Here is a 57,618-nt window from a genome sequence, read left to right as displayed (position 1 = left end):
TAACTTATAAGAGCATTCCCGTTTGACAATTCCATCCTATTCAATTTTCCCATCTCAAAAAACTACTTTATCAATTATACAATGTCATTTTACAATACACTTTATGATGCAAAAAATCAATAGTTGAGCTCCTCGTCATAGTGGATGGACAAAGCTATGATTGGGGTCGTCTTTGTTGTAGTAGGACCTACAAGAATGAATTGGGTGGAAGATTAATACGCAGGTGTGACGTCAACCAAACCTCCTCCGATGCTTCAGTTAGTAAAGGAGAAAGATTCTAGAGAGAAAATAAGTAGAGAGTGATTTCATTTAATATTTGTTTGTACCTTTAACTTCTGTTACCCTCTCTTTTATAGTTGTGTGCCTCAATAATGGGCAATGATTTGCTGCATTTATGCTCAACGGCTAGTGCATTACAGAATCTTTGTTTGGAGTTCACAGCTCATTCTGTGACCGTTGCTCCGTCCGTTACGTTTCATCATTAATGAGTGTAATAAATGTGTAGTGTCTTCAATGAATCATTGACGATCTCCACTTAATGACGACCATAAATTACTGACTCATCAACACTCAACATCTCAACTTTTATATTACCATACTACACATTAAAATAATATATCTACACATTAAAATAATATATCTACACAATAAAATAATATATTCTGAAGAGAGAGAGAAAATGAGACAGTGGAGAGAGGAGGCAGATTTTTGTAGGTAGAATAAAATAATAATTTTTGAATTTAGAATGTTGCTACAATACCATCGCAAATTTGCGATGGCACTGTAGCAGTATTGCAAATTCTTTTAGCTTTAGTAGACTAGTTGTTGACATTTTTTTGTGCTAAAATGGTAAATCTTGGCAAGATATGGCATATACCATGCCAACTGCAAATGCTCTAACATGTTTAATAATACAAATGTTATGATTTTGGAAATAAAGGACTGGGAACCACCTAAATCTGTTTGTTTGGGCATTTGTTTTCTGAAATTTGTTTATACTTTTTTTTTAAGTATGGCATTTTTGTAATATTTTGAGATCAAATTGTGAGTTCCAATTAAATCAACCGATAAAATCTCTTCTCGTCAAATAAGATATCTGAGTTTTAATCTCTGCCTACATCAAAAATCAATCAATGTCTTAGTCTAATGATAAAAAACAATCATTAAAAACAAATGTTACAAGTTAAAACTATCTCTGACACACACACACACACACACACATTTTTTTTTTTCTCCCGTTACCAATATCAAACCCTCTCTCATTCTTTCTCAATGTCTCTAACTCTCTTTCATGACTGAATCTCAACAATTTATTTATCGCAGTGGTGAACAACTAACAATAAGTGGGTTCTTGGCTCATCATGCCGAGCATGTTAATTCTTATGTAACTTGGATAAAGGAAAATTCTAGTATCATTGAAACTGCTTTGGCTTAAGATGTAACATTTTTATCTTCTTAATAAAGTTACAATTTTCTTATCAAAAAAAAGAAAAACAAAAATGAGTGGGTTGCGTGATGAATGGTTAGTAGTAAGTGGCTCATGGTGGTGAATGTCAAAATTTCTCTCTCTCTCCAAACACTTTAATATCAGGCTCCATGTAGTGAATTGTTGTTGTTGTTTCATACCCAATTTGTATGTTTTGTATTGTTTCTTGCAATTTCGATCTACATTATTTAGGAAAGTCTAGATTTGCATGTTTGTTTTTTATTTATTATTATTATTTGTAAAAATAAATTTTAATGGTTTTGGGAGTTGAGTGTGTGGCGGAAAACAAAAACCCAACAAATATTGCTAAATAAGTTTTGGAATAGAAAAACACTACAAAAATGTTTTTTAGAAGATCAAGTCCATTTGGTTAGAGACTTCTAATATCATTATTTAAGTGTTGTGAAAATACGTGTGGTTTAAAAAATATTGTAGAAATACGTGTTTTAGTATTTAAACACTAAAAACTATTATTAAAAATCTAGTACCAAACAACCCCATTTTGGGATATAAAAACACTAGAAAACAAGTTTCGAAAAATACAAAAATTAAAACACGAATTATTTGCCATCAAGGATTAAGGCCAATATATGATTGGTCATAAGTGGCAGAGAATAAGACAAATATTTACTCTTCCAAGATTCATAATATTCTCTCTTTGATGATCTCTCACTAAATATATGCCTCATTAAAATCTACTTGTGAGGGGTGGGGGAGGGGGTTGAAATATTATGAAGGAAAACATTGCAAAAATTACAAATGTCACATATCCTTCAAATTTTTTACTTTTTCTTGTGAGTACACAAAACTTCAGTTGTATATGAAAACATTTGTAAGCCAACACACATCTTCTAAAATGTTGCACTTGGCAGTGATTTAGTGAATAGATTGATCAAATCATCAATTAATCATATATGCTTGACATCAATATCACCACTCTTCTGTGGCTCTTTTTATGATACGTGCTTAGTTCTATCACCTTTGAATTATCCTCCTTTAATTTAAATGATAAACAATATCGTCTTTATATAATATCGGTAGGTTGTATATGATTGAGGGTTATCCTTATCCACATTTTCCTAAAAAATGCATTTACAACATGCTTCATGAATTAATAACCTCTAAGTGGTTTGAATAAGTGACGGGTATTGTTTGCTTGATCTCTATGGAACAGCTCTGTTACTGCATGTGAAAATATCATATTTGTGATCCAGTCTTTGTAGGGATTGTGAAAATAACTTGAGCATATGTATCCAACCAATTGGGGATTTAATCAATTTTGATAAAAATAATCTCATGGCAGTAGTCTCATTAAACATAGTACATGCTTGACCCTATTATAACGCTTTGAGTTGGTGCAAAACTATATTGTGGTAGTTAGTGATTGAAAAAGTTATGTTTGGTTGCGTGCAAAACTATAATGTATAGTACTTTAGGTTCTTACTCTCTAAGAAAGTTACCCATTATCAGATTGGATCATGGTCCCATCATTTTGGATTTTGAATATCAAACACCCTTTAAGAAGATGCCTTCTTTTAGATTTGAGCATATGTGGACTACTCACCCTTCTTGTAAAGATATGATACAACAAACCTAGGTTTTTAATTCATATGGGTCGAGAGCTGATCAATTAAGGAAACAAATCTGAAGTGTCAGAAGGGAAGTTGTGGATTGGAACAAGAAAGTGTTTGGGAAGCTGGAGAGAGATATTAAAGTGAAGCAAACTTAGCTACAACAAATCCAAAACTCCATCAATTCTATTGAGGATGTGGTGAAAGAAAGAGCTCTTAGAAATGAATTAGAGGACCTATTGAACAGGGAAGAATTGATGTGGGCTCAAAAAGCTATAACTAAATGGATTCTCCAAGGGGACAGGAACACAAAACACTTTGAGACAATTTTAAGACAGAGAAGAGCCAGAAGTAGAATCCTCCAAATTAAGGATATCCAAGAAATATTACAGAAAATCCAAGTGAGATTGAGATCATTCTAGCAGACCATTTCAAGACCTGTTTTGAGAGTACTAATCACTCGAGTTTTGACAACATAATTCAAGAACTTCAATCCCTTCCTATTCCTACTATATCTGATCACCATCTTAGCACTCAATAAACCAATAATGGCCTCAGAGATTGAAGAAACTATTTTTCTCTCACAAAACTCCAAGCCCTGATGGCATGCCTGCCTTTTTCTTTCAAGAATTTTGAGCACTGTTAAATCTAATGTCATTAACATTATCCTGACTTTTTTCCATTCTGGGTAATTTTTCAAACCTCTCAATCATACATTTATAACCCTCGTTCAAAAAACCCCATTCCCTGATGAGGTATCACACTTCAGACCTATTAGTCTTTGTAATGTAATTTATGAAGTCATATCTAAGATTCTAGTCAATAGGCTGAAACCCATGATGGGCAACATCATTACTCCTTATCAAAACACTTTCATCAAAGGAAGAAACATTACTAATAACATCCTTATTTTCCATGAGATCCTTGATGTTCTTAGGAAGAAAAAGGGTAGGAAAACTAGTTTTGGAGTGCTTAAGATTGACATGAGCAAGACTTATGACAGGGTGGATTGGACCTTCCTTAAGATTGTGTTAACAGTAATGAAGTTTGAGGCCAAGTGGATTGAGTGGATTATGGAATGTCACTTCTGTTAGCTACACTCTTCTTGTGAATGGGAATATGACATCCTCTTTCAAACCATCCCAAGACTTAAGACAGGGGGACCCTTTATCACCTTATCTCTTCCTATTATGTGCTAGCATCCTATCCATTTCCTTATCACAGGCTAAAAACCTTAAACAGATCCAAGGTGTAAGGGTAGGAAGAAATGGTCTCTCTTTCACCCATCTTTTTCTTTTTTGCTGATGATTCTCTCCTCTTCTTCAAAAAGGATGACAAATCCATTCGAAACATCCATCTCATCCTAGAATGGTATTGCTCAATCTCAGGACAAAAAAATAAATCTTGCCAAATTTGATCTCTTTTGTTCACCTAATATGCCTGCTACTGATTAGGAAGCCCTAGCCCAAACTCTTCATGTCAACTTGGTTCGGAGCCCTTCCAAGTACCTTGGAATATATTTCAAGCTTAAAGGTAACAAATGTGCTGATTTTCAGTTATTGGTTGATAAACTCTAGTCTAAACTCCAAGGATGGAAAGTCAGATTGCTATCCCAAGCTGGAAGAACTAACCTTATATCCTCTGTTCTTCAATCTCTTCCCCTATATACCTTTTCTTGTTTCAAGGTTCCTGATACCATATGCAATAAAATGGACTCTATTGTTAGGTCCTTCTGGTGGGGGCATGAACATGGGGGAAAGGAAATTGCACCTACTAGGTTGTAACAAAGTTTGTCAACCAAAAAGATTAGGAGGGCTTGGTTTGAAAAAGTTCAAAACCATGAATCAAACAATGTTAGCCAAACAATTAACGTATTAAGCCAAATACTTTCCTAGATGCTCTATTCAGGATAGTTGTCCCAAGCCTCACCACTCTTGGTACTGGAAGAATATCATCAACCAAGACATTCCAATCTTGAGGGAAGGAAGATGGTGGATTGGTGATGCCTTTGATATTCCCCTTCATCACAAATTCTAGTTCCAATGCCCAACCTTGAATTTGGAAGATCCTAGGCTACCAACAAGCACATTTGGAGACCTCATTGACCATAACACTTCCTCATGGAAACCTGATTTGGTCAGAGCCCTCTATCCACCCCCACAAGCTAGAGATATCCTACAAGTCCCTATCCCTAAAACAAACTCAGTCCAAGACAAATTAGCATGGAAACATTCCAATAATGGGGATTAACAGGTTAGAAATGCCTATGAGCTTTTCAACAATGGGACTGTGAACACATCTAGGCAACCTCAACTAAACTGGAAAATCTGGACTAAGGTTTGGAAAGTGAAGGTTCCTCTCAAAATAAACAATTTTGTTTGGAAGTTGTGGCATGATGTTTTGCCTACCTTTTTAATCTTAAAACACAGAGGTATTTCAGTTGCTTCTATCTGTCCCCTTTGTGATGAAGAGGAAGAATCTACTACCCACCTCTTTCTTCTTTGCCCTTTTGCTAGAGCCTGTTGGCATGGCTCCACCCTTGCCATACATGCATCAAATTACAACAATGTCCCTATTCAGCGGTGGTTGAGCCTCCTTCTCAACGAGCTTAACCTTAAGGATCTAGCCTCAATGGATTATCTGCAAGCTCTATTTACTGTACTATGGACCATGTGGAATCATAGAAACAAAGTGGTACATGAAGGGATAACTCCTAACCCAATGCAGGTTATTCTAATAGCTCAATCTTTATCTTGCAGGTACAAGGAAGCATTCTTTGAACAATCATGTCTAAACTAGGCCTTAAGAAGATCTGCTGCTGAACCCCAATCTGCAGCAAGACCATGGCAATTAATCATAAAGGTTGCTGGATTCAGGAACAAAAAAAAAGAAAAGGTGTGCTTATGTGTATGAAGCTGTTAATCCACAGGGAGTTGGTGTGTTTTTTGGTGTAAATAGTAGCTTAACTAGGACAACAATTGGGTGTCTGCTTGAAGCTGTGGTGGAAGCTAGTCTTACTGCAACAAACCATGACTTTCAGCGAATTTTGTTCCTAAGTGATAGTAGAGGACTTGTCGAGGCCTTTAATACCAGGAAAGCTCCAAATTGGCAAGATACTACTAGGCTTGCTGACCTTACTTTTCTTGTTCAAAATGGTCTTCTCTGCAAAATGATCTTAGCCCCCCTCCTGCTTGTTAACCCCTTAAGTGATGTAGCTAAACAGGAAAATCTGGAGCCTATAAACCAATGCTAGTTCAATATGTTTTGTGAACTCTTGATGTTGTTACTCCCTCATTTTGGTATAAAAAAAAAAAATCATTTTTTTGGGCAAAAAATATCAATTCATACATCAAGTGACCAAACTACCATTATGGTGCTCAAAGGATGAACTTTATCTATGTGAATGCGCTTCATGACCCTTTTATTTGTTGTGTATGGTGATTGATAAAAATTCCACTTGAAGATTTGCAATCTCCAAACCAAGAAAAAACTTTATTTCACCAAGATATTTCATATCAAACTTGTTATTATAATAATATAATTGAAAATTTTTGTTAGCTCCTATGGAATCCCCACAATGTTTAAATCGTCAATATATACTGCAACAATGGTAAATCATAATTAAATGTTTTTAATAAAATCGCAATAGACAGATTGAGTTAATTTCAAATCATTATTTCAATATATTTTAGCTAAGATAATTGTACAATTTTTTATTTTTATTTTTATTTTTTACATTCATATAAGGATTTTTGTATATGCTTCATGCATTGTTTATCATTTGAGAGTATTCATGTATTTATCATTATCTAAATACTAGTATGTAATTGAATTGGTGCTATTAATGTTAGTTTGGGTTATTAAACACATAAGACACTAGTTCGACTAAGACAATTAGAGATACTAAAATGGTTTTTCTTTGCAATTTTCATGATATAAGTTACGCCAAGTTTCTCATTACATTATTTTCAAAAAAAGTTTCTCATTACATTGCTATTATGCATATAATTTTGAAAATCACTATTGGATACTACATATACAATATCAATTTACAATCATTGTATGTGAAATTATACTAAATACAACACAAAATAAAAAGAATAGATTAGTCCAATAATATTTCCCAAATTGAGTGGGGATAGGTGCACGAGATTGTTTAGCTCAATAACAATTTTTCAGGTTCAAGATTTTTGCATACAAAATATCTTAATAGAAACAGTTTTTAAAAAATATACTCATTAGTTTAAAGAAAAAAAATAACAGGAAAAATCTAAACAATTTAATTTTCATGGAAAGCTAACAAAAGCAAAATCCAATTTTGATTCTAATTGATATATATATATATATATATATATATATATATATATATATATATATATATATATATATATATATATATTGCCTAGTTAGTAATGAACCATACATAATCATAGTATATTATATAAATAACTCACAAATTTAAATTATTTTTAGGTACACAAAAAAAATGGCTCATAAATATAAAATCATTCAAACTCTATTTCCCTATAATTTTATATATAAAGTTAGATATATGATTAAGTCTTTTTATGGTTTATTTATATTGGACTCCTTGTTTTTTACACTGAATTAACTCACTTGACACAAAAATTTAAAAACTTAAATTAGATGGGACACATGACACAAAATTAAACTCTAATTGAAATCCAATTTTTTCATTAAATTAACTCTCTTGACATAAAAATTTAAAAATTTAGATTAAATGGGACACGTGGTGCAAAATTATACTTTAATTAAATTATAATTTAAAATCTAATTGAATTTTCTATATGTTTTGCTTATTAATGGATGTGTGTGTGTGTGTGTGTATATATATATATATATATTCCTATAGAAATGATGCAATCATATCCGTTAAATGCATAGGTTAGTTCGTAACTACTAAACCTAATAATCTAAATGTAGCTGTATTCATTACATGACAATATCAATATGTCTCTTCATAATTAATATTAAGTCTTTGCAAGGAACCTTGCGTGACAAAACACGCTAAAGTACATTATTACGAGACAAAAGAAATACAAGAGCATGACAACAACCTTCTTGGAATGTTAAAGGTCTTTTTAGATACTGTTTATTGCTGAAAATTGAAAACTGAAAACATTATAGTAAAATGATTTTTTAATGTGTGAATAGTGTCGTAAGACTCAGTTTTAAAATTAATTTTGTTGAAAAAAGTACTTACGGGTCTCGTAAACAGGACTTACATAAATGAAACGCAGACGCGCAATGTTAGACCTAAAACGCAATCCAAACTAACGCTAAAGGCTAAAAAGTGTAGATGATTTCACCTTTGAACATTCACGGTAAAAAAGTTATAAAATATTGCTTTTAGTAATTTAAAAAGCAAATCTATATGTTCATAAAATAAAATAAAATAAACAATTTTATCTTTTTTAACAACTCACCCCAGCATTAAAGAATCTATATTAACATTCATTTCATTAACATAATATAAAAAACTTATTAAAATAAAATAAAATTTCCCCACAAAAATTCACAGCAACCAGCCACTACAGCCCTTTCACCACCACCATTGTAACAACCACAATCCACTGCAAACAAAAAACGCAAAAAAAAAAAAAAAAAAACCACTGCCACCACCACAACGACAACGACAACCATCGTTATCAACAACCCACCACAAAAAACCTAACAAAACCCAGCAACCCACTTCTGCCAAGAAACCTAGCAATCCACAATTGCTAAGAAACACCACCGAGACAAAATCCAAAATTAAAATCGGCACCACTGATACAAACACAACCAAAATCCACTAGCACTAAGACCTACCAAATCAGACCCACGATCAAGCAACAATTGAGCCATCGGAGCATGGCCAACTCAAACCCACGAATCCGAGCACAACGACACCTCACAAATCGGAAACCTAAACCCACGAATTCAATTTCCACGTAGAAGTAATAACAAAAAAAAAGTGTAGTTCTTATAGTTTATTTTTTAGGTTTGTCTTGGTTGTAGACAAACGACTTAACCAAATAGTCCCAAACACTGTCACAAAAGTTAGAGACATTGATCAAGTGAAATCAAATAAGTTAGAAAAATGAAGGAAATCATTGAGAAATTAAAAGAATCAAAATAATTGAAATTGTTATCATACTCATAGACTGATATTAAGAAAATTACTTTTGGTTTGGAATCGTCGACGAGACCTAGAAAGCTGCAGAAATAGATGAACGACTAAGAAGATGCCCACGAATCCGATCTCACCTTAACGCCGATGTCCATAATCTAATTTCACATATGCTGGGTTTGGAGCCGAGAGGAGAGAGTAGAGGAGAAGTGAGGGAGGAGAAATAAAATAAAAGAGAGAAAACAAACCATGTGCATGTGAAGTGATTTGTGAGTGTGTGGGGGATAAAAAAAAAAGTTTTGTTATACCATCCAGTTACTATGAGTTTTTAGAGATAGTAGCTCACTGTAGCAATTACTCAGATTTTTTTAGCTTTACCTTATTTATTGTAGTGTGTTTTTGATATTTAACCAACCTTCCCTATGATTGATAGTTTTTTTCATCTTGCTTGATCTAGCTTTGGTCTCGCTCATGCTAGCCTTTCCAGTCAGCAACACTTCAAGAATACACAAAATAATATATATTTTTAATTTTTCCTTTTTATAATTTCTTAAATAAATTTGTAGTGTATATTATTTTAAATTCTTGAATTTACTATGAGAAAAAAAATTCCCAAAATAAAATCCGAAATATCCAATTATCCATACTTTTTTTTTAATTAAAAAAAATTTCGAAAAATGGGCTTAATATTAGAAACCACGGGGCCCAATAAGGTGGTCCCAAGCAACCCGGAACCCGAAATGTTGACATTATTGATATTTCGTGCACTGCGAAGCAATCAAAAGTAAAAAAACGAATCCCATTCCGAACCAACACTGCTATTTCTATTTAAGCAATCAACACCTGTTCAGTTCTTTTGCGAAAGTAACGGAGGTTTCCTAAAACAAAAAGAAAAAAGAAAGAAAACAGAAAACCAAACCCCAAAAAGTCCCAATTTGGTTATGTCGCAGAGAACTAGACGACGCTGCGAGGGCACAGCCATGGGTGCCATCGTTCTCGATCTTCGACCCGGTCTCGGTATCGGACCTTTCTCTCTCGGTATTTCTCTCTAACCTTTTCGACTTTTGGATGATTTGATTAAACCAAAGTTCGTTTTATCGTAATATAACTGGTCCGATCGTCTTCCCAATTAGTTTCAGATTTGGATTTTATCCTAATTAGCTTGATTTTTTAGTTATTCGTCTGTTTGCTTCCCGAGAAAATGCGAGAAATTGAATAATTGTTTGCTAGTTTTAATGAAATAACGTTTTGTTGAAGCTGTAATGGATAAAGTACAATTCACTCAACTACCAAGTTGAGTGTTAGGTTAGGTTACCGGTAACGTTGTGCTTCAAAAGCTTAGCTAATTAGAAGCATTTTAGAGCATCCACAAAATCTTGCATAATAGAAAAAGACACTAATTTTAAACATTGTCTCAAAAATGCTCCTCCACATCAGAGCTTCTAAAAGTGTGCATACTTCCTCATTTGCTATAGTAACTGTGGATATATGCATAGTGAGAGCATCCACATCAGTATGTGCAAAATTTTTTCCATTTTGCACATCTAAAACCTACTTTTTCTATTTTACACTTATTTTTACAAAACACCCGCGTCAGTTTGTCTATTATACACATTTATTCAAATAAAGTATTCATTTATTTAACATCGTAAACAGTAACCGTGAGAGTGAGGTGAGAAAGGAAATGAGAAAAAGAGAGTGAGGAGAGAAAAAAAGAATAGAAAAATTATTTACATGGTGAACAGTAGCCGTGCATATATGCACGGTTACTGTTTATTTACAAGACCATTGTGTATATTTAGACATTTTTACAAAAACTGACGTGGGGAGTTTTTGGGTTAAAATGTGCAAAATTAAGCACTTTTTGTATTTTAGAAGACTATCCACGATCTGATGTGGTTGCTCTGTAGCTCTTGCAATTTATATTTTACTAATTTTTTCTCTCTCCTTCGCCTTTCTCTCTGGACCCTCTCACTCTCACCTCACTCTTGACACCGCCGATCACCATAGCTCTTGACAGAAGAAGAAGAAGATGCAACCACTAACCCAGCAACACCCAACCACCACCACCCCATGGAAAACCAAAATCATACCAAACCCAACTCAAATCAACTCAAACCCACAGAAAAACCCATCCCAAACCCGATATTGCTACTGCCAAGACCAACAAACAACTGTAATATACACCAAGGTGAAGTTAAGAACTCTACACTAGTAAAGGTCAGCATCGATCAGCATTGATCAACACCAAGGTGAAGTTAAGAACCTGATCTGGCGTCGATCAGCATTGATCAGAGCTGGGTATTTGGTTGAATGGGAGTCGTCGATTTTGTTGCACACTGGCTGGGTTGAATGGGTATTTGGGTGGGTTGATGTTGATGATGGGTGGGTTGAGAAAGAAGAAGAAAAGAAAGAGGAAACGACAGAGAGAAAAGGACAAAGAAAGAAGAAGAAAGAAGAGGAAGAATAGGTTAATGTTTATTGGGAGATAAGATAATATTAAAAAAATATTATTTATATAAATTATAGTGTATAATTGATGGACTGATGTGGGTGTTTTGTAAAAATAGATGTGTAAAATAGAAAAAGTAGTTTTTTTTTGTGCAAAATGGATGATAAGTTTGCATCCACTGATGTAGATGCTCTTATTGGTTAATAACTGTTTCAAATATTTGGTGCTGAAAATGGTTGTTGTTGTTGTTGTTGTTGTTATAGGGATGCCAATATGTGAAGCATTTGCTCAGATAGAGCAGCAGCCTAACATCTACGATGTTGTTCATGTGAAGTACTTTGATGAGGTTTGGTTTAGAGAATTGCATGCGTACTTTGTGATTTTTCAGAAATTCAATTGATGCTATATTTGATATTTTGTTACTCATTTATGCCGTGAATCCAGTTGGAGGTGTCTTATATTTTTGTACATATGAGTCTTATGCGGTCTTGATCTTGTAAGTACCTCTTATGTTGGTTGTTTTATGCAGGAGCCGCTGAAACTGGATCTTGTTATTAGCTTTCCAGATCACGGTTTTCATCTTCGTTTTGATCCTTGGTCTCAGGTAATACTTTTGTTTGCTTTAGTTTTTTTGTTAGGGTTCCTTGTTGCAATCCAGCGGATACTTTCCTTACTGATCATCAATGGGATGATGAAACTATTGAATATAGTTTTTGCACCTAATTTTGTGATTGTTTCAGCCATTTTGGTAACTAGTACGTTGTTTTGAAAGGATACTATTCAAAATTGTTAGTTGTAATTATTTTTCATGGCTAAATCACGGAATGAAGCTTTGCCTTTGGACTTATTGGGCAAACTAAGTTCATCTTTCTACTTTGGATACCTTGTGCCTTTTAACTATGGATTTTATGTGGCAGTGAAGATCAATGGGCCTCTGAAGAGATTTCTCCGAGACATAATCGTTACATTATGATAATTATTATTTTTTGTTCTTTTCATATCTAGAATTGTTGTTAGAACTGGTGTTTTATCATTTATCTTGCACGCCAGGTTAAACCACATGATAAACTCATATGAAGAACTATGTGGGATATAGAAAACAATAAATTCTGAGGTTTCAACTTTCAGCATGGGCATGATATTAACGTGTGTATCTATTGAAGAAATTATAAGCACAAAAGGATTAGCACAACCACTTCAAGCTGTTAAAACTGTCAACTTGTGAGCTGAATGGAGGTTTTCTTTTTCATTTGATACAAGTAAATCAAATTTTATCTGTGGCAAAGCATTTTTTTGATTGGCAATTCAATAGACCATCTCAATTCTTTGGCATAGGTTCTTCAATTTACATAATGGATAGATTACTCAGTGGAAAAGAGTAATTCTGTCTTTCTAGTTATTGCTTGGGACTATAAATTTTGTTTCATCATTGGATTTACTAGTGCAGTTGCCTTATGTTATGAGTCCCATTCACCTTTGAGTTTTGATATGATTTTGGTGCTCCGTTCTCCAAAATTTTTTGTTATTGATCACATGGATTGTTGTTATAAATTGATTTTCTATGCAAATTTAATGTACATGACTACATTGTGATACAATTTGATTAATTTGACTTTGAATTTTGTGTCAGAGGCTAAGGCTTATTGAAATATTTGATGTAAAACGACTTCAAATGCGCTATGCTACTTCTCTGATTGGGTAAGTTACTACAAATAAGTTTTATGATTTTTATGCTATTAGTTTTATTACTGACCTGCTTTTCCTTTTGTAGGGGACCATCCACTCTAGCTACTTTTGTAGCTGTATATGCACTTTTTGGGCCAACCTTTCCTGGAATTTATGACAAAGTTAGAGGTGTTTACAATCTATTTTACCCAGTATGTATATGGAATACATAACTATGTCATAGTTTTATCTTTTTCCTAATATATCCTTGTCTAATTGTCTTACATCTTGGGGACTGTCTTATGTGCATATTTTGCAGGGCCTATCCTTTGCTTTTCCAATTCCTAGCCAGTATACAGATTGCTGCCATGATGGGGAAGGTATTGTTTCAGCATTTCCCAACTCAGGTTTTTACTTGTTTGAGTGAATTTTCAAATTTTGATTACTTAAATTGACTCCTTTATTTCTTTTATGAAAGCGGAATTGCCATTAGAGTTCCCAGATGGCACCACACCTGTGACTTGCCGTGTCTCCATATATGATAGTTCTACAGACAAGAAAGTTGGTGTGGGAGCCTTAATGGACAAGGCTTATGCTCCTCCATTACCTGCTGGCAGTCTTTACATGGAAGAGGTGCATGTTAAGGTTTGGTTTCATCCTACATCTTCCTGCAGTATTTTGATTGAATTGTCATTGTGCTTGAGTCTGGTATCATTTCAATTGAAATGTTTGCAGAAGCGGGTCATCTTGTGGATGGTCACCTGCTTCTCCTATTAGCATCAACCATCTAGCTTTAAGTATGGAAATTTGGTGGACCATCAAATAAAGCTTTGATTTTGAATGTTTTAGTGCTTGCCAATTGTGTTCCTTATTTAGTTATTTGGATTCTGAAGTGTAGTTTTTTGACCCATTTGAGTTTGAATATTGGATAAAATTTAATTCAATGTTGGTATTGTCCAGCTTGGAGAAGAATTATATTTTACTGTTGGTGGCCAACGTATTCCTTTTGGTGCATCCCCACAGGCAAGTTTTAGGTTTTATGCAATTAAGCTTTGGTATCTTTTTTCTTGGTAAATGCTTTCCTGCTCACATATTACATTATGATTTTGTTTTATTTTGCGTCATACAATGTTCCATGGAATCTTTAGATGTCATTTAGGCTCTTAATGGAGGTGCAATGCAATCAGAATTGTCTTTCTTTCTATCTTTCACACTCACTCACATGCACATGCACAGATGCGCAAGCTAAAGATATAAATAATTTTATTTCTGCAGAAAACAAAATAAATTGCTATCAACTTGACTTGCAAAGCCTTATCTTAAAGAATTCTGGAACTATGTTGGAAAACAAAACTATCATACATTTAAGGAGTTCTATTTGGGCATAATTTGGTATTTCTTAATGATAATTAAAAAACTTTGTCACTAGGATTTTTAAATTACATAAATTAGTTTAATTGCTGGATTTTTCTTTCTCATCTCTTTTATTTTCTGGGTTCTGTTAATGACCTATTGTTTTTAGAAGTTTCAAGTGATATTTTAAAATTCTCATATACTTCTTTGTCATTTTCTGGTTAGTTTGTGTTCTTATGAGGGGCCAGATTGATGCAATGTTGTCGTGCCTAATTTTTTAGTTTTCTTTTTTCTGCAGGATGTGTGGACTGAATTAGGTCGTCCTTGTGGAATTCATCAAAAGCAGGTATTACTGAGACAGGAATATTTCTCTCTCATTATTGTTTCTTTATTGTGATATATTCTATTAAGGGTGTGTTTGGATACCGCTTATTGTTAAAAACTGAAAACAATGTAGTAAAATAATTTTTAAATGTGTGAATAATGCCGTGGGACTTAGTTTAAAGTTGATTTTGCTAAAATCTGTACTTGCGGGTCCCGTGAACAGTGCACGGGACCCACACAAAAACGCTGGACGCAGCTTACCCTCCCATTTCAGCTCTATCCAAACATACACTAAGTCTACTTGCGGGTCCCGTGAACAGTGCACGGGACCCACACAAAAACGCTGGACGCAGCTTACCCTCCCATTTCAGCTCTATCCAAACATACACTAAGTCATACACCATGCTGTTTTTTCTGTCTCCTTGACATGAAATGCAATGATGAAAGCATCTTTTCAGCACAGAGGCAATTGAGTGTTGCATGCTTTAGAAGAAAATTTATATTTTATTCTAAAGACACGACAATTAACTAAGTTGCATGGTTTGCTTTTGACATCCATGTTGTGTCCTGTAATGCTCTTTAAGTCAGTTTTCCATTGCCAAGTTGGTTGAATTTTTGTTAATAATTTCTTTCCCTCATTGGAAGGTGTCTGAATTCCAGTATATATATGACACTGGAATAATCTTGCTATGCTTGTATCTGCAGCTGGATGGGTGCTTGGCTGTTTTTATTATCTGGTGTCTATGCACTATAACTATCATTACTATATTAGAATTGTTTGTCATAATTAGTGAATATTGATTTGATTTAGTTGTTCAGGTAGATCAAATGGTTATTCACTCTGCATCAGACCCTCGTCCACGGACAACACTTTGTGGTGATTATTTCTACAATTATTTTACCCGTGGTTTGGACATTTTATTTGATGGGCAGGTAACAACTTTTAGTTTTTGGGTTCTCCTGATATGAGCAATCATGATACCATGCATGATGACCTTTGCACTTTGGAATTATAATATCAGTGCTTTGTATTTGCAGACCCATAAAATCAAGAAGTTTGTTTTGCACACAAACTATCCTGGTCATGCAGACTTCAATTCTTATATAAAGTGCAATTTTGTTATATTTGGTTCGGACTGTAAGTTCTTTATCTGTTTCAGAAGCATCCAATTAAACCTTTTTATAGAGAAACCAATGAACCATTTTTCATTTTGTTTCTTTTAGTTGAGGGTTCTTTTGAGGAAGTAAATAGCAGTGGACACAGGATTGCACCAAGCACCAAGTGGGAGCAAGTGAAGGTATATTGTTTTTACCTACTTCTTCTTCTTCTCCATATTCTTAGTTTTTGTCTTTTATCTTTCATTTTCAACCTTTTCCGTGGTTGATATGCAGAGTTTCAATTAGAGATTTTAGGTGTTTGAGTAAGTATCTAATTGGATGTGTCTAGTGAGTAGAATCATATATTTCAGTATAGCGCCTGTTTCTTGGTACCTGGTTATTGGGTTAGGGGGAGCCTGGGAGGTGGGGTTTCATTCAATATTCAAGTTGCTTTATCATTTTTGGGAAAAAACTTGTTTTCTTTTCTTCTCTTCTAGATTATTCATTCCTCATCTACTGGCAGTAAGTTTGTGGGTGTGACATATAATATGTTTTGCCAGGTTAAACTGAACAGAGACATAACTGTACCCCATTTATCCATGTCACTGCTGTCTTAACCTTTAGTGTCTACTTTCTTTATAGTTATTAGGAATTGACAAAGATTTTTACTTTTTAGGAAATCCTTGGTGACTGTGGGCGAGCTGCCATCCAAACACAAGGTTCTACAAGCAATCCTTTTGGATCTACATTTGTGTATGGTTATCAAAATGTTGCATTTGAGGTGAGTTAGTGATGATCTATACATCTTACTTGCTTAAAATTTTGAACACCTTTCTGGTCTCTAAAAATGAAAAACAAAGTAAATTTAAATCTGAGTTCTGTTGAGTTAAACAATTATACTGTTATACTTTTAAGCTTATTGTATGGTGGTAAGAGGGACTACTAATAAGATTTTCATTGATATTAGCAGGTGATGAAGAATGGCTATATTGCAACTGTAACTCTCTTTCAATCATGAGTATAGTGTCTGGTAGGTTGCCCTATCTTGCTCTTCCTCAGGAATGTTCTTTTGTCTTTGCATACATTCAGTTCTACAATTAGTTTCCTATATTGTTCTTTAGTTATCATTTGATAAGGTTTGTTTAGCTGAAAATCTTGGATCTACTAATCTTGGAGAGTTTGGAAGTTTGGTTCTCATTAGTCACTGTTAGAATCTTGTCTGTCAACATTTTTAGAGAACCACCATTGTCTTGATGTTTCCCAACTTTTAAAGGTGTTATGGTGTAGATACGACTGCATTGTGACATTTATCTTAGTTCAACTGTGCCTTTTCAAAAATGCTTTTGATTATTGCAGTTTCTGATCTCTGTTACTTGTGATTATTGTTATTTTTAAGGTTTGTTCAACTTGGATGCTGACACATCACGAGGAGTAGGTGGGATTTGTACAGTCAATTGGTGCTGAAGCAGCAAATACTCTCTGTAACTTCACCATGGCACGGGACACTTTGTACAGTTATTTATTAATTTGTACAGAAACGTTTATATTGTGCTAATGTTTATTTGACTTGTTAATTGTTCAAAGAAAGATGCAAAGACGAACTGCCACTTTTCATTTTATAGAATGTACATTTCATATCTCAGTTTGGGCATATTCATTTGTTAATTGAAAGTCTTTTTTTATGAACTCTTTCTACTTAGATGGTTCTAATCATTCAACTAGTACAATACCTTATAGCCTAATGAAAATTCTGAGGAGACTGGGGTTCAACTATTCTGGGTGAACGTTTTGCTGGGGAAAAAAGGAATGAAAAAGGAAGAAAAACTCATCATTTTTGGAAATAGCATAACAGTTTGCTACTTAACTTCCGATATTGAGGGTTACATAATCTAGGGAAATGAGATTAGTCATTCCAATAGCATAGTTTAGTTTAGTAGAAAACTATTACGCTATTTCCAAAAACTACGCATATTTTTTTTTTGAGGAGAACGCTAAATTCCAATAGCATATTTTAATAGTAGCAAACTATTATGCTATTTCCGTTAGGAGGATGAGAAATAGCATAATACTTTCTAGAGGCGTTTCTATCCCTACACCACTACATGTGTGATACAAGAATCTCCGCAGATGCTGGTTTTACTTGCATGCTTTTTAATTTAACTGTTGGGAATGAGAATATGTGTTGTGTAACTCACTAAAATATATTTTTGAGTTGCACCGTGGCGTTGATGGCGTACCAAGTGCAGTTGATAACTTGAAATTATCCCAAGTTTGGGAGCCAGTCCTGGCCATTGATAAAACCAAGTGAAATAAATGGTTCAGCCTCCTCAGCAGTGAGCTCCCTCGACCATGAAACTCTGCCCCCGAAATCAGCCCCTGGTCCCCAACACTTGTATTGTCCATAAAATACGGTCCTGCAAAGCACATGTTAACGTTGTTTCAATTGGGTAAATACAATGATGCTGGCACATAATCAATGGCATGTGGTAAAGGGAAAAAAAGAGAACAAACATACATTTCCCTGTTTTTGTCTCCCCAGTCATACCATCCTTTAGGAGTGATGATCTTGTCCATGTATGTGTAAGCAAAGACTACCCTAGAGAATGTGCCCCAAGCTCTTCCCAGGTAAAGGGCACCTGATCCAGTGACCTTGCAATTGACAAATGAGAAGCCAGTTTCCTCAAGGAAGCTCTGTCTCTTTTGAGCAGTCAAGGCTCCATAGCTACTGGTGATGGCATTCAAATGGCAATCCTTATAGCACGAGAGACCATTCCCGAAAATGAAATCAACGGAGCCTTCAATGTAGCAATCCTTAAAGTAGTGTCTGCCTATGTGATCATAAAGAGTGTCTTGTGCTCCTATAACTTTGCAACTGAAGAAGGCTGCTGTGTCAGCTGAAATCCGCAGTGCCACTGCTTGCTTGCCTAGAGCTCCTGATGGTGGTGATGGTGCTATATTCTGTTATTTCAAAAAATCCACACCTTACTTTAGCCATTAAAAGCCTCATTATTCTTCTTCAATCTGTGTGTGAGGGTATAAAGTATAAACATATATCATTACTCATGGGAGCCCCATATGGAATGATCTTTTCTATAAGAAAAATTATCTTATGAGATTGTCTCATAAGATACTGTTTCGCTTTAGAGTAAATTTCATACAAAGTGTGGGACTCACATGTCGTGAAAGGCTTGCTCTAAACCAAAAGGTTGTAATTATTTATTTATTTATTTATTATTATTTAAAGGGAGGGTTGTAGATTTAAATGGTCACTAATGTTACTAATTCATCACTTAAATCTGTACCTGCTGTTAACTTTGGTTGTGTGTTAGTACTTATTAACAATTTTTAAAAAAAGGTAAATCATGCACTTATCCTTATAGTTTAGGAATGATTTTAACTTGAATTCTAATTTTTTAAAAGTTTCAATTAAAATCATAAACTTTATAATTCGTTTGAATATTTATAAATAAAGAAGAGTGAAATTATGAAAACTCATATAAGCTAGACTTAGAGCCTAATCAAGGCACTAAAATCAGTCCATGTGAATCTTTGGATATAAAAAATATTATGAAATTATTTAAGAATCCTAACAGATAAATACACTTTGATAAAGATGTAATCGTTGTGTGATTTTTTTTGGGGTACTAAAATACCTCTTGATGTTAATTTGTGCCAAGATAAGTCTTAGGTGTAGTTTATTTGTCTCATGATATAATTCACGGTTTTAATTGAACTTTTTCAAAATTATCCATAAATTACAAGAGAATTGTGTTATTAGAAAACAACATATATGGAAATGGAAATTGAAGTATAATTTTCCGACTGAGCTTAGACCTACAACACCCTACCTTAAGACTTATTCTGTAAAACTTTGAGACTATAGTAGATAAATTAATAATGGTAAATATCGAAGCCAAAATCATGAAATTGACTGACCTTGAAGGTGATGTTCTTTGCAATGAAGTAAGGAGCATCAACTGCAAATGTGGCAGAACCAAAGGTACCCAATGGATGCCCAGTTTGTCCAATTCGGTCGGCTGTGTCGTCCCACTCAATAATGGTGTTATCTGCACCAGCACCTTCCAGGGTAATGTATGCCATAGTCGCAGGAATTTGGACCTTTTCCCTACATTTTTGCTCATAGTTAATTTAAACCAAAATATCACACTTTGACTGTTAGTGTTAGATACAATAAACAAAATTTTAATCGTTTAGATCATTCGTTTGTTATTAGCTTATTTGTTTTTTTGTTAAAAATGATAATGCTTATATTTGAAAAAATGAGATTTTAAGAAACTTTACATAAATGATAAAATTTAGGTACTGTTCCTTAGATTCCTCTCTTAAGATTTAGCCATGTGGCTACTTAACTTAAAAATACACTTTATCCCACGTGCAAAAATCTATATGGCAGAATCTTAAAAAGAAAACTTAAGGAACAACACCTAAATACTATACTTAAGTCTTGCCCTTACATAAAATAAAATAAATTAAAAGTTAAATCGAAAAAGCTCGTGTCAAATGGATACTTAATGTTATAAATGATATACTATTTGAGAAGATGTTTTGAAGGAGAAAATGTTTTGGCATGACTATTTTGCAAACACAAATTATTAGGATTACAGGTAATAATTTTTTTTATATTTAAATTGCATGTTATGTTGACTCTTGGCAAAAATCTAGTATATTGGTTTTGTGTTAATGTTACTTTATAAACACAGAACAAGACCAAGCAACCAACCATAACTAAATATGATCCGTGAGTAACAAAACAAAGACAGCTCCATTTATTACCTGTAAATCCCTGCACTGATGGAAATAACCACACGACAGTTATTGACTACTGGTATTGAACTGATAGCCTTTTGAACTGTAACAAAATTACCAGTTAACTTCGAGTTTTTGTTTACTCTTATCGTTGAGCAAGGTGTTAACTTGTTGGTTGCTTTCTGGAAGAGAGAGTGCTTGAAGGAACCTATTTGTTTGACCCAATTCAGGTACTCCTTTTCGCTCACCACGTTCACATTCGACACATTTGTATGTGGTAAAGAACTCGTGCTTTCCAACAATAAAATCAACAAGAACAGCTTTACTACTATCTTATTGAAGTTGTGCTTGTGAAGGCTCATTGCCATTGATGCTGCTAAGTGCTAAGTGAAAAAATACGTAAAAAAAAGTCTCTAGGTGTAGTTGAAACGTGAAAGCCTTAAACTAAATTTGGTAAGCTTGGAATTTGAGTTGTTTGAATGGAAGGTTTAAAAACATGAGAGCAGGGAAGGTCAAGGGAATCTAGCAAATTGTGGCTCTATCTGGATTGTCTCTTCCAATCACACCCATTAGGCACAACTGTGACTTTCTGTCAAGTGGTGTTTCTTCTTGTCTGTTCTGGTGAAATTGTTTGTGTAATACATTAAAAAAGAAAATTAAATCAATCTAGTTTGCTGGACAAAACAGTGGATCATCACATGAGGATGAGGCTGATAAAGCTTTACCCAATTGAACGTTGGGCTTGATAAAGGTGGATCTCTTGTGGCTCATTTTTAGACCTCAATTAGATAGAAAGTCTTGTAGTGGGGGGAGGCAGCAAAAATGGTGTGAATCTTTTTCATGTTTCATTTTTATTTGTAGGGTGAAGTAGCTTGCTAATGTGCTAAGAGAAAGAACAAACGAAGGGGTATGTTTTGGGTACAAGTGTGGTAGAAGATGACAAGAGGTGGTCATAAAACATGTTCATGATGGAGATGCTACATAAGCATATAGTTTATTTTATTTTTTTTTATTTTTATGGGAACATGAGCATATAGTTGATTTGATTGTGTAATGATAATTTCATTAATGTACAAAGTTTTTTTGGCCAAGGATTGGTTGTCCTCACATAAAATTAGGTACATCTTATATAGTTTTCATTTTTCTGTAGAAAGTAAGTGAATATTTTCAAAAATTATATGATCTAATGACATTTAGTCCTATTTTGTGGGATTAAGATCCAGAGGTCAAATCTCTCTACTTGCACTTAAAAAAAAAAAAAAATCAAACAATTATGAACAACGAGTATGTGGTTGCCTTTTAAGAAAAAATGCTAATGTCTTTAATTCCAAATTTTAACCCTCATACCCCATGACAATTTCTTTTGGGTGTAATGTTTGTTTGGCCAATAATTTATTGTTCTCGCTTAAGGTTAGATACACTTGATAATGATTTCAACTTTTATGTAAAAAGTAAGTAAACAATTTTGTCAATGATCATATGATTTAATAGCATATTGTCATTTTATGGGGATTAACATCCAAATGTCAAATCTCCTTTCTCACTTAATAAAAAAGTAAGTGAGCAATTCAGAATGATTGATTGATAATGTATTTTGTCAATGATTATATGATTTAATAGCATTTTGTTATTTTATGGGGATTAAAATCTAAATGTCAAATCTCCTTTCTCACCTAATGAAAAAGTAAGTGAACAATTCAAAATGATTGATTGATAATGTGTTTTAAAATTTTGTTCAAAATGATTGATTCATAATGTGTTTTAAAATTTTGATCCATACATTCCTAAGGCTTATACGCCGGTGTTACCCAAAAAAAATTCAAAAAGTTAAATTAAATTCCGTTGCCGGGACTTGAACCCGGGTCTCTCGGGTGAGAGCCGAGTATCCTAACCAACTAGACTACAACGGAGTTGTTGATTGAGTTGTTCAAAATATTATTTAAATTCCAAAATATTTGAGTAATAAATTAAATTCTAACACTCCTCAAACCAGGGTTTTAGTGCTGTGTCTGTCTAAACTCTAAGCCCTCGCTCGCTGGGCATTTCTCCTATCCGTTCTTACACACACATAAAAACACAAACCAACCGTTAGAAACACACAACCGATTTGTTTTGTCTTCATATAGTACAAAGAAGATTGATTGTTTTATCTTTCTTCTACGCCGCGCAGGTATTTTTTTATTTTTTATTTTTTAACTTCAATTTCCGCATTTGGAGTTTTTTTTTTTTTTTTTTAATTCTCAAGGATTTCAATTACTCACTCTTAGGTTAAATCCATTCTTTTATTTTCCATTCCACTGCAAAACCACACAAACATATAATCGAATTTATTACCTGTTGGTTGGATTCTAGAGGGTACTTGTTTTGGATTGTAATTATTTGGAGGTTGAAAGTTAGATTTTATTTTGTAGATTACTGTGCTTGCTTCACTTTTATATTTTTGATTACTGATAATTAAAAAAAAAAACTATTTTTTTTATTATAATTACTGCTCTACTAGTTTGGATATTTCTTGTTGCTATTGGGCTTATAATGCAGTGTAATTAGGCCAAAATACACTACTGATCCCTAAACTTTAGCTCATAATCGATTTTAATCTGTAAAGTTTGATGTGATCGCTTTAGAACATAAACTTACATTGATCACTTTGAACTTCCTAAAGTTTAGGAGCCTTATTTTATATATTTATTTTAATTGATTCAGGTTGTTGTCAACTGAATCTGATACGGCCAATTCTGTTTATATGTTGCAGCCATTGGTTTGCGGTATTTTGTAGCAAAGTTAGTGTGTCATAGATTGGCAATAGCAACTTAGGCAAAAAAGATGACAGTGTTTGGATTGACTGCTAGTCCATCAAGATGTTGTCTCCGGATACCTGCATGTGGCCCGGGCTCTCTGAATAGGCGAGCTTTTGCTTTTTCTAGTCCTGGGAAGCCTAAACAACAGACTGATTCTCTCTGTTTAGTAAGGTACTGCTTAATTGTTACCAACTATTGAACTAGGAGTGAGGGCTGTACACTACTATAACATTGTTATGCTTTTTTCCTTGTTGTGACCACACAGAACTGACTGGATTGGTTCTACACAAAGATGCAGAACCCGACCGTCTCACTTGATCAAGTGTGCAATGGATGCTTCCTATGGTGATATGCCAAATGAACCCACTGGTAATCTTTCACTTTCTTGATTAGTTGATGATTGTGTTATTGTTATCCATGGGGATTTATACTTAGTGGATAAAGGTTTGTTGCAAGCCATGGTTTTGTAAACCTAAATAATAAATAAATTTGCATGTTTGTGGTGAACCTTTTTGAGGGAGAACTCACGAGAACCTTCATGACCTTCATAAAATTTTGTCCTGACCAGATGGCGTGCATAGTGAAGCATTGGCATTCGCCTCTGTGTTTGCTTGTAAGGCTGGGAGCTTTACTGAGCCATAAATTATTAGTGATTGCTGGAGTTATTGGGCTACTGTCGAGTTGTAACTTTAATATCTAACACTACATATTTTGTAGAAAGGGCGGAGAGGTAAGGGAAAAAGGGGAAGCGAGTGGATTCCACCTTTCTCTGACATTGTTTGGTTAGGAAGGAATGGAAATAAAAGGAAGAGAAGAATGAAGCTATTTTCTTACTGAGACAATTTAAATGGTTTAAGTGAAGATAAAATTGGCAATTCACATATTTTTCTTATGATACACGTTCTCTCTCCTTCTATTTCTGCATCCATCAAACAAGGAATTTCTCTCTCACTGCCTTTTCCCTGAGACACTGTAAAAAAGATAATATAAATGTTGGAATACACATTCGTATGAACGAGAAAATAAAACATGTACATAGGACACAATATTTAGTGTGGTTTGGCCAATTTCATGCCTATATCTATGGGCAATGTCAACCAAAATCCATGATCAACAATATAAATTATAAAAACTCAAGCAAACCTCACAAAAAAAAAAAAAAACTAGCACACTCGCACAAACCTCACAAACACACCAAAACCTCTCATAAAAATAAACTAACCCAAGTCTCAATACACCCAAAACAAACTCACTACGTACTCATAAACTTGACACTTCACAAGCCCAAAACCTCAATGCACTCACTGGTGTTCTCTCACTCAAAACAATTGGCAAACTATTAATTGACACATCTATCTTTCAAGCCCAAGGAACTATCAAACTTCTCTTTGAAAAAACTCAGTCATGTTCTTCTAAGAGTCTTTTCTCCTCCCCAATGGGAGGACCTCTAGGACTAAAACTACTCTTTGAAAAAACTCAGCCATGTTTAAGAATGTTTTCTTCTACCCAATTAGAATTCCCTTTATATTTTTATTTATATATAAGGCTTCAATACTATTTCTTTGGTGGGCAAGAAACAGAAACTTACTTCTTAGACTTTTCATTCATCCCAAGAAAATCCAAACCAAGTGAAAATAAGAATTTGAGGCAATTTTCAGCAGTAAATGTTCCTATTAGTGAGCTGCTTTGAGAATTCATGCCTAAGCTGTTTTTGCATCTGACATTTTATAATTGGATAAATTGTGGCTGCTCTTGTATTGAGAAATTTGGTGTTGGGTGACTGGATTGCCTTTATTGAACTTATTGATGTGGCTCACCAGTATGACTTTCTTTCATGTCACCATCCTTTCTTGCACTATTCTGCATGGAATTTATTAGAATTTAGAAAGCATGTTTTACTCTTTCTCTCTGGGATTTAGCTTAGGTGGTTTAGGGTGGGTGGAGTTGGGATAGGTTTTAGGTTCTACTCTTATCAATTATGAAAAAAAAATGGAGACGTGAATGACTCTCTCTCTCTCTGTCTCTCTTCCCTTTGCTGAAATATATGCAAGGCAACTAGGGACTTGCTCTAGTTCCTTAAGCATTGAGTTGATGCAAACCTTCACATTGTAAGCGTCTTTTCTGATTTATTGCTGCTGGCCATATTCTATTAGTTTGGTTCACTACATATTGTAACAATTTAGCACCATTGACTCTAAAATTCTCTCCTTTTCTGCAAGCTCAGCTATCTTTCCTAGAATTAATGTTAGGGACCCATACAAACGACTTGGAATAAGCAGGGAGGCTTCTGAAGATGAAATTCAAGCTGCCAGAAACTTTCTTATTCGTCAATATGCGGGCCACAAACCAAGTGTGGATGCTATTGAGTCAGCCCATGACAAAATAATTTTGCAGAAGTTTTATGATAGGAAGAACCCAAAAGTTGACATAAAAAAAAAGGTCAGAGAAGTCAGGCAGTCCCGTGTTGTTCAGGCTCTTACAAATAGGTTTCGAACTCCATCAACAAAGTTCATTATAAAAACATCTATTGCATTTATAGTGCTTGGGGCTCTCACTGCTTTCTTTCCAACTGAAGAAGGCCCAACCCTTCAGGTTGCAATCTCCCTGCTGGCTACCATGTATTTTATATACGATCGGTTGAAGAGCAAAATCCGAGCTTTTCTTTACGGGTATGTGGAACTGTATCTGTTTAATTAAATATGGAATATTGGAGTGTTCCTGCTGTTAATCACTTAGGTCATTGTTGTGAGATTTTCTTCATAGAAAATTTGTATTGTACCAACCATTGCATTTAGTCCTGAGCCCAATGTCATGGTGTATGCTTCTATAATGAGCTAATGTTTTTCATGATTATCTTATATGTCATGAGCTTTCCTTGATTATGTAAGCGTTCCAGAATTTCAGCTAATGGTCTTCCCTTTTGAAATAAAATGCATTCTTGAATCTCCCTGCTACTTAAACCTGAAATATTACATAGATCCTTATCATAAAAGTTGTTGTTATGTTGCAGGGCTGGATCTTTTGCTTTCTCATGGCTGTTGGGAACATTCTTGATGGTGGCTGTGATTCCTCCTGTACCTGTACTTAAAGGACCAAGGAGTTTTGAAGTGATGAGTTCGTTAATAACCTATGTTCTACTTTGGATTTCATCTACATATCTTAAGTAGAGCCAATTATATATTAGTAGATGCCTCAATTCTTTTTGGAGTGGAGATCACCAGATTTTCTTTGTAGCTGGTTTGTTGATTCCCTGATTTTGCTTAATAGAACTGTGTGTATCTCTAATTACAGTTTTGATACTTTCCGGCTGTCGTGTTAATATTTTGTTGAATGAGCCTGCAGTTTAGGAAGAACTGGAAATGAATGTTTTGTTGTATGGAGAAAGGGTGTAAACTAGAAAAAGATACTGGTCAGGTTTGAGTGAGAGTCTAGTGGTACTAATTATTAAATAGATTATTTAACCTGGGTATTTTTGGAAAGTGGTTAAGTAAAATAGGATTTTATGCTAAACAAAAATTTTAGTACTACAAGTTAAGCCACAATTATTCCTATACGATAGATTATGATTGATTGTCACTTTTACAAGGACCCGTAATTTTTGTGAATAATTGTGATAAAAATTGTGATTTAATTTATAGTAGTAAATTTTTTATATGCTAAATAAATAAATAGGATTTTTTTTTTGTTGAGAAAAATATATATAGGAATCTAAATATAGATCTGAAACTTTGAAAGCCTGAAATGGTCGACAGTCCACACGGACCACACCCGAGATAAAAGAGAAATAACACAGTTCCATTTTCTCCCCCAAAGCTCTTCTCCAAAATCAAAGCACCCACATATAATGTCAACAAAATCATTTCTAGTTCCTCATGCAACCTAAGATTTATGTCTTCTAAAAAAAAAACTATGATTTATGTATATTTCATCAATTTCACATAAATTATAAATGTTCTTTGTTTTTAAACGATGTTTAAAAGTCCCTTAGGACCTCACCCTATATATGTATAAAAAAATAATAATAAATTAAAAAAAAAAATCACAAACACACCATCTACATTCTATTGTATTCCAACTTGAACCAATTAAAATAGCTTTTATTTTTTTGACAAATACATGGATAGCCAAAAACTTTCCCTAACTAAAGATTAAATTTTTTAAAAGATTGGGTTACATAACTTTACCTAACTAAAGATTTAAAATATATATATATATATATATATATATATATATATATATATATATTCCAATTTGAATTTACTAATGTTCCAAGATCCAAGAATGAATCACAATTTGAAAAAGAAAACATAAATTGTAATTATTTTACAAATATATGGATAGCCAAAATTTACAAATTAAAGACCTAAGATTAGATTAAATCTAATAAACATATTATGGTATGCGAACAAATACATGATGGATAGCAAAAACAAAAACTAGACATGTATGTCATCAATTTCATCAAATTGTTGTTTTACATCCAAACACGCCCAAATTGCACTTTACCCGTGTTGCTATTGCTAAAAAATTTTAGCAACTGTAAACAATAAGTTGGTATATTTAAGAACTACTGTATTAGAGTCTGTAAAATAATATATATTTGGTATATTGTAAACTTGTTTGAAATGTTGAACACCAATGCCCATTTTGCCCACTTGATAGGGGACTTCTACCATACGAAGAAGCTATCAAATTAGAAACCCAAAATTAAATTACATTTAGCATTTACTCATTCCTATCTCTTACTTAGAGCAATCGTACTGTGGTGCACCTAGTCACCTACTCATTGTCCACCATGCTTGTGCAAACACACCCACGAATATCACTAGGGTAATCCTATAGAGAAATTTTACATGTTCTACAAAATAATTTTTAAGGGATTATACTGTAACCACGTGATTTGGGTAAAGTTCGAGTTCCCAACTTAGGATTTAAAAAGATGTACTTTACCCGCTTGATCACAACTTTTACTACTTTTAATCCCATATCATTATAATTCACACGTGGATGTGCTAAACCAAAGAGAACCCTAGAGATAAAATAACAATCTCATTCTAATTAAAGTAAAAGCCCGATGATATTAATTAGCACTCTCTTTGATGTCTCATGTTTAAGATTGGGACCTCACCTCCCCCCTCTTTGCATTATTTACCTATCAAAAAAAAAAAAAAAATATATATATATATATATATATATATATATATATATATATATATATATATATCAAATTACATTAAACCCATGAGCCGGTGAATAAAATTAAATGGTTTGAGTAAAAAAAAATATTTTAAACCACAGGTTAACAATTTGAACTTGATGTTAACCATGGTTGGATTAAAGTATAATTTCCCAACTTCCAAATCTCTCTATAATGACATTCTTTGGCTATAATATTATGACATCAGCCTTTCACTCAAAAGTTATTCAAGACACATGGGTGAAGGATTCGTCAATTTGACATGCATCTAATTACATAGGCTGTTTCCACATTCACCAATAATTACCTTTATCTGGATATGATAGGTATACAACAAATTTACGGAAGTAATACCAACCGTGCCTCTAAATTACTACTGTTTATAAATATATACAGGTTTGATGTCCACATGATTGCAACTCATTTGGCAATATCTGAGATATATTTGCATATAAACATCTGCTCAAAAGTTATAAAGCACAACATCAAGGTTAGTTAAATAATCATTTTACACATTTATGTGCTCCAAACATCAGATAGCACTCCTAGCTGCGTCTTGGCACTGTGACAGCCACAAATCTATGTGTTCCACGATCTGTTGCCTTACTTTATTGACTGCATCAGGAGAGCTGCAGTTCTGGGCATTGCCTGAGAGGAAAAACCAAAGCTTCAGAAGAGACAGCATCAACTATTTGCAGGATAAGTTGACGAGTATGACCGTTAATGCATATTATATCGGAATGTCATTCAAAGTGGCAACATTAGATACATTTAATGGTTGAATTTCAAGTCAATTAACGTCAAAACCTTCAATATAGGAAAGCTTCTAACTAAGAAGTGTGGACACGGACATGGCAACAATTCTAAATAGGAAGGATTTTAACTAAGAAGTGCGGTCAAGGACATGGCGACAATTCTTGAAAAATTAGAATGTGAGATGGCAGTTGATAGATATATATGTTGTAGATATTAGAAATAATTAACAGCCATTAAAAGTATTCAAAAACATATCTAGAAAATTCAACTAAAAGCGACAACAACAATCAAACCTTAGGGTCAATCAGATGTATTTTTAGATGATGCTCTGACGTGTATTTGTAGTGGATCCATTCATAATAAAAGAAATAATTAAAAATTTGCAATTATGTGCTCTACTAAAAACAATTGAAAAAGTACAACTGACTCTTCTACTGCACTATGTAATAGCATTAACACAGTGTAATGATAAATAAATAAATGGAACTATATTTTAAGTTTTAGTTTTTAATAAAGACGTTCAAAATAAAAGCAAACTATATGAGAGAGAGGGCCCAGAAGTATAGAAGACTAGGCAAAATGAAGAAGAAAAAACCCTTAAAACACAGTTGCCTTCATGGCTGAGAGGGAGGGCCAAAAGGCAGATGTACTTGACTGAGAGAGAGGAGTGAGTAATTGCACTTCCAGTGGCACTGATAACCACTGGTTTGAGTCACCATAATTCGATCAAGTGAGACAACAAGAGAGAGAGAGAGAGAGAGAGAGATAGAGAGAGAGAAGGCCAAGATAGTTTAATCTGATCTGGAACATGAGAGAGAGACAGCCTATCACTCTTGATTACGGCTCAGATTGTCTCAGGTTATCAAAAATACTTTTTTCCGATATCATGTTTGGATGGTGTCATGACCGTCCCCCAATCATGTCCAAAATTTAGATTCAATTTTTTTTGCCAGACATGCATGCAGCTATGATGTGTATCTTGATCAAGAACGAAATTTACTACACAACTTATTTGCTCATCATTGTTAAACTAATAAGTAATAATTGCGAAAAGATAACCATGTGCTTATTCTTCCAGCCATTGAAACCCATTATGGAAGCAATTGATTCCAGATGCATCAAATTTTACATTTTGAACATGTAAATTATCAGCCCATTTCAAAACCCATGAATTGGCCAAAATTATAATGAGACATTTTGAGAGTATAAAATCTGAGACAAGCTACGCATACCTTCAATGTTTAAAGGAGCTTGGGGACATCCTCGTAAATCGGTGCCATGGCCACAATTATGACAAGAAATGGTGTAGGAAGGCACTAGAAAGTTCAAGAGGCAGATTTTAGTAAAAGAATAAAAACATCATAAAGGAAAGACATCAAAATGCCCATATCCCATTAAAACGAATCCACATAGTTGTTACATGTAGGAAAGTCACTAAATCATTCACACACAAAGAGTAATCATATACAAATTCTAAAGCAGGAACCACAAAAAGAAGACTGAAATACATTAAACCTTTTTATTTTTTTTATTTTATAACTAACTAAAATATATTAAACCTTACAAATTTGGTTCAGAATTTCTTGTGAAAGCTTATATGTAATATCTTTCATTGTTCTAACAAGAATTGGCCCAATTTGGTGGGATTGAAGCAATTTTGACATATAAGGAAAAAAAAAAAAAAAAAAAATATATATATATATATATATATATATAAGAGTTCAAGTTACACCTAGTGTAATTCTAAGCAATGTTATACCACCCAGTAAGTTGTTATTGAATTCATATTTAAAAAATCTCACATTTAGATTACATGTTTTATATGTTTTTAACATGTATACAAATTTTCATGTCAATCGGATGTTATTTACCGTTCAATCCATAAATTCATCTTTTAAGCATTATTTTAGATTACAAAAACTTGAATTTAAATAATTAATTAATGATATGACTATTGATCTTTGATTACCTTGAAATTTTGCAAGCATGGAAAATATATGAAAATAATGTAGTCCAATGGTGGATTTGTCAAAATTGAAAATTCGCATCCAATTAAATTGAATATATATATATATATATTTATGTAATAAGTATTCTTCCTATATTATTACAATAATTTTGTAATTTCATATCAAGAAATTAGAAACTCACTATCTGTCGATGAAGTCTGTTTAGATGCGTGACGCCAGGGATCTTGTGAACCATTGGTGAAAACTATTTTTGAACCTGCGTTTTAAATTTTCAAGAGAAGACATGAACTATTAGTGAATACATTGATAGTACTTCATCACAGCAACTCAGCACCTATATGCACAAAATAAATACTTTCAGTCATCAATTTTCTCCTCTGAACTAAACTAACTTCTTTAAAATCTGTCTTCATATAAATACTAAACCTCCCTTCTGACATTTAACTTTTACTTATCATTTCAGTGCATAGCCCTCAAGTTCCCACAATGCAAGCTTCTAAAAATGATATGTAGAAAGCTAGATTCCCCAAGCCCATGAATGAATATTGTAAAACCAACAAAAAGCAGCAATTGGTTACTGGGAGATGAAGTTGAGAATAAATAAAGCTGCAGATATTTCCATGCACACATGCAAATAGGTATGAGAGAGAGAGAGAGAGAGGTGCTTGATTTTAAATTTTTTAGATATATCTAAAAACATGCAAAGAAAATAAATTGGTAGCCAATCCATATATCATAGACTACTATCCAACTATCAGGAGCTAACATTGACTCCTCAGCTACGGAATGGGTACTATGGTCCAATACTCTTTTATATAATTACACCTAGGAAGCACTACTACAGATATGGGACATGTATACAACACAATATGGATACAGCAACATATCAATTATAGAAAATTTAGAATAATTTACCGCCTGCATGCTATAATTTGTTAACATATTAATGAATATGTTGAAGTATATGTTATGCTAGGTTTTAGTTCAGAAAATAAACAACATATGCCAAACAAAAAATGTCTAAATAATAAACAAATTGAGAACATCTTAGTTTCATAGGGAGAAAGTGAGTGAGAGCGGATAAAAAAAAGTTAAAGAAATACTTCATGGTATCCATATAGGATACATGTCTGATATGGACATGGCTGCTAGTATTAAGTATCCATGCTTCCTAAAGATTTTGAGAAAGAAAATATAGACAGAAGAGCAAAGTCAATGTTTATACCAGCAATTTTTGTGCCTCCATAGTAAATATTTGTTGCAGCAACATCAGGATAGGTGCCTTCTCCAAAGACATTTTTGCAAAGGTCCAGATGGTATCTGTCATTTATGAGCAACTAAAATGCATACTCAGATGCGCATAATAGGGCACACAAAACCAACCGCAAAAGGTTTTAAAATTTTTATGATCTCTAAATAAAGGCAAGTAAAAATACAAAGATAAAAGGGGCACATTAAACACAATGAGGTGATGAGAAACATGCCTTGTGTCAACTTTTGTGGAGCGAACGGTATCATTTAATGGTGCCACCTGAAAAAATGCAACTTCAGTACAAACTTGGAACCACCACAACCGGTCGGCACTGTCTTCACTAAGAGCAGTGTTTTTCAAGTGTTTCTGATTGTATGTTTGGACATTAACACCAAAACTTCCAAGATAATATTCCTTCACATATTTGGCATATGCATCCTGCATGAAACAATGTTAGAAGCATTAGACAACAGCTGGATGGAACACAAGGCCAAGAAAATGTAACATCAGCAGTGCTAAGAAGTTTAACAGAGAAAAAAGGAACAAAGCAATAAAGAATAAACTTAATCGAATGTAACATGTGACAAAGCAAAACATATATCTGTAATTAAAAGTGCCAGGAGCAAGATCTGGATAGCTCATCCATTAATAAGCTAATGATAACTAGTTATTACTAGCGAAGGCAGTTAATGAATTGTCCAAAAACAAGACCATTGATGTCTTAAAGAATTCCCCAATGAAAGAATAAGATCTATATTCTATAGCAAGAAAAAAGGAGCATACCACCAAATCGTCTCCAGCCTTCTTTGCTTCAACAAGAGGGGAGCATAGTTTATCTGGATTTCCATATTGAAACTGCAAAATTTAAAATTCAAAGATCATTAGTTTGTGAAAATTTAAAATGGAAACAGAACTGTAAAAGAAACCATATTTACCGCTATTGCAGCCGCATCAGCGAGAAAATAAAAGAAATCGCCATCAATCTCAAGCTGCAGACACAGATAAAGGTAAACATGCAAGATAAAGAGCATAGAAGAAAATTCTCATGAGTCTGCTATTTAAATAATGTTTTGGAGTATGTCATTAATCATGATCAATTATGACAAGGAAAAGAATCAAACCTCAGCTGCACCAAACAATGTCTTCACTGCTTTTGCATCTGTTGCAAGTCTTTGTTCAACAAGTTTATTAGTTTCTTGTAATGCAACTTTACATTCCGCACCAGCTGACTCACCAATCTGCGTTAGAAGATTATATTGAAAGGATATATCTAACAACAAACCAAGAAGCATGGGCACAACATGACACAAGACACAGCAACATAATAATTCTCGAAAAATTTGTACACGACATAGTGGGGATATAACAATTAATTAATTAAAAAAATCTTTAGGAATATTTAATTTATTTTTATGCATATTTTATGTTTATTTTAAGTTTTCCAATTAACTAAGTATTTTTTGCTAAGCTACACACGCGCCTCTTGAATCCACAACCTCACCCTCCATCCCATTATTATGGGAGAAGAAGTGCGAATTAAGCTCTAGCTCAAAGGAAAAAAGAAATAACAAATATAAATCTTTAAAAACATAAATTTTTAAATAATTTTTTTTTTTTGACTTGACACACTGAGGCTATGCATGCTGAGTGTAGAGTGTCCCTTGTTTGTCAGTGTCCAACATGGACATCTTGCGAATTTTGGGGTGTCCGTTCTCAGACAGGAAGAAATAGCAAATTAGCAAGACAGGGAGCATTCTTATAGCTTAGCTCCAGAAACAAAAATTTTATTTGTGTTATACCTTCTTATTTTTATATATCCTACCAAAAATAATTATTCCTAAAAAAATCAAAGTTTTTGATCTGCACATGGAAAAGAAAAAAAAAAAACCATAGTCTTTTACCTGCTTGTCAAATTCAGTGTAGTTATAAACAGCAAGAACAACTGCAGAACTTGCAAGGCTTCCACATGTTAAATGTGGGAACTTAAGACGGAACCATGCACTGAGAGCTCCTGGGTACGAGACACCAAAAACGAACCAGGGATTTTCAACATTTTCTCTATTGGACTTTGAATTTAAAGATTCCTGCAAAAAAAAAAAGGTGCTTTCAAAACAACTGATAAAGACAATAGAAATATGGCCATGGAAACACCCCTATAAGATTAAAATTTCAAGGTCCAAAAGGAAATGAAAAAAAATCATAGGCTTCATGGATTGAAGCCAAGAATTTTACCCTCCTAAATCAGAATGTCAAGAAGACTTCCCCTTCTATTAATGCTTCACTGCCAAACACTAGAATATGAAGTATTGACTTATGGATCATGACTGGTAGCCAGTTTTTTTTCTAGGTAACTGATCCTTGACTGGCCTATTTAATAAATGAGAAGATAACTTGCCTGGTAATACTGACGAAAAACAGCCAAATCAAAAAGAGCCTGCTTAGATGACAGATATCTCAAATTTTCTGTCTTCAATGAGTTGAAGGGGGAGCTTTTTCCATAGTAGCGATGCTCAAGAGAAACCACTGCTGCTCCGAACTTCTTTGCTAAAACCTATAAGAATTGCAAGGTTTAATGTTTTGCTTCTAATTATACTTACAAGAATCATAAAGTTCAATTGCACAATAGACTCTCTCTCTCTCTCTCTCTCTCTCTTGGTAAGGGTCTGACCAACAACAAAAAATTTGGGTTAAAAATCATAACTTACACTAATATAGTCATTGGTTATCCCATTGCAAGAAGATTCACCACAAATTTTCAAAAAGATTGGTCCATCTGGAAGCCGGAAGTGATCAAGGAATTCATAATATCGCTGCTGAAATTGCCTGTGATCCTGTAAATACAAGTGCAATCTAAGAGTGAGCATGGTGCACATCACATATTTGACCAACTTCCAATAACAAATAAGCTGAAGAGAAGTTTTGTTCGAGGCCTCCACCACAAAAAGGGATGAATTGAATAATTATATAGGTCTCAAAACGTATTTAGGAAAGGAAGGAACTAGAAACTATATTCATGTAGATTATAAAAATAAGTGCAGTTCTCTTGTCATGATTTTTTTTTTGTTGCCTTAGAGGTATCATATATGTGCAGATCAGACAAAAGACAAAGATGGATAATTCTAAAATTTACAAAGCCAAAAATCACTTTGATTATTTAAGCACACCAATTAATGAACAAGGCCGTAAAGTATATTCATAAAATAATCTTAAACAGAACACACACACACACACACACACACACACATATATATATATAAAAGTAACAGAATTTGATTGATCATAAAAGGAAACACCCATGTACACCGGAGGTGTACTCGAGGAGCTTACAATACTCAAGCCTTGTAGCTCAAGTGCCACTTCCTAATGTTTCCAACAGAGACGTTCAAGCTTCAAATCTCCCCTCCCCATGGTAATCATTGAATTATCAATTAAAAAAAATAAAAGTTTCCCCAAATGATCACAATTCTGCAATTCTTAGCAAAATTAATCACAATTCACAAAATTCAATTTCATCATCATTTCTAAACAAACCATACACTACACTTCCAGTTACAGTTTACAACAACCGGTCTGATCCCACCCCTTTTACAGTATAAGCTATACAAAATGTCCTTCACCAGTTCTACAAAATTTCGCAAATAAACAAACAAATTTTATAAAAAAAAAAAAAAAAATTCATTGCGTAAGAGAGAAAGAAACGTACAAAGGGAGAGAAGTGGTCGAGAGTCTGATTGAACCAGAACTCCTTCTGCGTCAAGTAATTACTGCTACTACTACTTCCAGACAAGCGGTCAAGCATAGTATGAGATGTGAGTAATCCATGAGAGAAGCTCGCGAATAATAAGAACAACAATAACCATGGCAGAATCATCGAACCCTCCTCCTGTCTCATCATCATCGTGGTTCCAAGGTTATCTCTCTTTTCTTCTTTCTTTCTAAGTTTTCAACAGACTCACAGAGAGAAAGAGAACAACAACAATAACAACAGACGCTACCTTAAATACAGTTTTGTTTCTTCTTTGTCCGACAAGCAAAGTTAAATCTATTAATATAGTTTTTTGTTTTTTTTTGGGCCTTTGCGGTCCAGTTAGATTTAGTTCTGGACCTGCCACGTCAGCAATATGGCCCAGAATTGGAACTTCCGTAAGGTCCAATATCCTATCATATTAGTTCTTACTTCTTACATGACATTTTTATTTATTTTTAATGTCAAGTTATATGACATATATTGGTTGCTTCAGCAAAATGGAGATTGTATTTTTGTTTCCTTGGCTGAAAAGGGAAGTTTCGCCAAAAGAAGAACAAAAAAAAGAAAAGAAAAGAGAGGAAGCTTCCTGTAGATGTGTTGTAGCTTGGTACCAGGGTAGTGTTTATCACAAAGTTTGCGTATTTATAGATGTACATATAGTACACGTCTCTTTAGGGGGGGAGAAAGGTCTACTTTTGCTTTTATACAAGGGGGAATGAGAGAGAACATTTATTTGTTTATTTTGGTTTAATTATTATTTAAACGATAGCAAATTTTATTTTATTTGGTCCGGTTAATAAATATCATTAGAGCATCTCTAGCAAATTTTTCAAATTTTTGTACTGTTTGGAGAATGAACAATCACATTTAGCTTTTATCTACCTACTTTTTTAAAAACACTTTTCAACAAATTCTCTATCATTTTCTCCATCTCATTTAAATATTATTTCTTCATTCATTCTTTATTCTTTTTTATCATCATTTATTCTTCCTATATTCATTCCTAACAATTATATTTTTCAATGAAAAGTGTTATATCCACAACATTTTTTGCAATACTTTCACAATAATCACATCAAAATCTTATGTGAAAAGTTGTTACTAATTCTAATTTGAACCCACTACTAAAATTATTTTTTTACTCACCAATATTAGCTAATAACAATCTATTATTTAAAATTTATTATGAAAATATTGTGGTAGCATTTCTTAATTGCCATTTTTTATCTTTTATATTATTTTTCCCTTCACACCATCTGTCATCCATACGTTTTGTTTTTTTTTTTTTTTTTCTCTCTCTTGGTTTTTTCTCCACCACACACGTATCCCATTCCTTTCCTCCATCTACTCTTCTTTTTCTTTTTCTAGTTCATTCCAGACTCTCTCTTTCATTCTCTAGCTCTCTTTTTTTACTTTCTCTATTTCTACTTGATTCTAGAATACTCTCTTGCATGATCTTTTGACTTCTATTTCTACTTCTATATTCTTTCCTCTTCAGCTCACTTCACACACACACAGCCGACATGGCCTTCGTCTATCTTTTTTTTTTTTTTTCTTGTTCAGATTCACTTTGTTGTTACAATGGAGCTTAGATAGGCTTTCATGCTTTTGATCTGCTGTTTTTGTTTTGATTTTAGATTTGTTGTTTTAATTAAATTTGTATTTTTCCCTATTCTTGATCTGTTGTTTCTATTCTGATTTTAGATTGTGTTTGTGTTTTGATTGTGGTACCATCTGAGAGAGAGAACGAAAGAGAGAGAATATTTTTTTTATTTAGTCAGGTATTTTTTTAAGGACAAAGTTTAGTTATAAAATTGGTTGTATGCTTAGGCTACAAACTCACTCGATATCTTTTTATTGAAGGTGAATTTTGACAAATCAACCATTGGATTACATGTTCTTCTTATATCCTTCATGTTTGTAAAATTTCAAGAAAATTAAAGATCAATAGCTATGTCATCAATAAATTTTTAATTTGAAAGTTTTTGTAATATAAAATTATGCATAAAATGTAAGTTTATAGATTATATAGTAAATAATATTCGATTGACACAAAACTTGAGATGTGTATTAAGAGGGTAAAGAACATGCAATTCAACGGCTAAATTTTCAAAATATATAGTAATATTTATTTTATTAAATGAGTTTATAGCCTAAAACTATAATCAATTTTGTAGCTAAATTTTGTCATTTTTTTAAGATAAAATAATGGTTTGGAGTTGCTAAAGTGTTCTCTAGTTTAAGAGAACTACTTAGCAACTTCAAAAATAATTTGGAAAAGTTTTGGATTTAGACATGATGTTGGAGCGTGAATAGTGAGTTTTTTTCTTCAAAAAGTAGAGATAGAGCATCTTGAAGATGCTCTTAGAACATTTATTAATCAATCATTTTTCTTAAAACAATTTATGTAAAATTGAAAAAGTTTTTCATTGTTTAATAAAAAAATTTCTAAAATAATTTATTAAAGAATTCCTTAGGCATCCGTTAGTCAAAAAGCATTAGTAGTTTTTTTCTATAACTTTAAAAAAGAAAAGAAAAAGTAGTAGGGGCTTATTAAAGATAACTTCTCTACTAGTCGTGATTATAGCAGGAAATAGATTGTCAAAAAAAAAAAATTATAGTAGGAAATATCCTTATCCATTGGATTTAGTGAGCTATAACTACCCTAATCCTACCAAAGCATTTGAGCACTAAGTTGGTATTTCACCGATATAAAAAATAGTAACATGAGCCGAAAATCTACCATATTATTACCATTGAATTATCCCTTGAATCTCGTCAATACAAAAATTCATTTGCCAAAAATTAGAGTCATTTTTGCTTGATGAGGGCATTGGAATAGTTAACACTAAGGTCTAAATTTATTTCCTCATTAATAAAAAAGAGACACTTTAATAGTAAAAAATATTATTTTTTCATGATCATAACATAAATATGATATTAGGTATCATAATCTAGCTAAGGGTTCGAGTTAGCTTAACTAGTACGTTCTTTGATAGTTGAATAAGAGAACTGGGGTTCAATCTCCGCCTACACCAAAAATTGATTGGTGTCTTGGTATGATGATACAGAGCTATCATCAGGAGCGGACGTTATATATTGAAAATCTCTCAAATAAAGTATCATAATCTAGTTTTTTTTTTTTTTTAATTTTTATTTAAGAAAGGTATCACAATCTAGTTGGCTTAGTTAGTAATAAATTCTCTTATATTTAAATAAATGATTTGAGTTCAAATCCCGTTGTAAAACAAAAATCACACACTCAATTGATGTGCTAGCCTAATGATTAAAAACAAATCCTTAAATAGTATTAAATCAAGAGTTTCATTAACAAGACATTATATTTACTATGGGTGTCAATTCGGGTTTGTGTGTCATGTCGAAATAGGGGTATTCAGCTAAATGACTCAACTTAAATCCGACTCATTTAACAATCGTGTCATGATCCTTCAACTCTAACACGAGCTGTTAATAAAGTAAGTTGACACAACGCGAACCACTTGACATGCTTAATAGACGATTCATGTTGGGTTGACACAAACGTGACTTGACCCAATCTCAATCTGTTTAATATTAAACATGCTAAGTTGACACAAATTCAATCCATTTAATTCACTTTAAAAAAGCACATGATAAATATTGTTATAAATTTAATAAACAACAAAATTTAATACAAACTCATAATATCAAAATACCTATTAAGCATATAATTTGAAAGTTAATAATAACATCAAATACTTAAAACACGTTGTCTAAAAGTTCAAAATAATATAAAAGTACTTAATAAATATTAATTCCTTAATATAGTACCATCCATCTAGAAATAAATTAATTATATTCCAAAAAAAGTGCATACTCTTCAACCCAAATTCAAAATAATATAGTTCAACAAAAATATAACATTGATCAAGAAATAAGTTCTTTACGTCTCAAAAGAAGTTCATACACAACCCAAATTTAAAATTACATAATTCAACAAAAATATAACATCCACAGAACTAGTCAAATGCTAAATATTAATATTGAAATAATTGAAGCAACAAGTAGACTGATCATGACTATGACTATGAGTATCATTCATAGATTCTTTAAGGTTTTTAAAGTTTCAACTTACAATACTTATAAGTTTTTGTAATTACTCACTTTTCATTTTAAGTTTAAAATATAAGATGGATATAAAAGGTATTTGACAAATTTAAAATAAAATGAATATTTATTTGTTATATGAGTTAAACGAGTGTGTTAAATACATCATTTCAAGTTGACATAAATAAATTAGTGTGTCAAACGTGCCAATTGCAGATCACATGAGTTGACCTATTTATGAAAAGTTTCTTATCGTGGGTGGACCCGTTTATAACTCAAACTTATTAAGGCCCCACCCTAACCCATGTCACATTCGCGAGTCGTGCCAATCATTGACACCTCCAATATTTACATTTGTAAAATATTAAAATTTTACAATAAAAATGACACTCTAAACTCTAAAGAGAAAGGAGCTTAATCATGACTAGAGCCCAGGGACATAGCCTGGAGCATAATTGCTCTACACCCATTAGTAATTGATACAAAATTTTACCAACCATGTTATCATGTTAAAGGGTGATATTGCTTCCTCGACCTAAATGTTGAAGAAGCCCCAAGTTTCCTTCATGAATAGATTCGGTTAGATGTAAATAACTAAATACTAAACAATTAATTAAAGTATTTTTTTGTCAATTACTAAATATATAAATAAAACAAGGAAACTTAGGGGTGTTTGGCAAGTATGTTTAAACATATTTCTGCACATTTTAAACAACATTACACAATTTTTCACACTTTTTCATCCACACGTATATCAAAAACATCCAAACTACATAACTTAAACTACTTTTCCAAACACCTCCCTAGGAACAACTCTAAGCACACATAGAGAATTGCATCACAGATTTGGCTTAGATCTAGTATCCTATGTGTGTCCAAAAATTGTCACGTGACAACATCCCATTGGGCCCAATGTACGAGGACACATAACATCATCCTAATTGGGTTTGCGCACTGGACCTAAGCCCTAAGTCTTAACCTTATCATGAGTTCTCCAGCTGAAATTAAAGTACTATTACTGAAATTAAAATGGACCTCAGGCAGCTCACGGCAATGATATTCTTGTGGAAGAGAATGCCCAACGTCTTCATTAATGCCTCCCTTCAGGAGAACATCTGTTCTTAACTTGCGGGTACAAGGACAACGCTCACTCATTGTTTGCATGGGTCTTCAAACAGTGATTCGGAGGGTACACTCACTGCAGCTTATGGCATCCCCTAGTTGAAGGACCATTCCACAGACAACTAATTGTGAGAATATTACCGACACATTTCACAACAATAAGTTGAAATAGGGTAAAATACTATTTTGGTCCTTAAATTTTAACAAAAGTTTATTTTCCATCTCTAAATTTTGTAATGAGTTTTTTCAATGGTTTAAAGACAAAAAATAGAAATGAAAAAAGAACTTTTTTTTTAATAGTTTAAGAATGAAAAACAAACTTCTAGTAAAATTTAAGGATGAAATATAAAGTTTTCAATAATTTAGGACGAAAAATAAATTTTTTAAAGTTCAAGAATGAAAAAGAAACTTTTGATAAAATTTAGGAACCAAAATAATATTTTATCCTATAATAAATTATAGTGATCTTAAAAAAATGATGGACTTCAAGTAAAATTTAAGGACATAAATAAAACATTTTCAATAGTTTAAGGATGAAAGATGAATTTTTCAATAGTTTGAGATGAAAAATAAATTTTTTAAGTTCAGGAATGAAAAACAAACTTTTGATAAAATTTAGGAACCAAAATAATATTTTATCCTATAATAAATTATAGTGATCATAAAAAAAATGATGGGTCCATCATCCATGTACAATAAATTAGAAAAAAAAGTATCCACCACTTAGATAATCAGCATATTGTGAATTTTGATATGAAATAAGGCGTGTTCTTGAAATTGTTGTTAATTGAATCCCTCTACAAACATGATCCACACTTTGAGTAACATTTGCAATAAGTATAAAGTCATTTAAATTTCCTCAAAATATTTTACAATTGATTAGATGACAAATTGTGAATGATAGATAATAAAATGATGTCAGTAACTGGTTCAAATATGAACCAATAAAAACCTATTAATTTTACTGTTGTAAAAAATGTCATGTAAATTATTGTGCATGTAACATTGACATTTGGGCTCAACTAATATCATTGCTCCCGCAGGATTTGTACTGAACTACTGCTTTTTTAATGAATTCCTTTTCTTTAAAAAACAATGAAGAACAGCTGGAAATTTATATGAACTTTTCCCAAGCTTCATCATGATGTCCCAAGCATGTAAAGAAACCTCATAATGTAAATTGTACAGTGGTACTTCAATAGGAGTACTGGGCTTACAAAACTTTCAAAATAGTTGCAAACCTTCATTGGAGCTACTTATAGTTTTTTTGCATTACAATGTAAGTTATGAATGCTGTCCAGCTACTGTTCTGCACAACTAGACTACACACCAACGGCAAAGCACATTTCCCATGCCTTGGTGCCCACAACCTCAACCAACTAGGGAAAGAGGCAAGGAAAGAAGCTCCACGAAAAATGAAGTATACTTGAAACTTAGCTTACTCTTCTAGCGTGAAGGAAATATTATGCAAGAGACCCCGCTTCCAGATTTATGATCATTGATCCTGAGAACAACATACTTCTGCTTCTTAGAAATGCATGTCAATTTACTTGCTTATAAAAGGAAAAGTCATCAAATTTCAATACTCATCTAGTTAATGTTGATTTGGATATCTCAACAAAATGGAATGGCTTTGTTTAGTTATAACAGTATTATAAGGTTGCAGTCTGAATGTTTAGGAACTTCTGATAGGAGAACCTTAATCTCATTTTTCTCCTAAGCCCAGGAGATAGTAAAATCACAATAGAAACTGTCGGAATGTAGAATTAAGAATTAAGAACCAAACAGATTTGGTACCAATATAATAACCTCTCGTGACATGTGCATTTCTTATACAAGTAAGCAGCTCCTGTGATACTTCAGGATAGAACTATTGAAGAACTCATCTAACTAAAGCTCATAAATAATGTATTACTAATCCGTGCAGGAGTGCAAATAAATTTTAATTTTATTTAATTTTCAAGTCAATAGGATTTTATTTTAGACCTTGTTATTAGCTAATACACTGTCAATAAGAATGCCCCACCCCCACTATATTGTAATTTGGCTAGCCAAGGCCGTTGATATACCTGCCCAGGCCAAAATCCAATTGTTCACAAAACCCCATACAACCCAATTCACCAAATAGCAAAATCACCAACCTCTGACGACTTCAATTGACAATCTCAAGCCTCCCTCACACCGACAAACCTGCTTTCCTAGTCCCTTGTTGTCTATCTACCAATTGTAGCAACTACTAGCACCAATCACAAGCCCCACACTAATTGACGATTCTTGACTTCCCAAGTCTTGGTGAAGTCACCATTGTCTCTGGTCCACACCTACAATGCCACCACCAGGATTCTGCCAAGATTTGACCTAGCGGGAAAAAAATGCAACTAAACAATCCATTAAGTTTTGTTCTCTTTCTTGCTTGGTTATGATTTCAAGCAAGCCTATGTGCTGATTCCTAGGGGTTTTTTTCCCTACTTTATCGATTCCCAATCCCTTTCAAAATTTGCGCTGCATCTCTAAGTACTCATAAATTAGAAATATCATCATCAGTTTCACCATCTAATTGTCGATTGCCACAGCTATCAAAATTTTTTTCCTCTAAATAAAAACTATATGCTTAATAATGCCTTTCACTTGGCTGTAACATCCCAATGATTCCCCCATCAACAACCCACCCCCCCCCCCCCTTTTTTTCTCCTTTCTTCTTTCTTCTTTTTTCCTCTATTCTTTTTAGATAAGACTATAACTCTATCAGTTACACAATCACGCGGAGTTTAACATTTCTGAAACAGAATAGGAGTCCTATCTAAAATCCTCAGACAGCCATGATATAAAACAGCTAAATTTTAGAACAACTGAACATAAATGACCAATTTAGAATATAACAAACTGAATATACTTTTTCAGATCCAAACTGTTTTGTTTTTTCCAACTCTTCTTCTTGCGAAGACTCTTAATTATTCAACATAGAGTACTTATAGGCACATTTTGTCTTGTTGGTCCATTTTGAGAGGGGAAAATTTCTTCAGTCAAATGCTAAAAAAGTTCCCTTACCAAGTTGAGATCCGTTTTAAACCAAAATGAAAGATAAGTAGCACATGTATGAATGTGTTATCAGCCTAACCTGATTGTTTGATCCATGTTCATGCATCCGCTGAGGATTTATATTCAAATCAATCATTTTAGTGTCCTTCTTGGCATGTCCATCAGCATTAGCATCAGAAGCTGGAACAGGAGAGACCCTATGATTTTGCTGGTTCTCTACCACTGTAAGTATAGGAGGCTGATTTTGTACCCTCCTGGTCTCACCTTGGTCTACAGGTTGCGAAGCTGGCTCCTCAATATGACCAGGTTTATCCCCTGGAAACTACAGAACAAACAAAATGTTTCTAAGAGGAATTTTACATAACAGAAGGATGACTGAGACTCCAATCTCTCTGTATAGCAATTACAAACCTCAACTCTCTGCCTCAATAGAAGATATCTTCCATGCGTTCTTTTACCACCAACATGAACAATCATGTCACATTGCAAACACAGGGAACTCCCATCCACCTCACAGTAAAAGAAAGCTACATATATGTCCCCAAAAGGAGAATCACAAGCTTGAAATTCTTTTACCAAACACAATGGGCATATTTCTGAAAAAAATCAATAGTAGAGTAAAAAGTAAAAAAGAGACCTGCGTACCAGGTGCATTTTCACATATGTCACAGCGGGGAACATCACTGGGATTTGCAAGACCAACCCGTACATGCCGGCTAGCAAGCTTATTGCACATGTGAACCTGCCACTCCCATTAACAGTTATAAAGCATTGCGGCAAGATGTGGACCAGGGCAATCAAGAATATTTAGATTTCAAAATTTTCAACAATGGATGAAATGTTTTCATAATGAGACTTGTATAGAACCAGAAACAAATAGAATAATAAGCCATTTCAAACATCATTTTATTCTCGACTGATATTCATAATGGGTTTAATATAAAAGAAGAAAGGATAAAGAAGAGGACAAGAAATTACACGTTCTACAGCATTTTGTCCGAGCTCACTAATGTCATATACACCTAACAACAACCATACTGAAGTCTAATTTTTTTTTTTTTATAGGTAAGTTAGGAACGCACCCAATGGGTCTTAAACGCACAAGCTCACCCTACAACCAATTATTATAGGAGAAGTAAGTGCCAGTTGAAACTTCAAAGTCATATCTATCTTCTAATATTTGTAGGAAAACCAGTTTTACAAGTTTATGTGAGAAACTATTACAAGAATTAATATTGCTGCTTAAAAACTCAACCGTTTCAGCTAAAAATTTATGGTTGTTTTACAAGGGAAGAGACTAGAGATACAGTGCATATAAATATATAGATAGATTATGGAATCTTTCCTACAAAGTAATTATGGGAGAAACCCAATACGAATCAAGACGAATTACATATACTAAAACCCGTTGCAATACTAAATCAGTAATACCGTACACGTTTCAATTTATAGTTGTATACCCAGGAAAAAATAGGGGTATAGCTAAAATAATCGAAGTGTTAGGAAAACAAACCTTTTCGTCACAGGAACGACAGAGAGCGGCCTCGTCGGCAGCACAAAATACGACGGCTGCCGCAGCCTCACAAGCGTCACAAAGTGTTCGCATAATTTTAATCCCCTTCCACTCTCATTTCTTCGAGTGACCAACACTAGTATATAATACTTACATCAACTCCATGACGACCAAACTTCAAAAAAGCAAAACAACAACCAGACCAAACAAATCCCACAACAAAATCTCTAATAATGGGTATTATTATTATAATAAGTGTGTGTTTGTGTGTGATTGTTTCGATTTTGTCCAACACAATGATGGGAGAAAAAGAAGAACTAGGATAAAGGGGAAGGGTCGTTGAGACTTGAGAGACTATGGGTGTGGTGACCTGGATGAAGAAGAGAGATTCGAGAAGAAGAAGAAGTGTATCTGTATCATGGATTTTTTTTAATAGTAAATAAGAAGGACATGATAAAAGGGAGTTGAGGGGTATTGTCACCTTTGTTCCCACGAAATCACTCCATGGCCACAAGCTTCAAAGCTCGGTGGGGTTGACAGTGAGTTGAGGATTATTCTCACCCACCAGTTTGGATAGCTGACTTGCAGTGGGGCCCACTTAAATTTTTGAGTTTTGCCTATGTTTCTTTGCTTTTGTCTTTGTTTTTGTTTTTGTTTTGTGTCTATACTCTATTCTATATTATGTGTTTATCACATCACTGCTATGTACTGTAGTGTCTCCTCCTCGTCCTCTCCTTTTTTTAGCTCCTTCAAGCGCAGCCGTCCACGGGGCATCTGGTCTGCTTCAAATATGTACCTAAATTATATCTGTTCTGTCGTCACACTGAGAAACAAAATATCTCTCAGGTCCATGTTTCTGGTATTGAATGGATTTCACTTAATAGGATTTACATTTTCAAGCATCTATTTTCAGTATAAGGTTTAAAAAAAAAAAAAAAAGAATATGAAAATTGTAATTATGCTCTTAAAATTTGAAGCAATTTTGGGTCTGTTTGTTACTATATCCCAAACTCACATTTTTACATTTTAAACAACTTTACACATATTTTTACAAACTTTTTCATCCACACAAATTTTAAAAAATTACAAAAATCTCATCTCAACTTTAAGGAACAAATCAAAATTACCCCAAATTTCGAAGGGTAAGTTGCAAACTAATGATTAAAATGGCGTAATTTTGAATTAAAAATTATGTTGTTTTGAGTTTAGTTAACACTTAACGATCACCCTACAAGTCACAACGCGTTGACAAAATAACTTAGAAGCAGTATGGCTGAACTATCTTTGCCTATTTTATAGGTTTTTGGCTAAATATTGGTAAAAATCAAGTTTATAGGTGATATACTAATATGCAATCCATAACAAATTATTGAGAGAATTGAGGAAAGTGAGCAAATTTGGCTTTCCCTTTGCCAAATGACATGGCAATTTGGCACTCTAAATGCCAACATTTGGGTTATATAATAAGAGCTAAATTTCCCTACTATTTCTCTCCCTTAATTCTGTCATGTGAATGCCAAATTTGGTCAAGCTCTTCTCTCTCCATCCTTGCTGGTAGGGTATGATAGGACAAGATTTTGCGAGCAGGGTAGGGTACGGTAGGGCAAGGTAGGTAAGAGAGAGAATTAAGCAACAAATTTGACATTTAGATTGCCAAATTCAATGTCAGATTCCTAATTTAGCATTTAGAGTGTCAACTTACTATGTAATTTATTAGGTCCATCAAGAGGATTTTTGAAGTGGTATTCCTGATCCTTTTAACAAATAAAACGCAGTTATTTATGTAAATGTGACATCACCTAGTAGTTTTTTAAAATTTAATTCTTGTGCTGAGTAGGAATTTGACTCACACATTTGAATATGTAGCATTATTTCATTGATTAGGAGGCAGTCCTCCCGATTGACCTATTAATTTCTCGTAATTTAGCAACAAGAAAGCCGAATTTGCTCCATCTCTTCAATTCCCTCAATAACTTGCCACTTATCACCCATGAACTCGATTTTTACTAATATTAAGCCAAAAGACTCAATTTTTAACCAAGGGAAGAAAAGGAGTTAAATAACAAAAAAAATTCCATTAATAACATGTGTCCAATAAACTTTAAATGGATAAAAACCAAATTACATTATATGGAAACAAAATGAATTTTGTATTTTTTTTATATATAAAACATTTATATAGATTAATATGAGGTACAATGAGAATAATTGAATTTAGCAAGAATTTTCAAAATGAATTGATTCTTGTGTGCAAAGACAGAAGTTAGCTTGATCATAAAGTAATGTATTAGTATCGAATGAAAGAGTCAATTCTCAAGCCTCAATAGTCCAAGATGTTTATACTAATATTTTCCCAAGAGATTATTCACTTTTCTAAATTTAGTAAATTAAAATGGGGAAAATTTGAACAATGTCTTTTCGAGGGTTATATGGTTTTTAGAGAGAGAGAGAGAGAGGAGTCAAGAATCAAAATGGTTTTTGTGGTTCTTATTACATTACATTTTACATGTGGTGTTGATATTTTTCACTTCCCGTGCCAGATAATTATCATAAGAAATTGGGGTAAGTATAAAACTTATTTGTATTAACTATTAAGTAGTCAACAAGTTCGAAAGAAACTGTCTTTTATATATCTCTCATTGGCCTCTTGATAAGCCGAGCCAAGTTTAACTGCAAAGCTTGTTAATCCTATTAAAGTAGGCTCCATCTTCTCGACTTCATGATGCCAATGGAACCTTACTCCCTTTTAACCCCTAAAAAGAGCAACATGCTTGCAAAAGATATCTTAGATGGACAGAGTTTGGTGATACAGGGTATAATTTGTTGGTTAATCATTGTTACACATTTACTTTTGTACCTATTTCGTGTACACTTTTTTGATTGTGTTTTCACACTTTTAATTAGTACTGTAAAATCATGAAATTTCACAATTTAAATTAATAAACACGATTTCAGCTAACGTGTATGTATCATGGTATACTCGGTGAGAAACTATCAAAGACCGGCTCTTGTAGTATCTCAATGGCTTGAATACTTATAACAAGTAGCAAGACTTGGGTTCCAGAGCTGGTGAGAGAGAGGTGTGAAACTATCAAGATTTTAATTTGTATTCCTATTCCCTGAAAGCATGACATAAATGCAATCAAGTATCAACCTTAAAACCGTGAACCCAGGTCCTTGATTTAACCAGTGATTGGTAACGAAGCCATCACAAGCCAGGCTTCGGACATCATTAATTATAAACTGTATAAGGTTAAAAGATCAATAACAAGAGAAGAGCAGCAACAACAGCAATTTAACACCACAAAGTCACAAACCACTTTTATAGAGATGACTGGCCCACAACATTGGGACACATCAATAGGCAATTTCTTGCATGTACAGTTGCACCCATGGGAAGCTTCCATCAGCGGAAGCTTTCAAAGAAAATAAAATATTGACATAAACAAAAGCCACATATTGGCTTCAATGTATATATTACAAAAAAATAACAAACTCACTCAATCTTACAATCTTTATTGGAGGTACCAGATAAACCCATACAAACTCTCTTGAAACCAAGACACAAGGCCATAATTGGCTTTAATTGTTATACATTTGGGACACAACAAATTTGATTTTTTGAAAAACAAAAGAAGATGAAATTGTTCATGCTTTGGTGAAGTTAAAATGAAAAGTTCATCATTTCCATGCTCAAGCTTTCCATCATGACATTCTCCATGAAACCACATTTAGCTGGTGCCTTCTTGAAAGTTTCCCCTCTAGGCTTGAATGCACAGGAAGAGATAGGAATTACAGGGATATTCTCACAGTTGCAAAGCTCGACCATATAGCCATCTGGGTCATGGAAGAACACCTGATCCACCTTTGCCCCATCATCTTCTACCACAGCTGTTACATACCTCATCCCCATATCTTGGAGCCTCCTTATAACTAGCCCAACATCAGTACACTGTCCAAAAACATGTTGTTAAATATAAGCCATACGATCAGTGACACAACTATTACTCCAATGTATATAGCCTAATGTTTATACTTTGCTTTTTTCTTTTTTCCAAATTTAAGTTCATATTTTCTTACCTGGAAGGAGATGTGGTTGTCTTTGGGATTAATTGGTCGCAATTCATTGACGGTGTCATACTCATCAAGTGCAGGGTTCTCAATTAAGTGTATCCCAATGCCATAATTGTACAACCTACATAAATTCATACAAATTTGATTAACAAGATTCATCTTTTCCACAAAAAAAAAAAAAATCTAAAGAAAAATGTTCAGACAAGTGTTCAACAATTTTGTTTTTTTAATAATTGAAGTTTGATCAAGGATTTTAAGTAGGTACTCCTGTATTTTTATTTATGGAAAATGTTAACAAATAAAGAAAACACATGCGTAGATATAGAGGGGGAATAGAAAGCTAACCAAGCTCCGTTGAAATTGAAAGAAGAGGGGCGTTTGATGAGAACAAAGCCCAAGACGTCTTCATAGAACCGCACTGAATCCCAAACTGATCTGCACAACAAAGATACATGATTCAATGAGAGCAGAGGCAGTGCCTCGTAGCTGCTTACTTCCACGATCTCCATTTCTCAGTTCTTAAACTTTTTTTTTTTGGCACACAATTGCACTCAACTAGCTTGCCTCTTAATTCTTTTTTCTAGTTCTTCCTTGTATGCATGAACTACATTATAGGGATGCTCCTTTTATAAAGAAAGATGTTGGAAATATCTTGTTGCCTTAACTCAAACTGTGCCCAACTATTGTTGTGCAATGTTGAAGAGTGAGTTATAAGTGAGGAACTTTCCTGGCAGATTCTTCCATGTCAAATCAGACAAACTGAAAGCAGTCATAATCATGTGGTTTTCTTTTCGTCCACATTTTTATTTCTCTAGCTATAACTTCCAATTATATCAATACGACCAAACCAGGATGGTAAATAAGAAATGCTACCTGCGTTCCTGGTAATGCTATAGAAGTTTCCTTTCAATTTCAAATAGGCTCGAGCCTGCATAGTAACCAGCCAAGGCTAGCAATCTGTACACTGTTATATATATCTAAGAAATAAAATCTTAATCATGAAATGGATGGTTGTTACTAATATAATAGCCATCTTCTCATTTTGGATTTTGGGTAATAAACAGTAATTAATGACCCCTCATGAATGATAATAGGCCGAGGCTATAATCTAAAAAGTACTACTTAGTTCTCATTGTTATTTTTGTGATAAACGCTGAGTTTGCTTGCTATAAACGTAGAATTAAACAAAAACTTGGCTAGAGAGTTGTCAAGCCTAAAGCAAACATGAAATTGGAAGCAATTAATAAGCCGGCTCCTTATAAACTGTTCTCCAAATCCATTAAAGATATTTTTTGATATCAAAGTTTTAGATCACAAAATACCTTCAATGGATTTGGAGAAATACAACTGCTATTGACACTTCAGTTCAATGGGTTCCATTTTGTGCTAGACATCAGCATTTCCATTTTTGGAGAATGACAATATCAATGGTTTTGTTTTTCTAAAATAGAGGATAGATATGGGAAAAGGTTATAAACAAGAACAGCCTAGTTTATTAGGATTTGTGCATTTATGCTTTGAGTTAGCCATGGCTTCCTTGACCTCCATGATGGTATTCAAATTTAACTGGCTTAATTACAGCCGTTAGGCATGGTCCCTAAGCTTGTTACTCAGTATTTTCGGATAACTGAACTTAGTAAAATCAATACCTAATCACTGGAACTCACTTTCAAGTACGTTCGTTGCTTATTTTAGTTCCTGAAGCGATAATCAGGGTGGCCCAACCACGTTGAGTATGCCCTCAAGCCTCTGAAGCTTGTGCAAGCAGAAAGTACAAGGGTCCGAAAGTTGAGAAGTTTCTATGATGTTTCCTCTCACAACGGGGGCATTATCATTTTTTATTTGTAATTCAACAGCAATATATGGACAAAAAGGCAGAGATATCAAACTCTTCACGTATACTTCATATCAACATCAATTGGCATTGGCTGATGTGTTTGCTGCTTGCATATATCATGGATCCAGTTACCCAAGATCAGCACAGCAGTACTCCTTTCTAGCAGTTTATTTGTTTTGGTTACAACTCTCTACCATGTGATCTAGTGTCTTTTAGCTATACCTTTGGCCGGTGATTAAAATTTTTGAATGCTTTTCATATTTTCGAACCCTGTAGAGACTACCAGCTCCTTTCAGAAACCACCTCATAATTATTCACTTAAGTTTGTGTCATATGTCTACTTAAATTTGTTAATCTTTGTGTCAAATGAGTTAATGAATGCAAAATATTAAGAATATAATATTAATGAACTATGAAATTTAAAAAAAAAATACCAATCACACATAATAAAAATCATCACATAACAAAAATCACCACACGTTTTATCTTATTAAATATTAAAAGAAATATCATAAGTAGTATTAAATTTAAATAAGAATTTTAATATGTGACTAATTACATTTATTTAAATAATAATAATTTGACTAATTATTTATGTTTTTATAATAAAAATTGTGTTTTATTTTAAATGTGTATATATATATATATATATATATGCATGTGTTATGTACATGCTATTTTTTTAATAATTTGACTAATAATTTATATTTTTATAATAAAAATTTGTGTTTTTTTTTTTGAAAGGAATAAAAATTTGTGTTTAATTCTAAATATATTTATGCATTTGTATGCGTTACATACTAATTTATTATAATGCATAAACCAATATATGGTTAAATTCTGGTACGTCATTATTTTGGATTTTCTTCTTATCTGGTGAGCCTTACAACATTCATAATTCATTGAGTTTGAATGTGACTGTACCCGCACATAACAATGTACTCAAACTACATATTACTTGGACCAATGACCGTGAATACTAGGACTATTACAAAGCCCAAAATACCCGGACTCAATGGCCATGAAAATATGGACTATAGAGCATTCCTACGAAGCACATGTACGTTTTTAGATTCGGGTGCGGGTGCGGAACTCGATAATTTTTGAAAAAATAAAATGCGAGTGCGGTAATTAAAAAATTATTAAAAATATTTTTATTTATATACTTTATATATTGCTAAGCATGTTTTTTTATATGATAATAATAGAAAACTCATATAATAGTAATAATAATAAAATAAATAGTAATAAGTATACAAAAGTTTTTGACACTTGAATTATTGACAAATGTATTAAAATAGATGAGGCTCCCCATAAATAAATAATAATAAGTGTGGCTTAGTGGCTCACGTATTTAGTCAGCCCAAAAACAAAATAAAGGATATATGTGGCAAGCATTAAAATAGGTGTAGCTTCCCATTAAAAAAAAAAAGACGGGGCGAAACACACCAATATTCGGCCGATTCGGCCTTAATTGACACGAATCGGCCGGGTTCGGCACGAATCAATGCACGTTGGCATTGAGTCAGCGCGTATTGTGAAACCCAAAAAAAAATGGACGCAGTTCGACGCGCAGGCAACAGCGTCCCTCGCGCGTCACCGCATCGAACGTGGGTGCGACGGCCAGTTTGCCGCGTTCGTGCATCATAGGAGCATTCATATCAGGTGTGCCAAATGCCAAATTTTTGGCATTTGGCACGCTAAACACCAAAATCATTGCTCCATGAGGTGTTTCAAATCTCAATATTTTTTTCCAACATGCTACAATGTGGTTCTATTAACAAAATCACACTGTAGCATGTTGGAAAATATTTTTATTATTTTTTTATTCACTCACCTCGATGGCCTTTTGTTTTTTTTATTGATTTATATTTCCTCACACACACTCTCTCTCTCTCTTCCCTCTACATCATGTCTCTACTCTCTCTTCCCTCTCCAGTCTCCTCTCTTTGATAACCTCTCTGCCTCCCACTTTGACCAAACAATTTTTGGAGCAAATATCTTCGTCTGAAGCCTAGTCAGCCATGGATCTTGCCGCGTCGTTCTCCACAGCTTGTCACCGATCTCTTCGTGTTGTCCTCTATAGCTCACCGCTAATCTTGTCGAGTTTTCATCCATAACTCACACCTGACTCGAAGCGTCGTCCTTCATGCCATGCATCATCTGAACCTCCTAAGTGTCATCCTCCATGAAGGTGTGAGATTTGGGATGGGTTTTGAGATTTGGAAATGTGGTGGGTTGTGGGGTAGTGTGTGTGAATTGGTGGTTCTAATGTGTTGTGGTTGTCGGCGGTGGTGCTATGGTTGTGGCAGCGGTTTTTGGTTATGATAGTAATTATTTGATGGTTGTGGTGGTGTGATTTTGTTTTTTTTTTTTTTGGTTTGTTATGGGTTTTTTGTTGTGACTATGGGTTTTTTTGGTTGGTGGTGGGTTTGCAGTTGTGGTGGTGGTGGGGCTTTTGATCTAATGTTGGTAGGCTGTGGGTAGTGGTGCTATGGTGAATGAGGTTTGGATCAAAGGGAAGAGAGAGAGGGGGATTTTGGGTTTTGATAAATTAAATGATTTTTTAATTATTATTTTAATGTAGTGTAATGTTAAAATAGAATATTTGATACATAGCATAGTGTAAAATGACATTTGGCATAACACACCTAATGGGAATGCTCTTAAAAAGCCCAAAGTGCTTGGAAAAACGTTTTTTTGTTTTTTTTTTCAAGGTCAACAATTTTTATTTCACAAATCTAAAGATGAATATGAATTTCTTACTGTACATCATTTAAAAATTATTTATCATTTCTTACTTAATGAAATGATATTTTAAATTATTAGGAATTATGTATGTAGGGATGGAGGGCCTACATATAGGCATTAGGCCGTGGGCCGTGTCCGAGGACATCAAATGGCCTGAGGACAGGTAAACACAAATGAAGGCATACAAGTTAATGAGCCATGGAAGAAGTTTGGTCATAAGGAGATGGAGATGTTGTCCAAGGAGAAATGCCTCATCGGATAAACAGAGTAGAGGTCAAAGGTCCAATCCTCCGTCAAGAACAAGGCAACAGGCAATCGTGCTGACCAGGATAAACGTCAGATAAGGATAAGACAAAAGAGCATTGGGAAATATCTGGGGAGAAAGGTGCTACTACCGCATTGAATACTCTGTAGCTAACTCCCTGGCCGCATTAATATGGATGTGATACCTGAACAGTAACATATAGTCTTACAACTACCCACAAAGACTTTAGGAAGGTGCTGATGGGACAAGTATCAAAGCCAACAATCTGATCTACACGTGGAGGGTTGAGATGGAGGAAGGGAGGTGAATATAAAGGAGAAAAATCCCATTACAAGGGGATCATTAGAAAATCTAAAGGAAGAATCACTGTAGACTCAATAACTGTAATTTTGTATAAGTTTAAGAGAGATATATAAGGATAAACCATCCTCGGACTTTGCCGATGAGATTTTTTTAACTAAAACGATTGTTCTATTCTTTCTAACAATAGATAACCTACTGTGATTACTATCCACCTAACTCATTAAAAGTTTATCTTTAAGCCCACTCTCTAACAAATTCATTGTTTTGGGCTCTTTGGGCCATTGATCCTCCATTTGGGCTTTGAGAGCAAATCGCACCCTTACAATGTATAACTTTTCATTTATGAATCTAATTTTTAGAATTCATGAACTCTTTCCATTTCAAAGCAAATGGAGAAATAAATACCCCATGTATCTCATTGCTTAGGATGCATAAGATATTGGTGTAACAAGCTTCCCACCCTAACAAATTAATTAGGCATGCAACAAAGGCTGCAAACTTATAAAGTTGTCACCTTACAAGCATGAAAGATTTTCTTACAGAATAGTAACTATCCTTAAATAAACTCCAAAATTATTCTCAATAGTTCAAATGCCAAAACAATCTCTGAAGTACCAATGAAGATAAAAATCCACAGTCTTAAGTGCACAAAAACTGGGGGGAAACAAAAAACAAAAACGTCCTAAATCCTAGATGCTTGATCTTCCAAAAAGGCCTAATGTCTTCTCAAAGCACACAACCCAGGTAAAGTCTCAAGGGTAGCTATTCCTCTTGATTTGATAAATAAATAAATAAATAAAATGGGTGAACTTGACAACTCAATAAGCAACCAAATTTTTAACCAATTGAATCAAGCACAAGCCAAAATCTATGCAATATTTCCCAAGTAGATTAAAATCTCATGCGCTTTAAAATTTCATTTCAACCAAATCAATAGTTTCAAAGAAGCAATAAACAACATTTTTTAAAAGTACAAAAACAAATGCACACACTTTTTTTTTTTTCGGTAGAAACATATGCATATGCTAAGTAACAATCTACATTATCCGTGACTAGCCCAAAATCATACGTGAGCCCACTATCTCAACTCCATCTAGCAAAATTTAAAAAACCAAAGAAATGTATTATGAAATCGATTTTTTTTTTTTTTTTTTTTAACTCCACCGCTGGTGGGCACATTAGATGTGCTCAGATCGTGGCCTAAAGATGTATATATGCGGCCCAATACATGTGAAAAGTGAGGCCCACTTGTAAGCTAATAATGTTGCCCAGTGCATGATCCATTGACCAACCTTAATAATGGTTCCAACTGCCTCACTCTTCAAGAGGCTACTTTGGGCTCGTAGATTGTTTTCTATAGTCAAGTTGGCTTGGGCCTCGAGGATTATTTCCTTAGCTAATGGGAAAAATGACTAGGTAGTTCAGGAGTATGGTGACATAGTGCTCCTTCTTTTGGAAAAAAATGTTCATTTCTAACCTTTAAACTTCTTGTATACTTTTTTATTGAATGTAAATTTTGAAAATCTAACCATTAGATTGCATATTTTTATTATATCCTTTCTACTTGCAAAATTTTAAGAATGTCAAAGATCGATAGATATGTCATCAATCAATTATTTAAACTTCAATTTTTTGTGTTTTAAAATTATGCATAAAAAAATAAGTTTATTGATCGAATAATAAATAACATCCAATTTGAACGAAATTTGATACACGTGTTAAGAACATAAAGAATATGCAATCTAACGGTTATATTTTCAAATTTTACTTCTAATAAAAAGAAACTAGAGAGAGAAAGAGGGGGGGAAAAAAGGAAAAGAAGAAAAGCTGAGTGAAAGAAAGAGAGAGAGATTTTGTATTCTTTGTTTATAGGTATCAAACACCCTGTCCTATGCTTAAAAACATTCAAAACCCAAAATTCATGCAACAGATCAAGCAGAGTCAGTGAAAGATAGATATATATCTAGTGGTTTCCATTAAGTAGCATTTGGTTTACTGTGATATACTCTTAGTGTGATAATTACGAAATACTAGCCTCTGAGCATGCGCTCATGTGCA

The 57,618-nt window shown here is 33.6% G+C and overlaps 6 protein-coding genes and 1 non-coding gene across 9 annotated transcripts; 2 read left to right on the top strand and 5 right to left on the bottom strand.

Annotated features, from left to right (window-relative positions):
* The first annotated feature begins 9,991 nt into the window (after positions 1–9,991).
* On the top strand, positions 9,992–17,775 carry LOC142626040 (PHAF1 protein At3g51130). 2 transcript variants are annotated; one of them, XM_075799809.1, is made up of 15 exons: positions 9,992–10,228; positions 11,906–11,988; positions 12,172–12,246; positions 13,273–13,340; positions 13,414–13,519; positions 13,627–13,687; positions 13,786–13,952; positions 14,268–14,330; positions 14,959–15,006; positions 15,804–15,917; positions 16,023–16,122; positions 16,209–16,282; positions 16,759–16,863; positions 17,050–17,112; positions 17,479–17,775. In XM_075799809.1, the coding sequence occupies exons 1-14, from the start codon at positions 10,132–10,134 to the stop codon at positions 17,098–17,100; spliced, it is 1,212 nt and encodes a 403-aa protein (XP_075655924.1). In that variant the 5' UTR covers positions 9,992–10,131; the 3' UTR covers positions 17,101–17,112; positions 17,479–17,775. The 2 variants fall into 2 exon arrangements, with proteins under 2 accessions (XP_075655924.1, XP_075655923.1); XM_075799808.1 differs by having other exon boundaries at positions 10,008–10,228; positions 17,053–17,112.
* A 505-nt stretch (positions 17,776–18,280) lies between these two features.
* On the bottom strand, positions 18,281–21,217 carry LOC142623607 (putative pectinesterase 53). The gene is made up of 4 exons (XM_075797045.1): positions 20,877–21,217; positions 20,019–20,208; positions 18,598–19,040; positions 18,281–18,496 (listed from the first exon to the last, which is right to left on the bottom strand). The coding sequence occupies exons 1-4, from the start codon at positions 21,215–21,217 to the stop codon at positions 18,343–18,345; spliced, it is 1,128 nt and encodes a 375-aa protein (XP_075653160.1). The 3' UTR covers positions 18,281–18,342.
* Positions 21,218–22,686: 1,469 nt separating this feature from the next.
* On the bottom strand, positions 22,687–22,759 carry TRNAE-CUC (transfer RNA glutamic acid (anticodon CUC)). Its single transcript has one exon. It is a non-coding gene; the product is annotated as a tRNA-Glu (tRNA).
* Positions 22,760–22,840: 81 nt separating this feature from the next.
* Positions 22,841–27,126, top strand: LOC142623313 (protein CHAPERONE-LIKE PROTEIN OF POR1, chloroplastic). Of its 2 annotated transcripts, none has more exons than XM_075796711.1 (5): positions 22,841–23,019; positions 23,602–23,818; positions 23,913–24,016; positions 25,872–26,316; positions 26,658–27,126. In XM_075796711.1, the coding sequence occupies exons 2-5, from the start codon at positions 23,673–23,675 to the stop codon at positions 26,812–26,814; spliced, it is 852 nt and encodes a 283-aa protein (XP_075652826.1). In that variant the 5' UTR covers positions 22,841–23,019; positions 23,602–23,672; the 3' UTR covers positions 26,815–27,126. The 2 variants fall into 2 exon arrangements, with proteins under 2 accessions (XP_075652826.1, XP_075652827.1); XM_075796712.1 differs by having other exon boundaries at positions 22,887–23,019; positions 23,553–23,818.
* Positions 27,127–29,182: 2,056 nt separating this feature from the next.
* LOC142624434 (putative serine protease EDA2) lies at positions 29,183–36,838 on the bottom strand. Its single transcript, XM_075797999.1, has 12 exons — positions 36,526–36,838; positions 35,528–35,653; positions 35,218–35,373; positions 34,724–34,906; positions 33,944–34,060; positions 33,758–33,811; positions 33,606–33,677; positions 33,055–33,260; positions 32,796–32,890; positions 31,752–31,826; positions 30,833–30,916; positions 29,183–29,492 (listed from the first exon to the last, which is right to left on the bottom strand). Exons 1-12 carry the CDS (start codon positions 36,718–36,720, stop codon positions 29,377–29,379), a joined length of 1,479 nt encoding a protein of 492 aa, XP_075654114.1. The 5' UTR covers positions 36,721–36,838; the 3' UTR covers positions 29,183–29,376.
* Positions 36,839–42,838: 6,000 nt separating this feature from the next.
* Positions 42,839–46,842, bottom strand: LOC142626221 (B-box zinc finger protein 18-like). Its single transcript, XM_075800014.1, has 5 exons — positions 46,331–46,842; positions 45,463–45,559; positions 45,229–45,344; positions 44,897–45,139; positions 42,839–43,282 (listed from the first exon to the last, which is right to left on the bottom strand). The coding sequence occupies exons 1-5, from the start codon at positions 46,421–46,423 to the stop codon at positions 43,274–43,276; spliced, it is 558 nt and encodes a 185-aa protein (XP_075656129.1). The 5' UTR covers positions 46,424–46,842; the 3' UTR covers positions 42,839–43,273.
* A 2,782-nt stretch (positions 46,843–49,624) lies between these two features.
* LOC142623722 (glyoxylase I 4-like) lies at positions 49,625–51,022 on the bottom strand. Its single transcript, XM_075797173.1, has 3 exons — positions 50,750–51,022; positions 50,411–50,525; positions 49,625–50,282 (listed from the first exon to the last, which is right to left on the bottom strand). The coding sequence occupies exons 1-3, from the start codon at positions 50,911–50,913 to the stop codon at positions 49,995–49,997; spliced, it is 567 nt and encodes a 188-aa protein (XP_075653288.1). The 5' UTR covers positions 50,914–51,022; the 3' UTR covers positions 49,625–49,994.
* Positions 51,023–57,618: the final 6,596 nt, after the last annotated feature.

The sequence above is a fragment of the Castanea sativa genome, chromosome 2 (assembly GCF_040712315.1).
Source record: "Castanea sativa cultivar Marrone di Chiusa Pesio chromosome 2, ASM4071231v1".
Classification (NCBI taxonomy): Eukaryota; Viridiplantae; Streptophyta; class Magnoliopsida; order Fagales; family Fagaceae; genus Castanea; species Castanea sativa.
Note: the sequence above shows the minus strand (reverse complement) of the source record. Positions and strands in the feature narration are given on the sequence as shown.

Excerpts from the sequence above, each read along its gene's own strand:
- LOC142623607 (XM_075797045.1), bottom strand. The coding sequence starts at position 21,217 with ATGGCAATGAGCCTTCACAAGCACAACTTCAATAAGATAGTAGTAAAG. Across the intron at positions 20,209-20,876 it reads ATCAGTGCAGGGATTTACAG|GGAAAAGGTCCAAATTCCTG; the intron begins GTAATAAATGGA and ends GCAAAAATGTAG. Across the intron at positions 19,041-20,018 it reads CAAAGAACATCACCTTCAAG|AATATAGCACCATCACCACC; the intron begins GTCAGTCAATTT and ends TTGAAATAACAG.
- LOC142626221 (XM_075800014.1), bottom strand. The coding sequence starts at position 46,423 with ATGCGAACACTTTGTGACGCTTGTGAGGCTGCGGCAGCCGTCGTATTT. Across the intron at positions 45,560-46,330 it reads GTCGTTCCTGTGACGAAAAG|GTTCACATGTGCAATAAGCT; the intron begins GTTTGTTTTCCT and ends TGGGAGTGGCAG. Across the intron at positions 45,345-45,462 it reads CATATGTGAAAATGCACCTG|CTTTCTTTTACTGTGAGGTG; the intron begins GTACGCAGGTCT and ends ACATATATGTAG.
- LOC142624434 (XM_075797999.1), bottom strand. The coding sequence starts at position 36,720 with ATGATGATGAGACAGGAGGAGGGTTCGATGATTCTGCCATGGTTATTG. Across the intron at positions 34,907-35,217 it reads TTTTTCGTCAGTATTACCAG|GAATCTTTAAATTCAAAGTC; the intron begins GCAAGTTATCTT and ends TTTTTTTTGCAG. Across the intron at positions 30,917-31,751 it reads ACAGACTTCATCGACAGATA|TGCCTTCCTACACCATTTCT; the intron begins GTGAGTTTCTAA and ends TGAACTTTCTAG.
- LOC142623313 (XM_075796711.1), top strand. The coding sequence starts at position 23,673 with ATGACAGTGTTTGGATTGACTGCTAGTCCATCAAGATGTTGTCTCCGG. Across the intron at positions 23,819-23,912 it reads GATTCTCTCTGTTTAGTAAG|AACTGACTGGATTGGTTCTA; the intron begins GTACTGCTTAAT and ends GTGACCACACAG. Across the intron at positions 24,017-25,871 it reads TATGCCAAATGAACCCACTG|CTATCTTTCCTAGAATTAAT; the intron begins GTAATCTTTCAC and ends CTGCAAGCTCAG.
- LOC142623722 (XM_075797173.1), bottom strand. The coding sequence starts at position 50,913 with ATGGAGATCGTGGAAGTAAGCAGCTACGAGGCACTGCCTCTGCTCTCA. Across the intron at positions 50,526-50,749 it reads TTCAATTTCAACGGAGCTTG|GTTGTACAATTATGGCATTG; the intron begins GTTAGCTTTCTA and ends GAATTTATGTAG. Across the intron at positions 50,283-50,410 it reads ACAACCACATCTCCTTCCAG|TGTACTGATGTTGGGCTAGT; the intron begins GTAAGAAAATAT and ends GTTTTTGGACAG.
- LOC142626040 (XM_075799809.1), top strand. The coding sequence starts at position 10,132 with ATGTCGCAGAGAACTAGACGACGCTGCGAGGGCACAGCCATGGGTGCC. Across the intron at positions 13,688-13,785 it reads TTGCTGCCATGATGGGGAAG|CGGAATTGCCATTAGAGTTC; the intron begins GTATTGTTTCAG and ends CTTTTATGAAAG. Across the intron at positions 15,007-15,803 it reads GTGGAATTCATCAAAAGCAG|GTAGATCAAATGGTTATTCA; the intron begins GTATTACTGAGA and ends TTAGTTGTTCAG.